A 68,788-nucleotide genomic window follows, 5' to 3' on the forward strand; every position below is an offset into this window, starting at 1 on the left:
CTCCCAGACCAACCTAACAGAGGACATCCACCTTCTTCCACCTTCACCCCCACTTAAAGCCATTCACCATCCCTTAACAACTAACACCTCCTGAATCACAATTAAACAGTTAAAAGACACATTGTTGTGGTGTGGTCCTTGCTAGTTGTATGTATTTTTTTTCTTTATATGTAGCAGCTGGCCCCAACTCCAAAAGTTTGGACACCCCTGATATAGGTTGAATGTCCCTTCAATGTTAAGGTGATTACGGCCCTGATGGTGTTAATATTTCAATCGTTTTTAGAGATAAACTATATCAAGATGAAACTACAATGTAAAGTAATGTAAAGGTGTTTTTTTTCCTGTGCCAAAGATAAAAAAGTAGATAATGCATTAGTACCTGTCTTACTACAGACACATTTCAACCCTGAGAAGGTAATTGCAATATAATAGTGCGGTAATTCTACCATGGTTACGGTAATGGTGGCGAAGCCCCGCCTCTGCTGTGCAATCCTCCATGGACGTGGAGGAGCTCCTCTGCCCTCTCCATCATCATCCGCAGAAAAATGCGAGCGGGGAGCGGTAACAAAATGCCAACTCGGGCTGCTCTCCCTCCGCCGCAGACATGAGCGGAGTCCCGTCTGCCTCTGCCAGCCGCAACAAGTCGCTCTCACCATGCGGATCCACTGCAAAGTAGTTGTGATCGCCGTGTGTTTCGGAGTTTTCCTACTTTTGTACTTTTTGGGGGGCAACGCCGCGGACGATCCGCTGTTGAAAGAAGTTGTAAAGGAGGAGGACAGCAACTCTTCACGGCCGCCCTCTGAGCCCAGACGCGATGTTGCAGCAAAGTTTGCGAAGAAATCACCCGCTGGATCCGGCGGGCGTGCGGGAGAGACCCTCAGGGGACGGAGAGAGGGGAAAGCGATCAATAGAAGAGCCAGCGTGAATGCAAAGAGGTGAGGGGAGTTTGTGTGTGTGTGTGTGTGTGTTTTTCTCTCCTCTGTCGATTTGCAGCCTTGATGATCCCTCTTCCTCCACGTCTGCGTCCGTTTGTGCGCGCACAAAAGCATCATTAACTAGTTGGTGCTGCTGAATCCCATCTTTCCTGTCGTCAGGAAGTTAAAGAGTGAGCGTGTCAGCGTTTAATCATGCTCTGGAGCAGACGTGCTCCCTCCATCAAACAGCCTACATTGTGCTCAAGGACGCTGGCTTCACAATAGCCTGATCTGTCAAGGGACACTTCTAACATGCATATGGGTTTATCTGCTGCTTGGCTGCGTTTTATGTCCATCATTTTCCCTTTATTTATTGGACTGTGAGTCACGCTGTTGTAATCAGGGGCTGCTCAGATGTCTGGCTGAAATGTGAGTAGAGCGTGTGACTAATGAGATTAGGTGGAAATATTGGCAGTGTTTGCAGAGAGGACATCAGACAATAGCACAGCAGAATGATAAATCATTATCTGACCTCTAAATTTTCATCATTTGACCCTTGGGGGTTTTAGGCCTTTAATCCAGTCCTCTGTTGCTTTAAAGGGGTAAAGGTCACCTTGAGAGACATATAATGCATTTAATAAGGAATACGAATGAGCACAGACTGGTTTGGGTGACCTGTTACAATAGTTGCACAGCAACACTGGTGAGATATTACTGGAAATGACAGAAAACGGAAACCCATCCTGTTGACCATCAAAGTCTGCCAAACATTCTGCGTGGGAGTGGAGAGCCTGTCAGGTGTGATTTTCCTCTCTGGATGGTTAAAGAGAGGCTGCACCCTGGCAGATGATCTGATTAAGTCACCATCTCTCAAATTGAAGACAAAAGGCTGAGTTTGTCAGTTGCTATTTCTGTTCAAGGATGGGAGCTTTTTTATTATGTCTCCCAGCTTTCTAATTTCAGCCTCACACATCCCTTACATTTCCTCCCGGGCTGAATGCCAGCAATGCCATAATAGCCACGACGTGGTCGTGGAGATACCCGCTTTGCTGGCAGCCAATAATATGTATTCTACTCTAAAGCCGGACTGCAGGTTTGGGACACTGTTCGGTAGATAAAAGCCATCAAGGCGTTACATTGAGAAAGGACCTTTGCGTCCTCCCAGAAACCACACTCCTCCATGTGTGCTCAGCACTGATAAGGGAGATGGGGTGGAAGGGGTCACCGGTGGCTGTAAAAGAAAAAAACAACACTACCAGGTTTGGAAAGTGCTCAAGACTGACTGCTGCGATTAGGGAAACACACTGAGCATCTGGCCAAAGCCTCCAAAAAACTTTCTTCTGTTTAATAGCATGAGCGAATCAGATGGATGCAGAGAGGCAGAGAGATAAAAGCCAGAGGAGTCTGAATGATGGGGTGTAGTTTTCTAGTAACACACATACAAGCCTAGGTACAATAGTCATGCTCTGTTAATGTGGATCACAGGGATAATAAGTATACACAGAGGGATGAATAATTGATTTAAGGGTTGTCCATTGTCACCTCTATAATTCCCATTGACTTACACATCAAGCAGATTGTATTATAGACTGTGGCTGTGTATCTTTGCCTCGTGTTGTTCGACACTCTCTTCATCTGTAAATCTGAGCGGTGGCCAGATTTCCTGTGCAGCATGCCTAATAGACAAACATCCCGGTTTTTTCTAATCATATCATTTCCTCTTGACACATCACACTACTTCCTGTGGCCAAAAATAGAGAGAGCTCCATTTGCTCCCCAGACACCATACATATACCATAGGATACTAAACTTGCTCTGCTCGAGGGCCACTTTTGCAAAATGACAGAAGGCCAGTGGTCAGTTAATAAACAAACATTAGTATTTAGCAGATAAAATAATAAACTACGGAAATCCTGCACAGCAGCCCCACACAGATCAGGTGTTTGCAGGTGTTCTTCTAGGATTTGAGGACTTGGGGTTTATCTTGGACCTCTGTCAAGGGGTCTGGGGGATCATTCCCAGGCACCTTTTTAGAAACTGTATTTTGAAGTTTTTTATGCACTCTGTCACCTTATTAACATTCAGAGGACAAAATAAAATCTCATTGTGAATCAGTTTATTTTCATTGTGAATAAGAAAGTGGTCTGCCGACCACTCAGCATCCTATTGAGATTAGATTTAGCCCACAGGCTGTAAATTGTCACTGGCATAGGTTGTGGGGTACAAACGCAGATAGCACTTAGGAACAAACGTCTTCAGATGATAAATCAATTAGTGAAAATACATAACGTTCGTTAATAATTTTGTAAAAACACCAAATATTCGCCATTTCCAGATTAACAATATTATATATAATTAACAATATTAACATATTAATTGATATTGAAAACAGTTGTTGGTTGCAGCCAAGCGGCAGCCTCTGGGGCTGAAAAATGAAGCCAATGTGGAGGTGCTACAAACTGCAGTTCCTTGAATGGCCACTGGAGGCTGAATCCAAAGCAAGTCTGTCTAATCACCCTCTTCATGATAACTGAATGGGGGTACATTTTTATATAACTCACCCGTTTACATTTGACTAAAGCTTAAAGTTACACATAATTAAGGGCGAGGAGGCTTTGAGTGACACGTTGTGTGTACAGTCTATAGCCCCTTCTACACTGCCTCTTCAAGGCGGGTATTTCATGCTATTATTCTTCCTCACCATTCTGAATAAAAGGTACAATCCCGGAATGGGAGGACAGAGTTGTATTACGTCTGAGGTGGGAACTGATGTAACGGCACCAAAACAGCCTCTAAATGGAACAGCCAGCAGGATGGGATCATGGGCAGAACAGGTGTGACGTTCTGGTGATGTGTTATGCATGCAACCCATCATGGGAGATTTAAAAAGTAGCTATTGGCAGTCAGCAGCTAACTCAAGAAGAAAAACAGTGGCTGAAAATGTCCACAGTTTGGGTAAATAATGAGGTCCAGGAGCTTCTTACCCTCCAAGCAGAGGACGAGATCAGCCGCCATATATAACCGAGGTGGTAAATGACTGTTATTGCCGTGGTAATGCAATCATTGTTGTAATTTATAAAGCACAGCCGATGCCTATTTTATATGTCACGCTCGAGGCAGACTCTGTTGTCTTAGATGTCACGCCTCCTTTGATTTGCGATGCCAGCATGCTGTGTAAAATCACACGCTGGAGCGGCATGATCCCTCAGTCATTTGGTTCTGTGTAAAAATTTAAAGGCGTTATAAAAAAGGGACTTCATAGCAGCTCAATAAGCTGGTCTCTGTGTAAAAAGGGCTCATGATTTAGTTCCAGCCTCTTTTCCAAATATGGTCACTTCTGGCTCCAAAAAACCAAGATGGTGATGGCCAAAATGCCAGCCTCGGCAGTCGGCAAACCAGTGTGACATCATGGTGACCACATCCATCATTTTTACAGTCTATTGTTGCAGACCTATAGGCATCGCCTTAGAAACACAACTTATAAGTTACAGTCACAGTTTCCATCACTCTGATTTCTTTATTACCCTCAGTATATGTTACAAATGCAGAATAATAAAGACGTAACCCCTCTATCTGCTTTGTTACTTTGAATTAAGGCCTGCATCTACAGGATTAGATGGGTGTTGATACTTTGTGTTGAAACAAATCCCTTGCCCTGTCACTTCAAATATAGTTCAGCAGCTCTCCTCGCAGTGAAGAAGTCACTCTCTCGCTGTGGCATTATGCATAGCTATAAAAATGTCATTTTGCATGACTGAACATTCTCTCTGCCAGGAGTGTTTTGAAATCATCCCTGCCTGCCTGTGTAGCCTGACGTGGTTGGAGGGGGTGCTTGTGTGAAAATTATCAGGGGCAGTTAAATTTGCCTGTGCGACTGGCAAACACACTTTTAATTTACTAGTGAATGAGTCATAAGAGGGTGTTGAAGGAGAAACTAGAAAGATAGAAAGACTTGCATCGGGTAAAATAATTTGTAAGGAGCAGGATTTGTAAGTCAAAGCTTAGAAAGTCATAGATCATCTTGAAAACATCCCAAATTTTCCTGGAAGATAACCTTTTCCTGACAGTAACTGATCCAGCAAAGGAGGAAACATTTAGTTGATTAATTGATTAGCTGAATGTGGTGATCTGGGAAGCCAATGTGGTAAACACTCAGCATCCACCCTGCACTGGAAAATAGGACATATCCTCATGTACTGGCGCAAAAATTTCCCGCAGTGACGCAATTTGATGTGCAGGCTCACTTGAATGACCAGCTCTAGTTTGTCTTTGTGTTTGCCATGCAAAAGACACTCCATACGAGCTATACATCCTGTGGCTAACCTAATAAGCATGGTTTAACTGAGAGGCTCTAAGCTGTGGTTTTTTTAGGCGTAGGACCCCTTAAAAGATACAGGGGTAAGATTGTCAAAAATATTGATAATTTTTTGATACCACGTGTTTAAAACTATATGATCTCTGTTAAATATACAATGAAAGACTCATTAGAATCTAAAGTACCGAAGCTGTAAAAACAACAGATCTATATAGATTTTCATCCCAAGGATGCAAGGATGAAAATCAACTGGTCCTCAACCTGTGGCTGGACCAGAATGCTCTCCAGCAACAAACCCAAGACGTGACTAGAGGCGTATCATCAGGGACTTTTTCTGTACCTGTACCTTCCGTGCCTAGGACTACTGGCAGTCTCAAAAGAGGTATTGAGTATTGTATTTATTGTATCGAAGGTTAAAATTTGAGTATCTTGACAACCCTATACCTGAGATCCCCTCATGTATGTCCCTTGGAATAATTTGACATAGCCTTTTATATATATATATATATATATATATATATATATGTATATATATTTCTGTATTCTTAAGGCATTTGCATACCAAGTCTACCAAGTATTGTTCCATTCATTGCAAAAATTCGCATTACGAGGGAAAATGGAAATGCACATTCATTCCTTCACTCCTCTCCTCTGGAGTTACCTCCCTGTGTCATGGTTATTCTACCTTTCTTCCGTATGGAGTTATGAAATGATACTGTGTGGCAATTAAATTGAACTCTGCTGTAAGCATCATCATTGTTGTTGTGCATATTTGTATAGGCTAACATTACCTTCTCTTTCAAAAAGGACATTGCTTCCATGTATTTCAATTTCCTTTTCACTCTGGCCCCCTGTCCACTTCTGCCCTGTATGCCCCTCTCTCTTGTTGCGAATGTATGTGTCCCGCAGCTTACACCACACTTTCTTCGATGCGTCTTGGTCAAACAACTCTCTGAAGGCTTTTGACTGATGCAGAAAAAAGCACAGAAAATGGAACCTGTTCCAAAAACTTTAGTGACGGACAAAAGTTTCAGAGTCTGCGCGTGAATGTGATTGACACAACGAGAGGTTGTATTTATTTTTAAATGTGTGACAATCTCAGACAGAAAATATGGACTCAGTGTGCAAAGGCCTTTAGTTATGTGAAAAACAACATAAGAGAGATGTAGAAGAAAAATGTAAAAGAACAATTCAACTAACATCACTCCAATTAGCTGCAAGTAACACTGTACTTAAACAGAATATCAAAAGCAAATCAACAGAACAAGACTGATTTAAAGTGCATTTCGGAACATACACACACAGATCAAGAGAAAGTGAAGTGTTTCACTCTTAGTGCACACATAGAAACATAAAACACATATTCAGATTATTATAAATAATATACAGTTCGTTAGATTAGAACAGAGGCTAATATATGAACTATTTTAGACTTAAAAATGTAAATGTTATTTGTTTAACTCGAGTCAAAGCCTTTAAAAAAAAAAAATGCGTTATGCTAATTGAAATTAATGAATCTAAAAACTTCATGGCCGCCCTTGCAGAGTGCCACAGATCCCACTTTGAAATCACTGGTTTGGCTAACAGACAACAACTGTCTCACTGCCCAAGATTTCTCAGTGGAACTCAGAATAACATATTCGGCTTATGCTAAATTGTTGTTGCCTAACTGTATAGGCCAATGTGACAATTATTGTGTTTATCACACCTCATGCCTTTAACCAAATATTTGGGGATGAGAATGTATATGTTATACCCCTAGTAATGTTCAATACGTTATTTTATGAATGACTGACTGGGCTTGACCTTTTGAGATCTATGATTTTTATGCCTCAGTGTTGGCGACAGCCGTGGCCGGACACATGTTTTTTTGGGTTGTCTGTTTTTATGTACAAATGTCCCATTCTTGTTGTCATATGTTAAGAACACTGGCACCAACGTCCACTTGGACTCAGTGATGGATCGATTAAATTTTGGTTGTCAACAATCAAAGTCACTGTGACCTTGAGTCTGTCCTGTTCTCATAAACACGATATCTCAGGAAAGCCTCGAGGGAATTTCTTTAAATTCAACACAAACGCCCACTTGGGCAAAACAGTGAACTGATTAGAATTTGGGAGTCTAAGGTCAAGGTCACTGTGACCTCACAAAGCATGTTTTTGGCCATAACTCAAGAATTCTTATGCTAATCTAATTATGACACAATTTAACACAAATGTCTAATAAATTAAATAAAGACATATGAGTCTGGACAGACATGGATGTAAACTGCAACTTGACTGGTTGGTGGAGGTATACAAGTGCAAAGCAGTAATTTTAGACAGTACATATTTCAGTAATATGAAAGTACATCACTTCCAAAACGTGCATATAAAGTTCAGAGTTGGACCAGCATATATCGAGGGATAGTATTTGGTTTAGGCAACTCAGCTGGACATCTTGATGATTGTAAATCATTCCATAATTCTAAAGGAATGACAACAGATCATCTGGTTCCCATAGAAGTTTGGATCAGCCAGCTGTGGCTACATCAACAACTATTTTTGGCCAATAATCACAGATTTGCTGAGTTTTCTATGCTTTGCACTGTCTTGGAAACTTGTTGAATAAAGCCCTGAATCCAGTTATGGATCTGTCTTAAGAAGTATCTTGAGGTTCCTTTGTCACATGAGCTTACATTTTGGGCTTGTTTTGAGAAGCTGACATCTCTTCTACCTCCCTACAGAGGAAGGGGCATGATGGGAATATGTTCAGTTTAATGGCCTTGATACCCACTGGTTCACACCAAAGTGAACATGTTGGATACAAGTCCACCATATGACCTAGTTATATGCTGATTAATTAAATGCCTTCAAGGTGTTCTTTGGTGTAGTTTGTACTCTTGCTCTTTACTCTGTACATGTACATTTTTCTTTGACATTATCTTCAAAGGTGCTGCTTTTTTCTCTCCTTCCATGATTTAAAAGGGTTGGCTTTAGTGCTTTGTAGGCAGAGGGCTCCTCATGTGCTCACTCTGCCGCCAGTAATGAATTCAATCCTTTTGTACCTCTTCTGTGCTTTTTTGACTGCTTCCAGATGTGGGGAACAGTGCCATGACACAAAACATCATGTGTGCAACTCATGCTTTATGCAACAAAGGAATTTGTTTTTTTTTCTTTTGTCCATCCAATTTTCCGCAGAAATCATTTCAAGGGCATTTATTTTGCATGACTAAGTGCGACGTAATTATACCCGTGTATGAGATATGGATTGCATTTTCTGTGAGTAAAATAGGAATGTGTGTTCAACAGCCTTGACAGAGCATCGGCCTTTGAAGCGTGGCAGACAGATTTCTCAGCACCTTCTCATTCATCCTAATCTGCGGTTCATCATTGTCCCTCAGCCATGCAGAAAACGAAGTGTCACGCTTGGAGACTGCCCTGCAAACCCACCTGTCAAATTTCACTCTTCTCTCTTCCCATCCGTTTTATGGTAGACTCTTTGCTTCCTCCAGGCTCAGGGGATATCCATGCCTTTTGGAATATGCAGTCTTTAGTCGTAAAACCATTTACCTTCCACTGTTCTCCCAGATAATGCTTCATGCTGGGGAAAAAAGGTTCTCTGTTCTTTTTTTTGTGTGCCAGTCTTCCCTCCCTACGGCTATGACAACATTTATGTTGAACATGTTGTTAATACAACCAGCCCCATGCAGAGTGTGTATGTGGAGGATGTCGGCCTCAGCTTCAGGCTCCCCCATTGTACAAATGTTTCCTTATCATAGTGGGAGATACTCGGCACTGCTGAGTGCATTTTAACACCACAGCAGCTCTAGCTCTGCAGAGAGAGCTAATTTTTACATCAGATAAAGGACCTCCTTGCCTTTAAGCATGGAAGAACAAAGTCCGGTGGGAACTTGCAGAGCTACAAAAGAAAAGAGAGTGGATGTGTGTGTGTGTGTGTGTGTGGTAGTGTGTGGAGGTAGTGTTGAACAATATATGGAGGCACAGGTGTCTTATCTTTGAAAAAAAAATCCTTGACTTTTCACCCTGTCTGTCTAAAAGGAGGATAGACGTGATTTTTCCCTTGTTTCGTCAGTTTTCATTCTTGTGAAGTCCAGAATGAAATTTCTTTGCTTCTGACATGTTGATGAAGTGACATGTTATTACTGCTCAGCAGTGATATGTTGACAGGTGAGGAGAGCTTAGCCTACATGTACCAGTGTGCTCTGAGACTGGAGGCATTTGGTCAGTGGTGGAAGTGTTTTAACAGATATGTTTGCTCAATATGCAGGCATGATATTGATGCTCTGATTGGATAGGTACAACAGATTCTGGTTTGATAAATGTTTATTGTACAGTGTGTCAGAATTCTATGGGTTATCTATGGAAAGCTCTTAACCTGAATTCATCCTGCATCGAAATTCTAGTTAGATTCTGTACAAAAACCCAATAAAACACAGCCGTGCTCAGCTCAATACACTCTGGGGGTTTGCTGCTACAGCCTGACTTGGTCTAATATGACCAGTAATAATAATAATAATGATACATTTATTAATATAGCACATTATAAAACATAAAGTTACAAAGCTTCACACATAGATATGCACATACATGCACAGTACATACACAATACATATTCAAAAGTTACATAACCAAAATAAACAAAACTACTGGCACAAAGAGCGAATTTATAAAAAGGACAACCTATAAAAAATGGGTTTTCAGCAGATGCTTAAAGAAAAAGAAAAATTTCAGCACTTCTGATGAAATAGGGAAGGCTTTTCCAGAGTTTGGGATCCACAACTGCAAAGAAAGGTCACCTGCAGAGAACAGAGAACACATGAGGCCTTTTCAGGTGATCGAAGTAGCCAACTGGTAGAATAAACCAACTCACTGTAATGTTGCCTTAACAACAGCAGTCACTTCCGGGTATAAAACTGGTAATTAATCACAGTGGCGGAGATGTGAAAAGTCTGCAGATTTGTTGATTTCTGTTGTCATTTTCAGCCATAAGTATTTTAAAGATACACGGGTAAACGTGTGGTCTGACCTGTATGACGTTTCTCTTGTGATTACTTTATGTACTTTGTTGCCTTGCTATCATCTTTGATAAACCAAATCTACTAGCACAGAAGCTACAGGATGCTCTGCTGTGGCCAGGGCTGCAGCAAAACCTTTATTTTGGCCACCTTAAAGATACCTGTATTTCTGTGATTATTATCTATATATATATATATATATATATATATATATATACAGTACAGGCCAAAAGTTTGGACACACCTTCTCATTCAATGCGTTTTCTTTATTTTCATGACTATTTACATTGTAGATTCTCACTGAAGGCATCAAAACTATGAATGAACACATGTGGAGTTATGTACTTAACAAAAAAAGGTGAAATAACTGAAAACATGTTTTATATTCTAGTTTCTTCAAAATAGCCACCCTTTGCTCTGATTACTGCTTTGCACACTCTTGGCATTCTCTCCATGAGCTTCAAGAGGTTGTCACCTGAAATGGTTTTCCAACAGTCTTGAAGGAGTTCCCAGAGGTGTTTAGCACTTGTTGGCCCCTTTGCCTTCACTCTGCGGTCCAGCTCACCCCAAACCATCTCGATTGGGTTCAGGTCCGGTGACTGTGGAGGCCAGGTCATCTGCCGCAGCACTCCATCACTCTCCTTCTTGGTCAAATAGCCCTTACACAGCCTGGAGGTGTGTTTGGGGTCATTGTCCTGTTGAAAAATAAATGATCGTCCAACTAAACGCAAACCGGATGGGATGGCATGTCGCTGCAGGATGCTGTGGTAGCCATGCTGGTTCAGTGTGCCTTCAATTTTGAATAAATCCCCAACAGTGTCACCAGCAAAACACCCCCACACCATCACACCTCCTCCTCCATGCTTCACAGTGGGAACCAGGCATGTGGAATCCATCCGTTCACCTTTTCTGCGTCTCACAAAGACACGGCGGTTGGAACCAAAGATCTCAAATTTGGACTCATCAGACCAAAGCACAGATTTCCACTGGTCTAATGTCCATTCCTTGTGTTTCTTGGCCCAAACAAATCTCTTCTGCTTGTTGCCTCTCCTTAGCAGTGGTTTCCTAGCAGCTATTTGACCATGAAGGCCTGATTGGCGCAGTCTCCTTTTAACAGTTGTTCTAGAGATGGGTCTGCTGCTAGAACTCTGTGTGGCATTCATCTGGTCTCTGATCTGAGCTGCTGTTAACTTGGGATTTCTGAGGCTGGTGACTCGGATGAACTTATCCTCAGAAGCAGAGGTGACTCTTGGTCTTCCTTTCCTGGGTCGGTCCTCATGTGTGCCAGTTTTGTTGTAGCGCTTGATGGTTTTTGCGACTCCACTTGGGGACACATTTAAAGTTTTTGCAATTTTCCGGACTGACTGACCTTCATTTCTTAAAGTAATGATGGGCACTCGTTTTTCTTTAGTTAGCTGATTGGTTCTTGCCATAATATGAATTTTAACAGTTGTCAAATAGGGCTGTCGGCTGTGTATTAACCTGACTTCTGCACAACACAACTGATGGTCCCAACCCCACTGATAAAGCAAGAAATTCCACTAATTAACCCTGATAAGGCACACCTGTGAAGTGGAAACCATTTCAGGTGACTACCTCTTGAAGCTCATGGAGAGAATGCCAAGAGTGTGCAAAGCAGTAATCAGAGCAAAGGGTGGCTATTTTGAAGAAACTAGAATATAAAACATGTTTTCAGTTATTTCACCTTTTTTTGTTAAGTACATAACTCCACATGTGTTCATTCATAGTTTTGATGCCTTCAGTGAGAATCTACAATGTAAATAGTCATGAAAATAAAGAAAACGCATTGAATGAGAAGGTGTGTCCAAACTTTTGGCCTGTACTGTATATATATATACATATATATATTTGTTCCACTTTACCTTACACACTAACCACTTGAGGCTGCAGTACACCAGCAACTCTATGTTCTGTAAAGTAAAATTACCATTTTTTGTTAGCGAAGTCTGGTGGCTTTGATATAACAGCTTCAGTAACCTGTTAGAAAAGGCTGTCTGACAGCAAGGTAAAGCAGTGAAAATATTCTAAATACAGTGTACACTTAAAGTGATATTGATTTTTTTTGTGCCTTTTTTAAGGTGGCTAAAAATGAACTAATTAAGGCAGTGGAGCAGGAAGTTATTGTAAATCAACACTGGGATTTGGTCTATAGAGGCTCAACATCTCTGCTATACAGTGCTCCAGGGATGAGGTTATACTGTAGGCCGATGCGGAAGCTGGCGTTGCCCTGGTTACCTCATTAAAAAGCCTATGTGATTTTTCCTCTGGATTACTGCAGAAAATAAGCTCTGTGGCAAACAAACATTTATTATACTTACATGTTTTGTTTATCAAGATAATCTCAATGAATGAAGACCATTTTTATGAAATTTGAAGCTTTAGTGCAATCGCAATGACTTAACATCCCTACCACAATGAGGTTGTGTTCAGCCTGATGATATTCTGTAGTCTCGTTTAGCCACTTGTTAGCAACGGCCTTTTTTAAGACACATAATGCCTTTAAAATTTAAGAATGGGGTATTAACTGACATATTTTATGCCATATAGCAAAACTTGACAGTCTCTTAAGCTTGTGTTAACCACAGACCTTATTTCAGGTATCTAACCGAAAACCTATTTAAAAAACCCATTGACTTTGAGACAAAGAAACCAGAAGTGCTAAAATGCAAATTTCCGGGTTTTAGGACTCATTCCTAGAGCACTCTATATATGCAGTAGCTTATGGTAGCTAACGTTGGCTAATGTTGGCTAATGTTAGCGGACATTAGATGACATTTATGTTTTCGCATTATCCTGTAACTGTCACTTGCTTGACTTTTAACAAAAGTTACATTGTCTCATTTTGTTTTAAATCTTCTAAGTAAGGTTAAAGGGACACTTACCTTTCTGGAAATTTTACGCTTTTCTTTGTTTAGGTTAAAATGCTATTAAAAAGCTGATGGCACACTAAAATGTAAGTGAATTCCACCAGAGATAAAAACTCATAATTGTACCATTCTCATATGGTTCTAAGAAAACTCCGGACCGAATGCAATGATTGGCTGAGCGTCCTGTCTGTCTTCCCCACGTGGAGGCCTCCGACTGACGTAACCGCTTGCGTAACATGCTAATGGTTAGCCTACTGTAGCCTAACGTTGCCTGACCCTCAGTATTATCTTCCTTGTTTGTTGCCAGTCACCAATACTACCTAACATTAGCATTTACGTTATATTATCAATCAATCAATCCATTTTATTTATAAAGCCCAATATCACAAATCACAGTTTGCCTCACAGGGCTTTACAGCATACGACATCCCTCTGTCCTTAAGAGATTATAAAACCCATTAGCCATCACTGAACCCAGATAAGTTTCAAAACTCCAGGGTTGCGTTTGACTGTGTAGGACAGGTAACGTTATGTTTAGTTTGCTTCTAATATAATATATAACGTTATATGACAACGCAGCATCCAGTTGCTGATGGCTAACGTTAGCAGTCAGCAGTGTGTTTTACTCTTCTTCTCTTCTACTCTTCTTTTGGCATGTTACCCTCGCTTCTGTGTATCTAACATTATTTTGCCAACGCCTACGTCTATCATAGACGTAATGAGGACGTAATGGAGGAGGGGGAGTAGGCCTTTGGAGGGAGGTGGAGTTGCAGGAGGAGGGGGATGGGACTTTGGAGGGAGGCGGGAGTTGTGGATGTTCACATTTTTTCTGTGTGAAATGCAAGAAAGGTAAGAGTAGCTCTAAATGATTCATTCTTTTTAAATCAAACTCAAGATTCGAAAGAGTGCCTCAATTTCAATTAATGTATAACTCACATTATCAGCAATATTTAACAAGTCTAAAGAAACTTTTATTTTGAAACCATAGATTTTATCAGCTATATTGACTAGCAACTGGATAGTCAGCTGCAGCTAATTAAGATTAATTGTAGTATTACTTAACCTATGTAACATGTAGAATTTGCACTCAGCCACTCATTTTAAAGTGTGAAAAGATGAAGAGTATATTTGATTAAGAAGAGCAAGGTGCTGAGCCGCTGAATAGGGGATCGCATGGTGTTATTTTCAGATGGTTTGCTAGCAAGCTCTGTAGTTTGGTGTAAATGATCAGTGACTGAGCAAATTTAAGCGCATAATATTGTTTTAAGCTTATCACTGATACATCTCTGTTCTTTCTGTGAAACAGGTTCTGTCAGTCTGTTAACACAAGATAGTTTTAGATGAAGCTGATTTGGAAATTCCAAGTCTGTAAGATATCAAAACTTAGCACTGTCAGACATGACAGAGAACTAGCAAAGTTTACTTAAAAATTAAAGATGTTGATTTCAAATAAAAAGCAACTGTTTAATTTTATGTGATTATTTTTAATGTAAAGACTATACACATTTTTGACTATTTGGTTTATATTAGGTCTGGCTGAAATATAATTACATTGATATTGTGATAAGACTAGATATCATCTTAGATTTTGGGTATCATATTGCAGTTAGTGTTGTTGGTTCCAGGTTTTAAAGGCTGCACATTACTGATGATTATTTATCAAAAATGTCATTATGAAATCACCAATAATCGACCCTACAATATTGTCACAATATCGATATGAAGGTATTTGGTCAAAGATCTTCTCCATATTACTCAGCCTTATTTGACATTATGCAGACTGCCACTAGAGCTTTTATTTGATAAGAGTATATTTTTTTAAAATCATAATCACTATATTGGTATGAAAGAATTATAATTATAGAATTTGCTCAAGTAGTTCAGCCCTACATCTACCACTGAGTCTATAATTACAAGTCCATGTTGAGCAGCTGAGCTTTGTTCAAATACCTAAAACAAAAATTGTTAGTTGTTAAGTTTTCATTGAAATATGCCAGGCTGAATTACAGAGCGATGTGTATAAGCAATGCACAACACATCATTTTCCATCATGCAACCAGAAATTAACACTGTCTTGGGTTTGAATGTTATCTTTAATACAAGCCTGATATTGGTTCAATGAGGCGGATGAATGCAATGTTTTTGTACAGTGAAAAAAATTGTTGAAGCAAAAGGAGCAAGAGGTTAATAACTACCCTAGTTGCAGCAGAGGGTTCAGTGTGTTTAAGTGTTCTTTTATTGGTTATTCCAGGGGGAATACAGCACTGAATTGCTAGGTAATTTGCGTGTAAATTGTACATGGGCATGTATGTGTATGTATTAGATATTGCCACAAACTATCAAAATTTGGTGGCTTAAAGAAATCAGAAAGTTATCAACCCTTAAAAATTCCATATTAGTCAAACCTAATGTGGAAGTTTTAGATTACAGTAGTACTTTCACTTTGTATGTTTTGACTCATATAGTTCAGTACATCTCATGTAGAGTACAAATTGCTCTTCAGAGGCACTGCGGCACACAGGGCAATTTACAGGCGACGAGTGAGGGAAACAAGGTTTGTGTAATCAGTAACTGTCAGCAGATCTAAACCCCCTCCTCAGACATGGCCTTGGCCCTTTTAGATCAGAAGACATTGTTGAGAGATGAAAAACTGCTCATCACACACATCATTTGTTCAATGCATGGGACCCATTTTTATCTTGTACGACACTGTAAGCAGATTAGCACACCTTTTATTCATGTCTTTTGCACGTCTGTTACAGCAAACCCAAGAATAACGTGGCGCGACCTGTGACCAGGCGCAAAAGGACAGAGGTGATCATGCACCTGGCTGTGGTGGCCTGTGGGAATCGTCTGGACGAGACCCTCACCATGGTCAAATCAGCCCTCCTGTTCAGCATCAAGAGGATTAAGTTTCACATTTTTGCTGAGGACCCTTTGGCTTCGCAGTTTGAAGAAAGGGTAAGAACGCTCCAGTGGCCTGATGCCCAATGTATGCAGTGCAGGTTTTTAAAAAAGGCACAAGATCAAATGTGGTGCCACAGAGACTTTAGATATAAGCTGCAATCTTTTAGGGTTTATTTTCTATGTATACTCCCTTAGTGAGTTCTCTGACTTCTGATTTAATCCAGTGCATGTTAAACACCCCCCCTCTCTTTGTAATAGATGATATCAAGATCAGAGCAGTTTTAACTCCGCGTCTCTGACTCAGTACAGACACATAACCCTTTTATCTCAAGGCCTGGAAGTAATATATCACCAAGACACCCTCCTTTTTCTCCAGTACAATGTATCACTTCAAAGTCACCTCTGCAGAGGTGCCTGGCATGATCTTGATTAGTTCCACTGATATTGTAACTAACAGTCTATTAACATAATTCCTATTAACAGATCTTAAAGCTGCAACTTTTATGAAAATACTGAAACTGTCACTGAATCCCCACATACATGAGACTGATAATCTGTGAAAAAATGAATCCTCCTCCTAGTAGTGCTTCTGATCCCGTATGCTAGAATCTTCTAAGGCAATTGGAAAACAACCAATCAGAGCCAAGGAGTCTCTAAGCTGTTGATGTCAATCACTGCTTGTGAAATGCAGTCAAGCTAGGCAGCGCTGATCAAATATGAGTGAAGATTCTGATACTACATTGCCTATTTCTTACCTCAAATGTTTTCCGAAACATATTTCAGTGTACTGTTTAGCTGTAAAATGAGAATGTTTGCTCCAGCTGGTGGACAGTGCTTGGTTTGTCATTTTACAGCTGAAACGGGCAATGCAGTAAGAGAATCTCGATTCATATTTGATCAGTGCTGCCTAGTTTGACAGTTTGACTGCAGTTCTGGAGCAGTGATTGACATGATTGACAGCTACACGAGACAATCCTTTGCTCTGATTGGTTGTTTTTGTTCAGCCACAGTGGATTCTTGAAAATGCCATTAGAAGCAGTATGAGGAAGAGGAGGAGAAACATGATTTTTTTTTTTCACAGATTATCTTTCTCATGTACTACTGTCAGGATAAAGTGACAGTTTCAGCAAATATGACGATAAGTTATTTATATAAAAAGTTACCAACTGCAGCTTTAAACAGCACATAAACACTTTAAATCAGCACATAAACACTTTAAATCCAAGACCTAAACCTGTGAGCCTGTCGTCATATGTAAGGTGAATCATTGCCATGTGTTGAAAATCCCCTTGTGGAAGACAGGGAGTTGTGGTAATCGAGGCATAGATAAAAGAGCACACGTGTACAGTCTGTACGTACAGCAAGGAGCTTATGTCACACAATGTACAGAGACATGGTGTATGTGTGCTGAGGGAGTTAGAGGGGGAGTCCACGATCTCCGATTTCTCGTCCGCGTCAGCACAACCGCTGCCAATTGCTCGCAGCGCTCTGACTCTTTTCAGGGCCAAACTGTTAAACTGTTGATTATGGAGGGGCTCAGCGCCTAACAGGTTGGATAACACAAGCTTCACTGATACACTGTGGAGTTTAAGAGGGCGCCTTCACTTGTTTAGACTGTAGCTTTTTAATCAAACGACAGCTGGCGGCTGCATGTGTTTCATGCAGAAACCACACAGCACCACGAGACATGACTTCATTGTTTTAAATGTCTGTTGATAAATCTGTGAAAAGATGAGATTAGCTTTAAGAATAATGACTGTTTATAATGGCTCTTTCTCACACACTTTTTTCACTCAACCTTTTTAGGGGTTCATTAGACACTTCCTCTGTGTAAAATGTGATGTGTTGCTTTTTTTCCAGCTGAGCCAGTGGCCCCGCTCCATCTCAGCCAAGTTCCTGTACAGTATCTACCCCATCACCTTCTCCGTGGGGAACGCTGACGAATGGAAGAAGCTCTTCAAGCCCTGTGCTGCTCAGAGACTCTTCCTCCCTGTAAGGCTGCAGCACTTACCTCATATCCTCACCGTGCATAATGTCATTAACCAGTGTTAAGAAAAAATGCCATTAATCCATTTCATTTCTACTTAAACAGCATTTTCCTACCTCTTTACTTCATCCCACTCCATGGTTACAACCAATTACTTGTGCAATTATTGATGATTTCACACTTTTTCTGCAGCATTTACTTAACAAATAAGCAGTCCCCAGAGACCCAATCCAGTGATTCCATCAAGTGAAGGCTGTTCTCGGCTATTGATTTTCTTTTTCTGCTGGTGTTCATTGAAATAATAGCCATCTTAGCATGTAATGAACATATTGCAGGTCAGACAGATCCATATGCAATTTCTCTCGCTGCAAGGCAATTAATGATCATTCACTATTCACTTAGGAATGCCCCTTGAGAACCTTGTAGTCACTCTGCCTCTATATTAATCTGAATTATGTGAGGGCTGGATTGGTCAGTCCTGATTCAGTACCATCACATGCTTCCACAGTTGTTTTGGTAGTTAATTCTGCAAAAATACAGATCCACCTTATATTAAAACTGGTCTGTTACATGCCTTTAACACCAAGCTCTCAGCCTGGCTTGGAGGTGGGTTGAGTCAAGTTGAGACTTGGGTCAGACCCGTATGAGGCTTGTTGTGGTAGTCGTAGGGTTGGCAATATATCAATATTATGTCAATATCTTGATATGAGACTAGATGTTGTGATTTTCAATGTAATGTTTTAAGTTTAGTCTTTTTGGGTTTTTAAAGGCTACATTACAGTAAAGTGGTGTAATTTTCTGAACTTATCAGACTGTTCCAGCTTTTCTATTATTTCCTTCTACCCACTTAGTCATTATATCCACATCACTGATGATTATTTATCAAAAATCTCATTGTCTAAATATTTTGTGAATGCACTAAAAGTCAACCCTACAAATTTGTCACAATTTCAGTATCAAGGTATTTGGTCCAAAAAATAATAGTATTTGATTTTCTTCATATTGCTCAGCCCTAGGTAGTCGGTGTTACCTGTATTGTACTGTGTTTGAGCAAACACCAGTTACACATCCATTACATTATTTGCCACACTTTTTTTTTTAATGCAACACAATATCTCAGCGACGCCTTGTAGGAATTTCTTCAAATTTGGCACAAACGTCTACTTGGACTTAACGATGATTTTGGTGGTCAAAGGTCAAGGTCACCACGACCTCACAAAACATGTTTTTGGCCATAACACAAGAATTCAAACACTAATTATGCTAAAATTTCACACACATGTCTGATAACATAAAATGATGAAGTGATGGCATTATATATTCAAAAGTTCAAAGGTCAGCATCACTGTGACATCATAATGATCTGCAGAAACAGTTTTCTGGCCATTATTCAGCACCTCAGGAACACAAGGGAAGGTATTTGGTCAGATACTGAATTGATGACACTAATCTTGGGTGTCCACCTTGAAACTGATTGTATAGCTCTTCTGTGCTGCTGGGTTGAAGGTGTGTGTGTGAAGCATCCATGTTTTCGAATCTGTAGATTCTTTGCAGCAACATCCGTATTTGAAGCTTAGGACGCATTCACACTGGCGCTATTTGGTCCACTTTAAACGAACCCTGGTCCACTTCCATGGATAGTTCAGTTCGTTTGGAGTGGTGTGAACGCTCATTCAAACTCTGGTGCGGACCAAACGAGCAATCCCTGGTCTGCTTGAAAACTGGGTGTCTCGGTTCAGGTTCAAGTGAACCCTGGTGTGGTTCACTTACAGTGGGAAAAGCAAACGGACTATCCAGCGAACCAAAGAGAGGAAGTGAACCTAAGAGAGGAAGTGATGTACAGCTCAATGCATTTTGGTGTTTTTGTGGTGACCAAGCCGGCTGAAGGGGATGGATTCCAGTTTTTCGATCCTGGCCAATCGATGAGACGGGTTTTCTTCTTCCTCATGCTTGGTCAGTGGTCGTTTCGGGCAATACCGCCCCCCCCAGGCGAGCAGCTGTTGTAACTGTGTGACCTTGTTCAGGCAGTTTGGTCCGCTTTAAAAGGTGCAGTGTGAAAGTGAACCAAACCAAATGAAGGTGTGAAATTTTTTGGTATTCCCCGCCCAGTTGAACCGAGTCCCCTGGACTATCCTGGTGTGAATGCACCCTTAGTCTACTGTCGTGGCTACATATGAGTCTGGACAGACATGGATGTAAACTGTAAACTACACCTGGACTGGTTGGCAGATACATACAACCACAAGATGGTAATTCTAGTATAGAAATAAAACCCATTTAATTCATTTTCACATATCACTGCCATGTTTATCAAACAAGAAACGTGTAATTTGTAAAATACAAAGCATGTTACTAATAATTAGCAGCAGCAGAGTCACAGCACAAAGCAGCAAGAGTCAGATTTCACGTATAACGTGACAAGAGTAAGGAAAGTTGGCTAAACAGGACAATGGTTGAGGATTTGATGTCAAAGCAAAAAGCAAAAGTGCCTGTTTGGCAATATTTTGGATTTAAACCCATGCTAATAGGAACCTGATAACGTTAATAAGGCAGGCTGTAAACTTTGTGCAATGAAGCATCTTGAAACAACACCTCTAATCTACACACACACACACACACACACACAATCTTTAAGGGCACCACAAGAGTGAGGCAGCCAAAATGGGCCTGCAGTAAAATTATGGAAAAGCTTGAACATAAAATATCAAAGTAAGCGTTCTACAGATATTAAGCATCATCGACAAATATCTTCTTTGTAAAATGTCTGGTGTGATCGGTAACACAAGCTTATTTACCTGGTGGGAAAATTTCCACAGCATGGCCTCCTTAACCTGCACATACTGTACATTGTGGATTCCTCAGTGAAAAACAATGTGGCATCTTCTGCAGGCCTTCTCTGCTATGAAAATGTAAGGAAACGTAACTTAAGGTGCTCTAGTCATTGTCATTGGCTCTGCTTTTGTTTCCACTGTTCCTTCCCTGCTATGGGGATGTTGCCTGGAACTAAATTCCAGCGCTGCTCAGGTTCTCTCAGGGGGAAGGCACCTAAAGCTTATTTACAGCACTGCTGGAAACTTGGCTATCGATATCAATATTATATAATACAGTGTAGAACCCAAAATGCTTCCACACACACTGCTTCTCAGATGCTGCTGTGTTGTGACTATCTGATCGGCACAGCTTTGCTCGCTGGTGTCCTCCTCCATTGTTATCTATTCACTTAGTGTCCTGACAGGGCAATAGGGCATACAGGAGGTCGAGATGAGAGTGACACCCTCTGCTGGACCACAAGGCAAACTACTTCAGTAGGTCTGTTGCACGTGTAGACTGTAAACTGTGAATGTGAACAGGTCTTGCATTTTAAAAATTGGTATATTTTTTCAACAAATTTTGAATAAGAAGTGACAGCCATATTTCCTGGTAACATTCAGGTTGTGTTTTATTTGTTAAAAATCATGGAACATTTTCAGCATTTATTTTTTACCCCTAAATAGTGGGGCAGTTCAACCAAACACTCAATCGCCATATTTTAGGGGGGCTGGGGCTGGGGCTGGTCTCATTCTCTCTCTCTGCTTTTCTTTGCTTCTCTCTGTCCTTCTATGGGTGGGGCTTTTTCATTATTTAATGATACTGACATTTAAAAGTCATTACCGATATACTTGAATGAAAATCCATACTGGGGCTACATAATCCATTGTTGTCTGTCCCACTGCACGTAAAAATGAATATGTCTGACTTGGTATTAGAAGCTGTTTCACCTTTTCAATTATGCATTTCCAAAACTTTCAGGTTTGTAAAACTCAGTGGGACACTATAGGTTAAGTTTCATAATGTGTCTATAGGTCAGGGGTGTCAAACTCATTTTAGTTCATGGACCACATACAGCCTAGTTTGATCTCAAGTGGGCCAGACTGATAAAACCATTGCATAATAACCTATAAATAACAACACCTTCAAATGTTTCCCTTTCTTTAAGTGTGAAGACATTCATTCTGAAAGCATTCATTTCTTTATAAGACAGGTTACGGAAACCTTGGATGTCTTCAAAAAAATAAGTGCACTTTCAACAATATGTCTCAGTTTTTCCACACTGAGTCAGTCTACTACTCACCGTCATTATATGTGCATTTTTCCATACGTTTCCACTCCTGTGTAGTAATGCTGACATCACCACACCACTTCAAACTAAGAGGAAGCTATTGAGACAGCAGGTTAATTTATCCCCTGCCTTACAAACCATTACAGTTTTGGCAGTGCCTTAGCAACAGCACACAATACATATATTCATGATTTAGTCATTGAAGCTCATGACGGACACAAGCTATAAGAGGTAACTTAGATGTTTATACTGTGGACATTCAGTGTGTGCACTATTTCCCAAACTCCATTTATATTGACAGAGAAATCTGTGTTCTCTTGCTCAGCCCATAGTGGCTATTATTACATGGCTGTGGATATACACACCTAAAATGAGGCTATTGAAACAGTGGGCTACTGCTCTGTTTGGCCTTGTTGGTATCGATTGCCGTTTTGTCACGCACACCAGCACCCGCTCTTGCGCTGCTGTCAGCAACTTAATCCAACAGAGCAAGCACGGTGCACGGTCGAACACACTTCAGCATGGTGACATGGTTTCAACTCCACCTGGTGGCTCTAAGCTGTTCTGTCTTTACTGTGCAAAATCCCAATACACCCCTTGCCCCTAACACTTTGTCCTTACCCCTCCGTTTTGCACGTTTACGCCAAGTGGTATCGTGTCCTGACTCCTGTTGGGATAGAGGGGTGGGGTGAAGTGTTAGGGCGATATGCAGGGTTGCCAACTTTTCATAAAACCTTGGAGTGAGATTCAGCGGGGCCGACCACAATTTAGTTGTTTAAGCCAACACATACAATTTTTGTTTGTCAGCTGATTTGGTAGATGCGATCCTGATCCCCCACATCCTAACGGATTCTTGGGGCACTTGCTGGAGATGGATAGGGCCTAAAACCTTACATACAAATACCATGCGGAGAGAGACAATGGTGGTATAGTGGGGGTCTGTGGGTCCTCCCCCAGAAAATTTTGGATGTGGTAGATGTCATTTCCTGCATTCTGGTAGGTTTAGGGGTAGTGACTGAACTAGTTAAAACCAGAAACTAGGACTTGCCTATGCCTCTATGGCATATAGCCTATTACTTTAAAGACACAAGACCCATTTTGGATTTAAAGCAAAATTCATGGTTAAAATGGTTGAATATATTTTGATTAAGATCTAACTAAAATATTATTTTGGGAATAATAATATATTTTGTGTATTATTGTAGTCTAAAAAGCATTTCATGATATATTTCTAGACTATGCAAGTCTAAGAGTGCGTGGACCTAGGCCATTTCATTTCATTTTTGACATTTACAAAGCTCTCCAAATGCCTTTTGACATAGCTGTGGAAATTAATCGCAAACTCACTTTTATGCTATAGATATTTTTTCTCAGCCAGTTATAATCTCTCCTCACCTGTGAAGACCCTGCATGATCATCTTTGCTGGTCTCTGGTCCACTGTCTCCTCCCTGACCCTGCTCTTTCTATTGTAGCAATAAAGATTAAAAAGTATGTGGAAAGCAAAATTTTGAAATTAGGAATAGTAGTAGTGACAAAGCTGTGGAAATTAACCTCAAAGTCACTTTTATGCTATAGATATTTTCTCTCAGCCAGTTATAATCTCTCCTCACCTGTGAAGACCCTGCATGATCATCCTTGCTGGCCTCTGGTCCACTGTCTCCTCCCTGACCCTGCTCTTTCTATTGTGGCAATAAAGATTAAAAAAATATGTGCAAAGCAATAGTAAGTGCAAGTTCTTATTAAGGAGGAGTGGGTTTTTTCCTAGCATGAAACTAGCTAGCAAGCGATTCAGTATAGGTAACAATAACATTAGTATTCTTGTTAACTAGCTTAACTTGATATATTGGCATCTATTAATTAGTCATCATTTAGCTAACATTATCTACATGCAACAGCATTACTCAACTTACACACTTTGTTTGGAAGAAACTGTGCAAGGTTTTTTGCTTCTTGTTGGTTGGTTTGCTGAACATAGTTAACACACAGCAGCACTGCCCAGCAGCACACATCTGGTCTGTGCGATTGTTTCAGATCACAACACGACAGCGTAGTCGGTGACTGTGAGACTAGAGCTGCCCAATCAAAGCGCAAATATGGATTGTGCATCAATCAGAGAGTAGTTTACCACAGAAGCATTTGGCTGCACTCCATTTCACTCAACTGGTACGCCGGTCAGGCGGAGTCTGCCCCCTCTCCTCTCCTCTCTGTTTGAGATTAATTTGAAATACTCAGCTGCCAGCCCTTTTTCCAGCGTTCGTCGCTGGTGTGAGAATTGTTTGGGCAGAGTGAGACCGTGAGATGGAAGGTGCATGTGAGATGCATGAGAGTTGGGAAACCTGCGATATGGCCCTCCAAATAGATGTTTTTCAGAGGTACACTCCAAACTGAGTGCTGTGAAAAGTCATTGGCATAATGACTGCATGAGCAACGAAAGAACCCCACAAATGTACTTTCTTTATTATCAAAGATTTAAAAATATGATAACCATCAACAGTTTAATGTTGTTACCATGTGTTGTGGTCTTTTTCTTTCTAACAGTGGTAACAAAAAAAAAAGCTAGTCGTTTGCATATTTCTGGGTAGCTAACTAGTTAACTAACTAGCTAGCTAACGGAAGATTAAGCTCCTCCAGTATCAGTGCCAGTGCAGACTGGCAGGACAGGAGCACGGGTTGCTAACGTTAGCTTACAGAGCACTGCTAGTGGCCTGGTGATTGGTAGCATGAAACTTAAGTTGTAAACAAATGGCAAGGGTCTATGCTTTTCTATTTCCATCAGATAAATGGCAAATGTCATTATGATAACACTGTTAAAACCATAGTCGTGTCTGTTTACATAAATGCCATTGATGACTCCTGATGAAGTATCAGGGTCTTGAGGATTTGTTTCATTTTACAGGAGAAGATTTCAACCACTAACCCTTGTAACTCTGTTCTGAGGGGCAAAGGGACCCTCGAAAATGAATCTTTGTCTGCCTGTGTTGTATATTCTAAATATCATATTGTGACTGGTACACTCTGAGAGAGCATGTCTGAAACAGTAAAGTAATACATAATGTACTTTGTCCATATGCCGTATACTGGAAGTCACTTTGGCTGCCTGAAATATAGTTAAACTCTCAGTGTTTCTCAGCTCTGAAGTCTGGCTGAAGGTGAAATCTTATCTCAGCCAAACTGGCTGTGTAATTTATCTACCGTGCGTTGACAGCACAATTCATCAGTGGATACAGGAAGTAATTATCTCATCTTTAACTCAAGATATTGTTGTTAGCAGACAATGAAAGTCTGCATTTTCTTCTCCCTTTGTAGCACACAACTTCAGTGTTTTATGATATGTGAAATCTAAGATGCTCTTCCACAGATCACCGCTGTTTTGCTACTGACTTTGTATGTGTGTGTGCTTTTTTTAACACACCATTCATATTACTAGCACCAGTTGTGGACTTAAATCCTAGGTTGTTGACTCTTACTGAAATCCTGGATCTGGGGAAATTTTTTAACATTAAACTATAATTAAAGTCCCGTAAATCACACGTTTAACACACTCAAACATTTAGTTGATCAGATCTGGACTGAACCTTTGATTTTGAAATATAATTTTGTTTTCTTCATATTAGAAATGGAATTCACAGCGAAATGATAATCAGTTGTGGCCAATACCAATACAACAATAGGTAACATTGATTTTACAAATGGAAAAATGTGAAGAGGAACTATTTTTAGACAACTTGCATTTGTTTTTGTAATAATTTCCCATCCCTAGAATAAAGAATATTACTATTTATTGCCTTAGTTTATATCACTGGGCCAACATTTTAATGTGTCTGATACTTTGGTTTATTTTGCCAGACATCAGCGTGTTAGCATTGAGCTCAAAGCACTAGGGCTTCTGTTGAGGTTTCAGTTTGAAGCTTTGAATGTCAGTTGTCATATTTTATGACATCATCCCCCTGAAGTAATATCAATAATGAAAGAATCCTCAAACAAAATCCTCAATTTGAATAGTAATTCAAATTCAATCAAATTTAATTAGATATATATATTTTTTAAATTAAGTGACTCTTAAGTGAATAAATGTAATTTATAGTGCAGTCAGATTGCTGCTTGAGGGCCCTTATAATACAGGTATGTGCCTCTCTTTATGCACAGCAAATGGGAGAGGAAACCTTTTTTTGACTACAGTGGAAGTGTTGTTCTCATAGGCTAAATGCCAACAAATGTGAATTGAAGCAGAATATTTTGTCACATAAAAACGTGAACTTGAGAAACGATCACATCATTCTTCTTTCAATAAATTGTGACTTTGACTTTACAACATTCTGGATTTATTCGCAATGTTTGGGTCACACGAGTCAGAACAAATCCTACGCAGCCATCTCTGAAATCTGCAATACCAATACATTAGTGATGTCTAATCCTTATCTGCAACTGTGCAAAAATACTGGGTTTAAACAAAATGAATAGACATGCAGAAAAAACTGCACGGCATTCGAATATTGATTTCGAATTTGAAAGTCAAAGTCATGAATAAAGCTTTGAATTATTCGGTACAGCCCTCCAAAGCACCTCTCTGCCTAACTACACCCTCACAGAGCTGCTAGAATTGTCTGGTTTTGTTAAAATACTGAGCCTGCAGGGTGTTTGATGTTGAATGCCACTTTTTTCCCACTAAAGACGTTTAACTGATCTGATCTGAACTGCATAAAACATACTTTAGAGTTATGTTTTATTAATATATGAGTGGCCATCTGTGAGAGCAAGCTGTCTTATGTCTTAAATGCAGATTTTGCTTTTACTTGTGTGATCTTCTTTCTTTTATAGATAATTAAAGCCACAGTGTGTAGGAATTTCTCCCATCTAACGTTAAAATCATATATTGCATTCAAATGGATAGTGCATCACTGTTTCAAACGCGTATTGCAACAACTGTAGCCGCTGTGTACCAAAAAGCTATGATAACATTGATGAAACCATGTCATCCGATACTTCATGGAGTATTCATTCAGGCTCCTACACAGACACACGTGACGCGAGTTGACAAACCCCCTCCTCACCATGCTGGCTGTGTTTACAACATAGGACTGTTGGGGCGGGTGCAAATCGAAACAAACCAATCACATCTTGTCTTTTGACAACTGACAAGTGGCTCAACCTCACACACCTCACCACACCCTCGCATCACTGCACCACTGACAGTGGCTAGCGGCGCTGGCCTGTGATTGCATTACCTTTCTCCTTCAGCAGCTCTCTCCACCTGGGAAAGGCAACCCCAATGTTGACGCTCGTTTTTTGAATTCGCCAGTCACGTTGCCTTTTTGATTCCCTTTTGCGCTTTCCTGGCGACGAGGATTCCGTCTCCCGTGATGCTGCATTATGCATGATCCTGCATTATGCTTAGAGTGGGATTTTGTTATGCTGCAGTAGTGCAGGCTTCAAATTTGCCGGGGTAGTAGCAAAGCGCTTCTTGCTCCTCTCCTTCGGCTTTTCAGTCACACAGCACTGGCCTGGCTCGCAACGAAAACGCCGAAGGCAGGGCTATTCCCTGGTAGTGCTGTATGTCCCTGACTCGCGGATGTATTTTCAAGATGGCGAAATGTTATGGAACCCCCCAAACGACTTACCCGCCCAATGTACAAACAAATCCGAAATTCTCCTTTTACAAGAATAAGTCAGATTATTGGTGGAGGTAATAGTACACCAATGATGACATATTTATGAATGCAGACATTGATTTTTGCCAATAAACAACTGAAAATGCTACACAATGTCCCTTTAAGAAGCATTGATAGAGGCTGCCTGAGACCTCAGATTTACGTTGCCAAGAACTGCTTTACTGTTGTTGTTATACATAATTAGAGGAGCTTGAAACTGTTTGTGCAAAAGAGGAAGTGAAAATCATACGGTAGTGACAGTGTCGTATGACACTGTGAGAAAATTATGCATTTTTCCATGTAAGAAATAGGGCTGTCCCAAATACCATTTCTGGGGCTGCTAACGTTGCGACGGGACACGAGAGGATCCAGGGGGATAGTATTCAATCAATTTTCAATTCAGTTTTATTTATAAAGCCCAATGTCACAAATCACAATTTGCCTCACAGGACTTCACAGCATATGACATCCCTCTGTTCTTAGGACCCTCACAGCGGATAAGGAAAAACTCCTCAAAAAAAAAAAAATAAAAACAATCATATACATTTACACTAATCCATCACCTAAACAAGACCCGACTTTGGTCGGACTTAGCATCGTTGCATGTTTGTGAGAAAAAGAGAGTAACAGAGAGGGGCCAAGAGAAGGTGAAAGTAAGGTGGAGGGTAGACTATTGCACGCAGTGTTTCTGTAAGTTATCAATAAGTCGAATGCTACGGGTCGGGCTGCATCACTTGATGGAACACAAGTGCCTCTCTAATGTTGCCAGCTGCGGATAGCGGTCTACAATTTGTCTCACCTGTTCCTTTTCCTCATCATACAGCCAATTTAATTGCTTGAAGCAGGGGTCGATGACTGCGCCACACTGAGGATACTGGCCTCATTCGTGTCTGACACTTGCCACCTCCTTTCAATATCCTCCACCAGTTTACTGGTGAAAAAACAAAACAAAAAAACAAAGGTTTAGATACTGATTTAGCTGTCAATTATCATGTCAATGGTTGAAGCTTCAAAGCATTCAGGTCAGCCATAGCAAGAAGTATGTGAGACCATGTTTGAACAGCAGGTTTATTTATTTAACTACATTTTTGTGTATTACTGATATGGTGTAATAATACCAGTTCTAATTCTTAATCTTCTTCTTAATTTTAATTTTAATTGAAGTTTTTTTTTTAATTCATTAAAATGTAACATACGAACATATTATTAGCAAAGATAAATCAGCTTATTCTTAAAAAAACTCCATCTCTCTTTGAATTCTCCTCGGCATGAAAAACATTGAGGACCCCTGGATAACATGGAAGAATATTGTCATTAATAAATAATATATAATTACATTTAATGTAACTGTGTCCTCCCAGGTCATCCTGAAAGACGTGGACTCCTTACTCTACGTAGACACTGATGTGCTGTTCCTGCGGCCTATGGATGATATCTGGAGTCTCCTGAAGTCCTTTAACAGCACTCAACTGGCAGCGATGGCCCCAGAGCACGAGGTTCCAAAGATTGGCTGGTACAGCCGCTTTGCACGCCACCCTTTCTACGGAGTCACAGGGGTCAACTCTGGCGTCATGCTGATGAATCTCACAAGGATCCGCAGCACAATGTTTAAAGTAAGGTCAAAACGTAGTCATATTTCCTCACACTCTGATCAGTAAAAAGCTAAAGTGAGCTGTGATTTCTCTTTTGCATTCTCAAGATTCTTTTCTCTGAGCTCAAGTCGCAGTGCTCTGAGTGGGCTGCAATTGAAGCTTTCTGATTACCACGCTAGAAGCACAGACTTCTGCCCTCAGAACTCAATTTAGTAGCTCTCCAGTTCTTAATGCTTCCTGCTGGATTGCAAATGGAAGAGGGAATGTAAATGTGCTTCTCCTTTGATGATGTGTTTTTGGTAAAAAAGATTGCTCTTGAGCTGTTTGCAAGTGAATGTTGCTGTTATTGGTATTTCAGAACAGTATGATCCCCAGTGGCCTGTCCTGGGAGGATCTTCTACATCCACTCTATCAGAAGTACAAGAACCACATCACCTGGGGAGACCAGGACCTGCTCAACATTATCTTCCACTACAACCCAGGTACAGTCCTGTTTTGGGGTGCACTCATGTTGTCTACAATGATCATAAACATATTATTAAAACACATTGGGTACCCACAAAAAGAGGCTTTGAACTGCTCTGTAGAAGGCTCACAAAAGGCATAACCAGTGTATGTAAATGCATTTTGAATTATTAGTCAACACACTTCAGTTTGACACAATCAACATGTTCGTATAAATTGTGTCTTATTTCACTGTTGATAAAGCAGTCTGCATTATGAATCTGCATCAGTAAACACATGAGGCTGTGGCTGTAGGCAACAGCAGACTGAGCTCCAGCTGCAGCAGCCAGATGTGGGCATTAAATGTTCAGAGCTACAGCAGAACTACGGTAGAGCTGGCATCGCTGGTGTTTGCTTGAAAACACAGCCAGTGTTTGTTTTACATGGTACAGCTTTGAGCTCTCTGCAATCCCCAGAGATATATTCAAGTTATGAACATTGTTCTGACTTCTTTGTGCTTGTTCTGCAATCAGGAGAGGCTTCTTAAGACTGTGATCACTCCTCAGGTCAGAACTTGATTGAGAATCCAATGAATTCATGTGATTTTTCAGTAAAATTAAAAAAAAAACCTTTGTATATTTGTATATTATTTTGGCTTTTTTTTTAGCCTGGCACTGTATACAATGTATCATTATAATGGATTCAAATGTACAAAGATATCAATATCTGTGTATCCTATGATTAAATCTTTCCCACCATTTCTTCTTTTTATATTTGATGTGCATACATGCAGCATGCACACATTCCTCCACATTCATAATGTGTGGGACACATGCCCTGTGGAGCAGAGCTGAGCTGTGGGGCAAATTTATCACAGTCACAGCTGCATGTTACATGACATTCAGAGAGATGAGTTGACATACACATTCATAGCTATGAAAAAAACGACTTTTGGCTTATCACATTTTGAGCTATTAGGTGCAGTGTACTGCATATTTAAAAACCCACCAGTCTGATCAGCATATTATTCTGCGTTATTAGTGTATGTGGCCAGTTGGGCAGGTGAAGCTAGAGAAAGACAAAAACACATCAACCTTTGAATACAAAGACCGGAATACCTTCATTAGAACGATGGGGCTGCAGAAGATATAATCTTTTAGCCGTGATCACGATATCAACTTATGCGATAAACACATTGCCAAAGATTTTTTGAGATAGTTGAAAGAGAGTATCAGTAGAAAACTTTTGAATGTAACTATCATTGATTTTTTTCCGTTCAATAAAAAAATGTTGGGAAATAATTTTTGTTTTTTTATTCAACAAGCAATTACTGTTATTTTAGCAGTACACTGAAAGCAGCATACAACTGAGTACACTGTGATATCTGTATTTATCGCAAGTAATATCACAATATTCAACAATGTTGCATATCTCATATTTTCCTCATATTGTGCATACCTAGGTTCTACCCTGTTTCACTGTATTGATATTGATACATGCATTATGGCTGTTTGGTGCCGACAGTTTCCACTGTTTCAGGCTCCATTTTTAGATTGTTTCTCAAAAACACACAATTTGTAGTTGTTTCCAAAGTCCTCAAGTCATGAAAACAATTTACTGTGGTCCAGTGGAGGTGGCGGTCACATCTACATGTGGATATTTGATCACTCCAGATATTACCAACTACTAGGCCTATATCTGATTTTTTTTTTAAGATATTTTTGGGGCTTTTTTGCCTTTAATTGACAGGATAGCTAAGCATGAAGGGGGGAGAGAGAGAGAGAGAGAGAGAGAGAGAGAGAGAGAGAGAGAGAGAGAGAGAGGGAGGGAGGGAGGGGGAATGACATGCAACTAAGGGCCACTGGCTGAAGTCGAACCTGGGCTGCTGCAGCAACAGCCTTGTACATGGGGCACCTGCTCTATCCACTAAGCCACTGATGCCCCATATCTGAATATTTTTATGCCTCCACGCCAGGGACAGCCGTGACTGGAGGTATTATGTTTTTCAGGTTGTCTGTCCATCCGTTCCATTTGTGATAGCTCTGGAATGCCTTTAGGGAATTTCTTCAAATTTGGGACTAATGCGTGGACTCAAGGATGAAGTGATTAGATTTTGATGGTCAAAGATTGGTCTAATGTCACAAAACATGTTTTTGGCTATCACACAAGAAGTCATATGCTAATTATTTCATTTCATTTCACACAAATGTCTGATATGATAAAATGATGAAGTGATGAAATTTTATATCCCAAAGGTCAACTTCACTGTGACATAATGTTCTGCAAAAACACCTTTCTGGTCATTACTCAACGTCATATCTCAGGAACAGAAGGGGAGACATTTGGTCAGATACTGAATTGGTGACACTAATCTTGGGTGTCCGTCAGGATCTGTGGTGATGGCATAGAACTTCTGTGCTGCTGGGTCAGAAATGTTTGTGAAGCATCCATGTTTTTCCAAAAACAAACTCTTAATGCCTTCAAAGTCTTCACTGTGTATTAAAGTGTGAGTCTGGGCAGACATGAACGTACACTGCAACTTGACTGGTTTGTGGAGCCATACAGTCGCAGGGCTGTATTTCTAGTTGAGCATAAACCCCTATTAACTCTAAAAAAGGGCAGATATGTGTGTTCTATACCATAGTTCTCCTCACAGATTTTTTATGCATCCTGAAAAATAAAACTAGCAATCTGCCAGTGACAAACCTGCTTTTGAAACCTTCACGAGTTACCATCTTAACTGTTTCCTAGCATCGTACTGACATCAGATACAGTGTTTGGTTGTAATTCATAGCAATGATGTGTTCTTGTTTGTTGTTTTCTCGCAGAGTGTCTTTACATCTTCCCCTGCCAGTGGAACTACAGGCCAGATCACTGCATGTACGGGAGTAACTGCAAAGGGGCTGAAGATGAGGGCGTGTCCATCCTCCATGGCAACCGTGGAGTATATCATGATGACAAGCAGCCAGCGTTCAAAGTAGTCTATGATGCAATACATGATGTAAGTGTCCCTGCAGGATATTCAAGTTTTAAAGACACAATATGATATTGATGCACAGCACCCTCTGTTTACACTGTGCTCACAGTGCAGGTAACTCAATAATGTATGGTTAATGACCTATTTCATTCGTTTTAGCATAGTTAATATCGTTAGTAATCAATTTTATGTATATATATATATATATATATATATATATATATATATATATATATATGTGGGTGTGTTATATAAAATGATGAATGATGAACCCGTTATCCAGTTGGTCATTAACACCTAATTAGATGGGAAACAACAGAAATGTTTCATTCATGTGTATTAATGAAAATATGACTGCAAAAATTGAGCATCATAAAAAGCTGAGGTGTAAGTATTATGATAAACTGGTATTATCTATTGGTAATGTTAATAGTTACACTTGTGCTTTACCTGCTATGGCATATCAAAATATCTCATGGAAATGAAGGATGATGGATAATGGAGGAGTAATATAATTAATAGTATCATAATATACTGTGTAATGTTATTATTACTTGAGTCCAACTTAATGAAGGCCTTTAAATGTGTATGATCTAATTGTGAGTATTATATGGCTACAATGGACTGAGTTTAACATTGTTTATCAGTTAATCACCATGCGACACCGTGAATTTGTGAAGAAAACGTAGTCTTTCTTGCATGCCTCCACAGTGACCGGACAATCCAAAAATGGGGCACATTCTCATTGCACAGTAAAATGACATCACCACATCTGTCTACAAACTCTCACACAATTTGTGCAGTATAATCCAAGTCTCCATTATCCAGTCGTATTTGTTTATTTGTTTATTTCTAGGATCCCCATTAGCTGATGTCATGACATCAACTATTCTATTCTAGTATGCTCAGTACTTCTCAAACACATGTACTTTTACTAGAATGTTACAATATAAAACACTTCCACACAAGAGTAGTATGCCCATAGCATGCTTGGGCTACTTGTCCGTGCATGAGACCGTTTGTACTTACGTGTTTTAAATGAAATGTTGTAGAGACATTTTTTCAATTGTAATTTTTGTAGTCTATATTTATTTTCTTGTGTGTTGCAGTACTTTGCAGCATTTTATTCCTCCTAATGTGTTTTTTATTGTATGTGTAATGTATGCACCAAAGAACCAAACCAAAATCCTTATAAGTGAAAACCTACAATAAATCCGTTTGTGATTCTGGTTCTGAAATTGCATGTGTTTGGTGAGCACTGAGCATTCGACTGGATCAAAGAGACTTGGATTATACTGCACGAGTTGTGCAAGAGTTTGTAAACAGATGTTTTGATATAGTTTTGCTGTTGTTAGATGCGGACCCTGATTACTTCAATTTATCAAGAATGTTTGCCTTTTTGGGATTCTCAGTTCACCATGGAGGCATAGTGGGAAAACTTTGTGTTTTTCATAAATTCAAGGTAACACGTGGGGGGTAATATATAAATATATAAACCGTCATTTTGCGGATGAAGTATACCTTTAAAACTAACAGCTAATATTCCTACTCAGCCTTTCGAACTCATGGGCAATGTAAATATACTTAAATATAGGAGAACAAATATATTCTGTATCATGTACTCTTGTTTTCCATTTAACCAGTCAGGTTAAAAAGCTCAATACAAATTTCAACTGTTCCTCCTAATATAGTCTGACATGTTTAGCCTAGCTTAGCATAGGAAGTGGAAGCATGGGGAGAGTGCTCACCTAGCCCTGTGAAAAAATACACCCCTTTACAACCAAACAGCTATTGACCTGTCTCATCTTTTCATCTGACTCTGGTTAATGTAAAGCAACATATTGCTAAAAATGTTGGACTGTTCCTTTAATGACTTCAGCTCAGCAAAAACAGCAGCGTTGAGTGTTTTCTCTCTGATACAGATTCTCTCTCGCTTGCACTAAACAATCTGGGTCAGTTTTTAAATTTAGAATTTGTTTTCTCCGGCAGCAGAGTCAGTTCCCCCGCTGCTCTACTGAGATAAGCCTCTTAAAGACGAGCTGGGCCATAATTTATGATTAATACAGAACGCCACCACCCCACCCCTACTGATGGAATTTGTAAATATCGTTTAGTGTGTGATATGTTCCATTAAAAAATGATCAAACTGAAACAGCTTTTAGATCAGAACTGACACAGGACAATGACTCTGTTCCCGCAGTTTCCCTTTGAGGACAACATGTTCCAGTCGCTGTTCTACCCCATCCAGACCAAGTTCCTGGACACAGTCAACACCCTGTGTGGCCGGGTTCCTCAGGTCTTCCTCAAGCAGATAGAAAAGACCATGAGGAAGGCGTTTGAGGATAAAGTGATCCGACACGTCAAGCCGCACAAATAACTAATGGAGAAATGGACTCCAACTTTTAACTGGCAAACACCAAGGACCATCCTGCTGTGGATTATGTGTCACACCAGCATCGCCCAGACTGAACTATTGGCTCTGTGTTTGCAGTGTATCCAACACACAACTCTTCCTGGAATGGTCTTATGAACATAATGATCCTCTAAAGATGGTATAGATAATGAGCCTATGTAGAGAAGCATACAGTGCTGGTCAGTGATGCTGTAGAGTAGGTTTGCCTTATTGCCGTCTTAAACTTTCCACATCCCAGTTATGTACGGTAATGAAATGTATGACAATGTTGGAAAGCTACAGTGGGAAAAAAACTGCACAAAATCTTTTTTAAATCAAGAATTATGAAAGTATGAGCTCTTCATCTCAAGTGTGGGCTAAAAGTTAAATTAAGGCATATTTGTGTTAATCAAGCATTTAACGAAAGAATCAACCTTCTTTATTTTTCCTCACAAACATGGTTAACACTAAAAGTAAACTTTGGACTTTGGAAAGCTTTACTACTTTGAGTAGTAGATTCATAGACCACTCCTTTAAAATCATGTGAATGTTTTACTAGCAAATAACTTGAAATGTGAGCCTGTGTGAATGAAAAGAGTCGCGAGTTCTTGGCCAAATGCCACTGACAGTATTAGATACAGCACAACAGAGGAAATGTGGACTTTCAATGTTAAAAAGCGAATGTTAAAATGCACTTTCAGAATAATATTAGGACAGGATGTTTGTTTGTACGCAACACGTCCACATTAGATGCTACACTGTCCAAGTGGATCCAAACCAAAAGTGCTAGCGTTTAAAAATAATGACATACTACAGCTGATTATGTGCCATATATAAATAGTCATGTTTACTATTACAAGAAAATGAGTGGTGGTGTGTGTGTGTGTGTGTGTTTGAGAGGATATCTTAGTTTGTAATATGATGTATGGTCTGTTGGGTCACATGTTTTAGCAGCATTACGTTCAGTGTGGTGTAATGATCTAAATATATCATTCAAACTGGAAACAGAACATGGCTGTACAGTCAACACGTTTCTAAATAAATCAATGCAATGCACCGAGTCTTATTTACATACTGTGTATGGGGAATGAAATATACCAGAGTAATGCAAATGGATGAAATGCACTCTCACAAATGTATGGAATTATGCAGTAAGGTAAGATACACAACATACACAACGCTAACTGCTGCATCACAACACCAAAGATTTGTCTTGACATTAGCATCTGTATTTATATTTAGTTTGGTTTGATAATTAATATGATAATGTGTTTTGAAACTGGACCTGAACTGAACTTAACCACTGTATGTGTTTCACCAATGGCTTGAAGAAATATAATATTTTAATGTTTGAGGAAAAAGATAACAAGAGTCCCCCAGTTATGTGCCTTAGGAGTCTAGCAAATGTAGTTATTTAAATCCAGTTTCAGTTCCTGAGTTCATGTCAAGAGCACAGGGAACAGCAAATTAGCAAAAGCAATAAGACAGACTTAAAGGGGAACTATGCCTATTTTCAAAATTCATATATGTTATTCCCATGGTCTAAAGCAGTCCAAAAAACATCGGTAATATGAACAACTCTCTCACAAATCCAAACGCTGGAGTGTAAAAAACTCAACTTTGGTATATCATCAAGTACATCATCATCATCATCAAGTATATCATCAAGTTTTGGGGCGGCAGTAGCTCAGTCCATAGGGCCTTGGGTTGGGAACCGGAGGGTCGCCTGTTTGAGTCCCCGTCTGGACCAAATATGGAGCATGGACTGGTGGCTGGAGAGGTGCCAGTTCACTTCCTGGGCACTGCCAAGGTGCCCTTGAGCAAGGCACCAAACCAACCCACCAACCCAACCTGACCAAGGGCAGACCCTCACTCTGACATCTCTCCACTTTGTGCATGTATAGGTCCTGTTTGTGCATGTGTGTGTCTTTTGGACCTGTGTGTAATTGACAAGCAAGAGTGAAAACATTGAATTTCCCCTCAGGGGGATTAATAAAAGTAAATAAAAACTTAAAAAAAAAAAACCTTAAGTATGAAGTCTGGATCTGCACCATGGACAGTGAATTAGGAAAGATGTTAAAGATGACACTAAGAGCACCCAGAGGAATGTTGTGAGTATGTGGGTACATTTTTTGTTGAAGAACTGAGAACACTACAACAGAATAAAGCTCATTTGGGTATAAAATAGAAAACAAACATTGTGTGGGTCCACAAAATCAGGCCCCTATTCCTTTTTTATAGAGCAGCTCCAGAATTTATACCCTATGACATCACAAGTTTGAGACTTCTCTGGTTTTTGGCTTTGAGAGCAAGTAGCTCATGTTCATTAATATTGATTGAATTTCCAAGGCCATGGAAATATCATTGGAATTCTTAATTTAGGTGGTGTCTTACTTTAAGGGTCCAGTGTTTAGACTTTAGTGGCCTCTAGTGGTGAGGTTGCAGATTGCAACCAACTAAAACTTCTGTGCCAAGAGTGCAGGGGAGAACTGTGGTGGTAGATGCGAAAATAGGAAAGGCTCTGGACCCAATGTTTGGTTGGTCCTATCTGAGCTACTGTAGAAACAACATGGCGTCCTCTGCAGAAGAGGACCCGCTTCACATAAAGATATAAACGGCTTGTTCTCAGGTAATGGAAACACAACAGTTATGGCAGTAGCTATTATATATATAATATTTGGTGGACTGGTGGCTGGAGAGGTGCCAGTTTACCTCCTGGGCACTGCCGAGGTGCCCTTGAGCAAGGCACCAAACCCCCCAACCACTCGGGGTGCCCTACCAAGGCAGCCCCCTCACTCTGACATCTCTCCACTTTGTGCATGTATAGGTCCTGTTTGTGCATGTGTGTGTCTTTCGGACCCGTGTGTTAATGACAAAGGGGTGAAAAAAATTAATTTCCCCTCAGGGGGATTAATAGAGTATATAAAATAAATAAAATATACACTAATGAAAACTTAGTGCTTAGTATAATATTCCATTTCTGCCTATTTATCCCGCTAAGTCCTAGACACTGGACCAAGCTCTAATACCTACAAAACAAGTATATTGGCTATAAAATAAAATAAAAACCATTCAGACAGTTCACTTCTATCAATCACATTTTTGTTTCTCTAGCAATGTTTAAATAATAGAGAGCATTGGGCAATACTGTCACTCTGGTATACCCAGCTACTCTGTTAGGGCAAACATGTGTTTATTTGATCCTGCCTGTTTTTTAAATGAAAAACACATATAAGATCACAATAATAAAATGCAATATAAAAAATTATGTTACAAATTCATAAACAAATTATCCAGTTCGAAAGAGGAGATTCTCTCACCTGCAGTGGATAAAATTGAGATTGCTGAGATATTGCCACTTGCATTTGTCATTATACCCCGTTTTTGTCGTAAACATTTATTTTATTTCATGTTATTGTATTTCATTTTGTCATTTTACAGGTATATTTTCCACAGGGCTCTGTTGCTCCTCTCAGTGCAGTGCCTTGTCTGTTGCTTAACAGGCAGTGACCTCACGGCGCCATATTAAAATGCTCCCTCCTCTTTGCCTGTGAGATCGTAGCTTAGCAGCAGCAGCTAGCCGCCAGTCTGCCTTTTACATCCTCAAGACTGACAGAGGGCAACGACGTGATGGAAGTTGACTCGCTTCAAGAGGCGCTCAGAGGTCATTTCACTTTATTTCGATAGTTTATGTGTTTATTAAGTCTACGTGTTGTACGTGTGCTTCCGCAGTTGTTACATTATAAGAAACAAACGGGTTGTAGCTCACAGGCTAATGTCCCTAGCTAGCTGCTACTCATGACCAGCTAACGCTAACAGCACAAGCGGTTTCACGGAAATGGTTAGCTTTCTGTTCATTATCCATTGGCTAATGTCAATTCATTAGCCAGGAGGAAAGCTAACTAAAATATGATGATTTCTTTCCTGTCCTGCCTTCTATTTGCCCTCAGTATCTGATATTACTTGCTAACAGATATTTTTTGTTGGGATGAAATAACTGGCCGGTGTCACCGGCTATTGGAAGACTAACGTTACTGTTTGCCGGCTACGCTTCTGCGGCTAAGTTAACATGCTAGCTAGTGCGCTAAAGTTAAGCTAGTTACAGCTAGCGAGATAGATAGCCCATACTAGCTACGTTATGTAAATAGCTAACGTTAATAAGACAATGTGATCGTCTTCACCCCAAGTTTCGCTAGAGACCTGCTAACAAGCCTCATTTAGTTGGCTAGAGTTTAGGCAATTCTTGAAGGTAGTTATAACATCCAAGCATTATAGCCGAGTTATAAAAACTGTAGGTTAAATCAAAGCCTGTCCATCTCCCAAGGCTAGTACAGGCTGGAACACAACGTAATGTCCGTATTTGTTTCTCCTCAGATTTTGACAAGAAAGCAAAGCAGGAGGCATCTCCTCTTCTGGAGCAGTTTCTATGTCATATTGCCAAGACAGGAGAGACCATGTAAGTAAACATAGCAGGCCTGATCATTTCCCCCCTCACATCTAATGTTATTTGAACACACACAGATAATGATTTAACGTTATACCATAATTGTGTTTATAGTTAACAATAGATGTGCGGTCCAGGAATGCTGTTTATACAGAAATTAAAATATTTTTTTTTTCTTAGTTTGTTGTGCAGTTTTGTTATCATTGTAACTGTATTTAAATTCATCTTTTTAATGAATGTGTTGCAATAGCTTATGCAACATCCAGCCATAGTATGCTTTTGTCCAATTGAGCTGGATTTTCCTCTATTTAATGTATCATGCCTAATATGTTGCACCTTATTCTGCTTATCATTTTCCTCTAGGGTTCAGTGGTCCCAATTTAGGAACTACTTCTTGTTTAAATTGGAGAAGGTGATGGATGACTTTAGGGCCTCAGCACCTGAGCAAAGAGGTCCTGCAAATCCCAACGTGGAGTCAATTCCATTTGAAGATATGAAGGAGAGAATCTTGAAAATTGTGAAGGGATACAATGGGTAGGTGACCAGCTACATGAGTACATTTCTGTATTACAGCTATAGTGCCAGACTGAATGTATGGATGGGGATGCCAGATAGAACATGTCTGGTTTCCCATGGCCAACACATGCCATGGATTGGTGTCTTCTAGCTTACCCAATTTGCTACACAGATATTTGTAGTGGGAGATATAATTATTACAGAGTTATTCATTCTGTGTTATGACTGTAAAATGCAGTAGTTTTGCTGATATTGTCGCTTTTGTGAAACAGCGCCACATCTCTTGGCTTTTCAGTGTGTCCCAAATTGTATGGAAAGGTCTGGCCTCATTGAATATATTGTTTGAATCTGTGTATATTTAGTGTTGCCAGAGTAATTAAGTTTGTGTGTGATAAAGATCAGGAATGTACCCGCATCACTCCCAATTTACATATGTAGCACACTATATTTACCCCATTTTATTTGAGTGACTGACTTGTTGTGAAAGTTATGCCCAACATAGTGTCCTTCAAAATGGAGATGCAAATGATCCCACAATGCCATGTGTTGACATTGTGGGACTCTGTCAGTTACGATGCGAAATAGAAATAATGGTGAATCAGAGTTTTCCATAAGTGTCAGCTGGGTGGCTGGACATTGAAACATCTTCAGCCAACTACTTTTTTACTGTATCAAGTCACTTACCTGTCACATTTTAGATCTTGGTCGTGTAAAGTATATATTTTAAAGGGATGAAGGATTTTGGTCATTGGACCTCTGGATCTTAAGTAATTAGAGAAACAAGTTGAGTTCATGTGCGCAGCAGCTTGGCTCACAGACTACTGGGTCGGTTTGTTTTGGTGAGGAGGAGACCTCTGCCGATAATTCGGCTCAGAGTAAAACATGTTAACAGAGACCACTGAAGAAATCCTAACCTAAAAACAAGCTGAGCACCTAAAAACAAGCTGAGCTAATATTAGAGTCAGCTCAGCTAGCAGCCCCCTTATGTCCCATGGCCACCGAAGAGCATCAGAGAAACACTTATTTTTAATGTGAAGCTGCTTTATTCTGTGTTTTTACCTGTTTTGACTATTGGGTCTATTTTGAGGAGGAGGACATCTCTGAGGACATTCAGCTCTCTGTAAAAACCTTCTGATATCCCCTTCTGCTGGGATCTGTAAGATCATACTGACTGTAAAGTCCTTCTTTTTCTGAATGCGCTCCAAGGTTTAATATATATTGGATTTAAGAAACAGGCGCTCTAACCATGAATACTTGTGATTCAATAATGCAAACTTAAGAGGGAAAATCAGCTTGAACCATTTGGAAATGCACTCAAAAATATCCATGCACTGTGCAGTGTATAATTTAGTCTGATCTATGAAAATTTCAAGTAAAGAAAACACCCCTCATTATATTGCCAATTACAATGTATAAGGAGGAATGTGATGGCTTCACAGTTTTAATAGCCTTGTTCATATTACCTGTCAAGAAGTCGCACCCCTAGGGCTCTATACAATACGCCATCCTACTGTCAAATGTAAATGCGATGCAGTTTGTTACCATCTTTACTTTAAAAAAAGGAAACAGAATTCATCCTAAAAAAATGTGTTACAGACAACTGATAAGGGTATTTAGCAGACTTTCAACCAGCTTTGTATCAAAATAATGTGGGTAGTATATATAAATGAACTGGTATACTTCCCTCCATCTAACCAGTGCCGAGATATCCCTCCTCGTCCCCAGCAAAACGGTTTCACTGGCTCTCGGGCTGTTGCTCGAACTACAGGCTGTACTTCTGCATTTTCATATTACCCGCCACCCACGCTGCCACCGTGGTCACAAACAGGATTAAAAAAAAAAAGGCAGTGCTGATCAAATAAATATCAAGGTTATCTTACTGCATTGCCTATTTCTTGCCTACAGTGTTTTTAGAAACATATTATAGTACTGTGTTAAGTTGTAATAGTGAGGGTTTGTGAACAGGAAGTCGGTGCCATACTGTTTCCTGCACAGTGAAAACAGAGGCAGAAAAAACTCTGATCAAAAGGTCTAGGCAGCACTGAATAAATATAAACCAAGATTCTGTTACTGAGTTGACTATTTCTTGCCTCAGATGTTTTCAAAAACATATTTTAGTTTACTGTTTAACTGTAAGAGATCGAGATCGCTTGTTCCCAGTCAGCTGCCATTGTTTCAAATGGACGTGTTCGCATTCCGTCACCCACCAGCGGGAGCGTTTATTGGTCTGGTGCAGCACAGTGCACTCTGGTAGTTGTAGGTTTCTCCCTCTTAGGCAAAAGTGTCCCTCTGTGTTCTGTGGTTCTGTAGCACCAATTTCAGAAGTTTCGTCTTCCTTACTTTCTACTGAGAAGAGCTCCTGTTTTATCAAAAGCCCATCTTTCCAGTGAGGAAATACTGCTTTGAGCATAAAGCCACTCATCCTCAGCTGGCTACTATTTTCACCTAGCTGGATGTTGTATGCGCTTGTTGAAAACACTGGATTCACAGGGACACAAATCTCAATTTATCTTACTTAATCATGACTGATTTAGGTTTTAGACGCCTCCTAAGCTCCCACAATCCCCGATTACTCAACAAATTGACCAAATAAGTGTGAAACAGAATGTTCAGGCAAATTTGTATAGAAGACCACCTAAATGGTACATTTTCTGTTCAAAGTATAATGAATGTTTTTTCTTCCTAATTTTAGAATTCCATTTACGATCCAGCGCTTGTGCGAGCTGCTCACAGAACCCAAGAGGAACTACACAGGAACAGATAAGTTTCTTCGAGGGGTGGAGAAGGTATGTCCCAAGCAGCATGGCTGTTTTTTCCCTCTAATGTTGTTAAACTGCTGTCACCTGTTTTCACTCATTTGGAAATTCTTGTCTCCCTCCAGAATGTAATGGTGGTAAGCTGTGTTCATCCAACCTCAGAGTAAGTGTTTTGTTCACGTGAAACACTTTGTAGAACCAACCTCAATAACAAATTAATATGAAGTTGGTGGGAATTGTATTTATTTATTTATTTATTTTATTAACTTGCTTGTACAGGAAAAATGGATGCAGTGCTGTCAACAGAATGAATGGAGTGATGCTTCCTGGAAACACATCTGCTTTTACAGAGAGGTTGTGTTGGGGACAGATTTTGTCCTTGATCCTGAAATTCACATACATTAAAATACAACATCTAGTTTTTTTCATGATGGTTAAAATGTTTTTGTTTTTCCCCAACCCCTTTCTCTCTGTCTCTCTGGTGGCTTTTTGTTAGGAAAGTGAACGGTCCTGGAACTCCCCGGCCGCTGAACCGACCGAAGCTGTCTCTGGCCAACTCACTAGCAGCTAATGGCCTGCCAGACAGCACAGACAACAAAGACCTCAACACAGAGCAAGAAGACGAAAAAGGCTCCAGGTATGTCAGAAGCTACTCACCAGAAAATATGTTAGCTATGTTCAGCATAAACCCACTGGAATCACATTTGTATCTCCTGATTCTCCTGCTAGTGAGGTTTCAGCGTCGGGAGGTTCTCTGGGCAGCTCAGTGAAGAACAAACATCCGGAAGACACAGAAGAGGACATGGAAGCTGAGCAGCAGGAAGTGAAGAGACTTAAGTTTAGCAAGGACGAGGAGGATGAGGAAGATGAGGAGGACGAAGAGGAAGAACAGGAGGTTGACACACTGAGGCCTTTACATGCCACCTGCCTCTCAAAAGAGGCAGAAGCCATGGTCCAGGAGGAAGATGAAGAGGAGAAGGTCGGGTGCAGCAAGGAGAATGAAGCCTCCAGCAGTGCTACTGCCACTGAGGACCAAGGTAGGGAGGCTGTTCTTGTGTGCTGTGTGTTAATTGGCCGTTGGTTTGTATGTGATGTGTTGCGTTACCGAGAGGAAATTATGTTATGGGCTGTTCATGAGCTCACCCAGGTAGGTTATGGAAACTAGGAGCATTACTGTTATAATGGCTGTATTTGGCTGCATATAGAGTGCTGCATGAAAGATGTTTTTTGTAGACCAACCCTGAATTCAACATTAAGCTGGTTCATTCAACAAAAAGCCAGTGCTGGGCTTAACTTTGACTTTTTATTTTTTCCTATTGTTTCCTCTTCTTCTTTAGTTTGACTCACAGGAGGGATTATTTAGGAACAAGCTGATTAACACATTCAGACTTTTAATTCGATGAGTTTGTGGTCAGATTGATCAGACTAGATCAGTGGATTAGAAGAGCAGGTAACGCAGAGCGCATGAAAAACAAACATTCATCTGCTGCTGTTAGACCCAGTGCTGGACTGTGGTGTGCACTTTTTTTTATGGGGAAATACCTGGTTTTGTCCAAAGGTGGTTGGATTAATGATGGACAACACAGAAACAATATGAAGTTTAACTTTCTCTGCGCTCTGTGCTCAGCTGCTCCATCTGTTTCCAGAGTGCTCTCAGCTGTGAGAGACAGGTAGAGAGGGACAGAGTTCTCAAACGAGGAAATGTAAATGTGGGGCATGTTGATGCTGTGGTGGTGCGTCACAAATGAATAAATGTGTGGGGAAACCCTGCTTTCCAACACACCTCCTTCTGAGATAGCTGGATTTGTGAATATCTCAGTTTCAAAAAGATAGCCTGACATGCTTGACCTAAAATATTTATGCAATGTAACTTAAATCTAGCTTCTCAGCAGTATTGAAAGGAAATGTTGCATTGATGTTGCAAGGTATGCATCCTGCATGCCTGATGCATTAAAATCTGAAAGGATGCTGTAAACTCAGTATCAATGAGTCTACGAGATGCACTGTTTTTTCCCATGACAATGCTACATTATGAACAACAAATCCGTGAATTCATCCTCATCCCCAGCTCTTTGAAGCTCTGTGCGCCGCTTTTGCTTGGCATAAAAGTCAACAGTGTCAGGGGCATGATACAGAGGTCTTGGGGACCACTGGCAGACAATAACCTTGAATTTTTAGGTTAATCAACCAATCACAAATATGTACGATATCACTACAGGCATTCCTACAATCTGACTATGTGTTAACATTGCAACATCTTTTGTCTTGACTCGTGTCAGTGATGATCCAATGATCCTCTACCCTCCAGGGGATGTGCCATGTTGAAAAAATATTTTTAGCAGCGGTTGCCATTGTCTCACCATCTGCGGTTGCAAAAGATGAATTCATGTTCATTCACAATTCATGTTCATTGTCTCAATGAGTGACAGAAGGATATTAAAACTCTTCTCAGAAAGAACGAGAATAAGCATATTTGTCAGAATGTTGAACTTTGAACGTTAAACAGCAGCTTATTAAATTTTGATGTATTATCACAAATCACATTTCATTTACACATTACATTATTGCTCTCTACACTGAGTGACATTTGTATAATGTTTTGTACATAGACTGTATATAGAGATACATATACAGTCTATGGTTTTGTCCATGAAGTATATTTCATATATGTATATTTCATATTTAGGATTTTATGTGTTTGATTATTGTCAGCATACATGAATAAAACAATAATTATAGCCATTTAACATTAAAAACAAGTTAAACACTATAACCTATCAAAAACCATTAACTCTTTTAGGGAACCAATAAAATGACCACCTGTGGGTCCCCTGGACTCACTACATTGAACACCTATTAACATGACTGCAATGAATCCATTTTGTGAGCTTATGTGAGAGACTATGAGAAGCTCTGTTTCATGACAAATTGTGTGTGTGTGTGTGGTCTTAAAATTTGGTGCCTGACAAGCAAACCACTCATTCATCTGTCTTAAATTGCCTGGAAAGATTTGGGTCATTTCAGTCTGAAGAGGGCGAAAACATAAATCATACTCTTTGGTGTCTTTATGTCTTTTTTACCGCAGAACCAACAAGCAGCACGCAGGCCGAGGCGTCTGCAGGCTCAGGTCCGGAGGCCGAGCAGGCTGAGAGGGAGGTGCCATGCGGGTCCCAGGGGGAGGGCAGTGACATGGATCAGACAGAGCAGCAGGCACCCGCAGGCATCCTGGAGAGCCCCGAGACCAGCAGGGACAGTGAAGAGAGCAACAGTGACCCAGTCAGCAGCAGCAGTAGCAGCAGTGGTAGCAGCTGTAGCATAGAGGAGAGCGCAGAGGCAGCCAGAGAAGACGTAGCTCTCGCTCCCTCCAGCAGTACGACTGAACCTCCTACAGAGGGCGCCATGGAAAGTGCCACCTTGAACACTGGGACCACTGAGGAGCCCATGGAGCAGGACTAGACTGAAGGCGCCCCTGCAGCCATGTGTGACCATAAACCAGCTTGTCCTTGAATCCAGCTTGACTGTCACTGGGAATGAGGATAACTGCACCTCGTACACAAGACGAACGCCTCGTCCCGCTTTTGGACACTCCTCCAAAATGGCTACCTGGCATTGATGTGGGCATACAAATAAAATTTCATTTGAAGTTTTTTTTTTCCTTTTTAACTGGAATATTTTATTGATCTTCTTATTCTCTGATTTTAAGTTTCCCTTAAAAGGGGTTGGTTTCAGCAGCTTTGAGTTTCTTGGCTGGATTCTTTCTTCTTTTTTGTGTGTTCAATGAGATTCTGATGCTGGGGTGGTCTTTTCTTACACCACTCACTCCATCCATTTTGGACATTGTGACAGGATTGGTAGTCTACGTTTTGAACCCTTTAAGCCCAGTGAACCACACTACCAGGGTCAGAACAGAGCCATACCAGCCCCTGGGTATTTATGAAATTGTTGAAGATATTTGAGCTACCGACCACCATTTCTGTTCCTGGCCGAAGCTCATGTTAAAATGCTCTTTAGTCAAGCAATGACCTGAAGGTAACACACCACCACTCTGTTGTTACTCCACCAAGTTCCATCAGGCTGTTGAGAACATGCATTATTTTAAAAAGTATTACTCCATCCTTATGAGATGGGAGACTTTTTCTCCATTGTGTCCTTATATTATTTTAACCACATTTCCTTTTTGCAATGATACACTACCAGTCCCACTAACAATACAATGACTTGCTACCTTGTTGAGGCGTCTTCTGTAAAATGATATATTTTGGATGCATAAAAACCACCATAATTTATATGATCATTTCAATTCAATTAGTTATTTTGGAGTATGTTTTTTGTTTCGTCCGCCAGTTGTAGTTTACAAAACCAGCTGTAAGTACAAAGATGACTTCTGCTTTCTTTGTATCGTGATGTCACCATGTTGTTTCACCGACCGATATCCAGAGCAGTTTCTGGTTCCAGTTCTACACCTGTTTCTGCAGCTGTACTTTTTGATATTTAGAATTTTAAATTTCTGTAAAGTAGATTTTTGTAGATTGTAATACAGTATGTGTTCACTGCCTTTGTGAAACCATATATAATTGTATAATTTCTGTGTATACTCTGAATGCTTTTGCTTTCAGTGCGGTATTCAGAAACAGCAATAAATGTTAACATTTTTATGCGTGCTGGTTTTGCTTACTTTGACGCAACATCTGGTTGAATCTGTGAACTGTGTTCAGTATAGTTAATGCTGGCTCAGTGAAATGGGACAACTAAGAGAGCTGCTATATGAAGTCAGAATGTCTGCCATTTCAGAGCTTCAATAATTTACAGAATTCTCAACACTTTTTAACTGCCTTGTTTTGAGTATTTTTCAAAAAATGGACTACTTATTTGTTTTCGAAGAGCTTTCTCACCATCTTTACAGCTGTTAGCTGCTATCTTTGTCTTGCATTGTGGGATAGTAGTGCACACTCAAAAATCAAGTATTTTTTAGTATCCACACTGACTTTTTGAGTATAGTCTCCAGTGAACAACACACCCTACAAACCCTGGTTAGTGTGTTATAACCTCCACCAAGGAGGTCATGTCATTGGATTGGTTTGTCTGTCAGCTGGATTGCAGGAAAAACCGCTGGCCCTATTTTCATGACACTTGGTAGAAGGGTGTAACATGGTGGCCCATGTTACACCCTTCTGGGAAGAACCCATGAAATTGTAAATGTATCCGAATCACCGGGCAGACGCGCACTTTATTTTTCGTTCTTGTTAACATTGAGAGATGGGACATTTGGACATCTATACTCTTCAAGTGCCCTTAAGCATGGAAGAGAGACGTTAGGCTCGTCCAAGATGAGCCAGGCCTGTGCAGAATCAATAACCTGCTATTGCCACAAAATGCATGTGTTAGATTTGTGTCCTGCTTCATCCCGACTTGCTCTGATGTCATGCACATGTGGGCAATGATAACCCTATGAGATTCAGGTGGGCGCTGTGGTTGCTCTCCACTGACAGTAAGACCCAGGGCATGATGAGAATTGCCTGGCTGCTGCCTGATCAAAGAGCGGATTGGCTCTTAGTTTTGACTACAAATACCATGTTTTGTTGAAAATCCTAATTTCCTGTTTAATTCATAGATTCTTTTTAAAGATATTTTTTATGGGCATTTTTTGCCTTTAATTGATAGGATAGTGAAGTGTGAAAGGGGGAGAGAGAGAGAGGGAGTGACATGCAGCAAAGGGCCACAGGCTGGAGTCGTACCCGGGCCGCTGCGGCAACAGCCTTGTACATGGGGCGCCTGCTCTACCACTAAGCCACCGACGCCCCTTAATTCTTAGATTTAACACTACATTGTGATTTGCAAATACTTGATTGTTTCCACCTTCAAGGCAAGGTGCTGTTAATTTCAAACAAGCCTATTCCAGAATACTCATGTATTTTATAACTGCAGCTCAGGTGTATCATGGTCTGTAATTAGTTGGCTGCAAGTTATCTGGGTCCTGAGCAGCATAAGTGGTGTTTCTCACAGACGGTGTAACTACTAAAATTAACTATGGCTCTACTCCATTTAACATCCCAGTAAGCCAATTTGTCTGAAGTGTTCCTACTAGCTTTTATGCCCGTAAGCACATTATTTCCACAGGTAGCAGTGGTGACACAGGCATTATTTTTATGTGTTTAAAAATAAGATAGTAGGTTTTGTTGAGATATTTTTTCATATTAAAGGGCAAAGGAAGCTTGATTTAAAAATGATGAAGGTGATAGTAAAGAAGATATTAACATGATGAGTTTGGCAAACGTCTTTTGTAATGGCTCGCCATCTGTTACGGAGCTCTGGTCGTAATCAGAACGTACAGAGAAGCGAACCTTTGCCCTTAAAGTCCCAATATCGTCTGTCACTGCTGTCTCTTGACTGCTGAAATTTGCCCAGGCTCTCAGAGGAAATAAAAGGCGGACTGCATTAATCCTTGCTGCACTCTTTTAATGGTGGGCTTCGAAGACCCATCTCCAGGGAAACAAATACCAGGTCAGGAGGGATATTAAAAGCAGCTTGACACCGAATGATTTTTAATCTGACCCTAGCTTTATGACTGGCACACGATATGAACAGAGGAGGATGTTCCCTGGAAGGTTTCGCAGGCTTTTTAAGAGTCAACACCGGCCTGCCAAAATGGCCAGTTGGACTTGTCACACTTGTATCACAGTTTATATTTAAATAGCTTTTCCTCACTTTATATGTCACGACTGCACTTGCACATTTTTGACTTTGGGCCCCAAATTCTATCTTTGCTACCTTCTGTGTCTGCAGCCGTGGGGGGTAGGACTCTATTAGCTGGGGATAACATTTTAGAGAGGTAAATACACCAGCTTGTTGTCAGTTACGCAGTAAGAAAAACTGCTTCTGGTCTTCCTGAGAAGCAGAAAATCAAATTAAATTGAAAATGAAAGAAAACACACTGCAGTGGCATTCCTTATTTTCAGAATTATTCCAAGAATGTACAAGAAATTAGGGATGTTAGTGTTTACTGTCCGAGTCCTATAAATCAGCTACGTATTGGTTAGGTACGAGTATATAACTGTAATAGTGATAGCTGCTCTGAGTAGAGTGAAGCCTTTGATCAAACTAGTCAGTAAAATAACTATGAAATTAAACTGTCATTTCTCTCCTTGGAGCCCCCCTCTTTGACCCCTGGGGGCCTCTGGATTGCATTTAAAGCCCACTGGGCTGCCGCATGTAGTTATACTTGATTTTAATGTTTCATCACCTGCCTCAAGAGAAGAACTTTTAAATGGATCTGTGGTCAGTACAAGTGCATACCAAATCAAACTAATTGTCTTGAGTCATCACGTTAAAAGGAAGCACTTCAGAGCTGGACACACTTGGTGACACTGACAGGATTAAAAGGAGAAATACATCAAGTCTTAAGAAAGTCATTTAGTCCAAGTGTGTCGGTTGAGAGATTTGAGCATACTAAGTGGTTCAACAGGATTGAAAGTTCACAGTCACGTCCTCTCAGACGCGGTCAGGCACCGCCATGCGCAATCTCCGTGTCATCCAATAGAGGGTACTGTTTAGTTTCCGAGCCAGACCAAACATGCTTAGCCTGCCCCCTGAAATCAGAATGCACGCCGAGTCCTCCCACTGCCGGTGAATGCAGGCTGTGACACATTCAGTATGTCTCCTTACACATTGCCTTTGAATGGCCTGAAAAAGCACACACAGACATCACGACCTCCTTCAGCTCTATCCAACGCTGGCCACATGATGAACCCTCGCTTGCCGTGTTTCTCTGGCAGAGCAGACTGCCCGGGAATGCTTGTGAATGAATATGAGATGACATAACCATGTTTTCTTTATTGCCCAAATGCCAGTTAGCGTGATACTTTCAGTTGAACCTGTGACACATTCATCACGCCTCTTCAGAAACCACAGCCTTCAGATCAACTCCCACATGGGTCTCATTTCTCATGCTTTTATCGGAATGATCTAGAATACACAGCGTCTTACTTTGTGGTGAATTCCTAGGCACATCATATTTGTTAAGAAAAAAAAACAAGGTGAGATTTCCACTATGTTGCCTCAAAACAAAGGAATACTTTGCACATCTATTTCCACACAGGTGCGTAGGAGAGGGATGAGAAGAATAAAACCTGTAGAAAAGTCTCCCACATACTGTCTAACAAGAATAATGATTTTAATGCTCTAACGTTTCAGTGACTAGACCTTCATCAGGCAAAAAACCTGATGCCTGATGAAGGTCTAGTCACAGAAATGTTGCAGCATAGACAGTGACAGCGTAGACAGTGTGTGGGAGTCTTTCCTACAAGTTTAATTCCTCTACATTGCCTAAAAGGTTTGTTCGTGTCTCTGCAGGGCTGACCCTAGACTTTTGGGGTTTTGGTTTGGGGCCCCCCTCACTGTCACATGTTCTGATGGCATTGAAACAACTTGAACTGTGAATGTTAGTTTAAGCACACATAATGTACAAATAAGCATATAAAGACTGAAGTGAAAGCTACTAGCAGCGACACTGTCTTTAAAGGTCCAGTGTGTAACTTTAGGTGGATGTTGTGGCCTCTAGTTGTGAGGACTGCAGATTGTAACCAGCTAAAACTTCTCCTGGTGAGAATTCCTTCAGTGTTCATTGTTCAGGAGGTTTAAAGGTGATTAAAAATGGTAAAAGCACAGAATAAAGCAGTTTCACATTTCAGAGTGTTTCTTCAATGCTGTTTGGCATGTCGGAGACATGTGGCTTGCTCACCACATGCTAATGTGTGCCCACCTTTTTTCTCTGATAACTTAAGATCTAGACAAGGGGAAGGCAACCTGTGGCTCTGGCTTTTTAGCCCCTCTCCAATGGCTCCTTGTGGCACTGACCAAAAAAATTAAGCCATATAGAAATGAGTCACGGTTATTTTTGAACATTCTAATTTTCATTTATCATTGCTGTAGACCTAAAGTGATTCTTACATTATCCAACTGTAAAAATAACATGTTTCTAAAATGTTTTAACATTTCATCAGCTAAAATGTGAGTCATAACTATGTCTATGGCGTGGTGCCTTTTTCCTAAATTTTGCTGAACATCAAGAGCGATGGCTTGTCTTGAGTGTCCTTAGTGAAGCTAGCTGTGGATTCCAAATCCAGAGAGGAAAAGTCTTGGCGGAAAATACTGAATATACTAGTGCATAGACAGATTTGTTCACTTCCACTGCAGGTACCAAATATTCATAAATATCTTACTGCAGTGTAGCCACCTTATGGTAAAACATATTAATGATTAGACCTATTAGTGATGTTATTATGCTAATTTTGGCATAATAAGGCTGGGTTACCTTTATTATACGGTTCAAATAAATTTTGCGGCCAAAAACAGATTTAATTAATTTTTTGGACCAAAAATGGCTCCTCTGGTAGTAAAGGTTGCTGACCCCTGATTCAGATGTTAGGAGGTTTTTACTGGAAGCAGAATTTTCCACTAAGGTCTCCTTAGTGATTTCAACTGTTCTTCTTCTTTTTGTCTTTTAATGGCAGTTGGCAACCAGCGTATTAGGTGCAAACAGCTCATTCTAATGTAAGGAAAATACGATTCTTATTTTCAGATAATTGTACACTTAAGAAAACAAACTATACTACATTGCATTTCTGCCAGTATATCCCACAGAATGAGAGAGGAGAGCTGGTTTTGTAGGTGACAGTAAATTAATTGTCGCTATTTGTTGGCAAAAATTGCACAAAGTGTTGCCAGTTTTTGTTTGGGAAGTTCAATTTTTATTTCATAATTATCTAGTGTTCATCAAAAAAAAAAAACTTTTCTGGACCAACTGCTTGTATTGCTTAATTGGCAGAGCGGGCTCTGTGCCTCTGTTAGGGATTTTCAGGTACAAGCAGATCCAGGATCAGGTGGGGGGTTGGTGTCAATGTCAAGTTACATTATTTGGCACACAACTGGGTCAAACATTCTGAACTAGTCTGACAAAATGGCAAACACCAGCAGTGGGTGGGATGCTGTCCAGTGTGTTGGCAGACTAGAACTGTCTGGGGGAAAAACATTTATTTTCTCCCACTTCAAAAATACCATGCACCTAAAAATGGAGGCAGCAGGGAGGCTCCACCACAGGACGCCTCCAGACAGACTTCACAAGCACCGCTTAGCAAAGTAGGGACAGTGAGAAATACTATCTAATGTTCTGAAGTGGTCAGTTGAAAAAAGGTAGAGATTCAATTATTCCGGCGTCCAGGCACTAGTGGGTTTGAGGAGTGGATTTTAATGCGGCTCAGTGAGGGGGCAGCACGATCGGTGGCATGGGTGCAGATCTGATGACAAGTTTGGGGGGGACACAATCAGTTGTGATTTTTTTTTAATTGCATGCGTGTACATCATGCCCACAGAGCGCTTGAGATTGCCAGCATATTTCATGATTTCATAGAGGCTCATCACCATCACCAAGTCATTCAAAAAGCACTACAAAGTGAATCATATGCTTACCTTTACTGTTTATTTCTCTTAAACAGCCAGTAGTACATAGAACCAGCCATCACCCTCCTTTTCACTGCTTCGCTGTTAGTTAATGCTACTTCTAGTTTCAGGGTCTCAGGCATGTTATGTCCACTCACATTCTCATCTCTCGCCTCTCACGGATTCCCATTTCTCCTCATCATCTTCCCTTTCTCCCAGTATATAGGACTACTGTATACATTTGTTCAATTTCAATCATTTAAGCTATTTAGAATTGGGGGGGACAATTTGTGTTTTTGTTGTTTGAATTTCCACTTCTCTGTCAGAATGGCATCATCACACAGAAAGAGAGACAGTAAGTGGAAGACTGCTTTGATTTAGCCGGTCTATTTGCGTCACCGACGATCAGCTTCCTCTTTCAGATCGGCTTCAAGTGCCGTCGAAAATGCCAAGTTGAGAAATTCTAAGACATCACACATTACATGAAGTGGTGACATTTATGGCTGGCAATGAAATGCTGGCTGTGAGCCTGGCTGGGGAAATCAGGTCAGTGTTAAAAGATCTGTAAGTAAAGGAGCGAGTGAGAGTTTGACTCCTGCAGAAGCACTAAATCTAAAGTCTACAAGACATGCATCTTGGTCCAATAGATGCATGAAAATACTATACAGTAAATTCGAAACAAGCAAGCACAGCACATATAAGGCCTGAGATGTCTCATACTTGATGAGCAGGTCAGAGAGGTACTGCGGAGTCAGGTCATGTTGGCTTTATAGGTAAGAAGCACATATTGTCGTAAACTCTAAAGCTACATGGAAGCCAGTGCAAAGATCTGAGGAGCATTTTGAATATATCTGTAGTCAGCTCAAAGTGTTTTTAAGTAGACCAGTGAGCGGGACACTGCAGTAATCTAACCACCTAAACAGGAATGCAGTGTTCTGCATCTCCCATGGCAAGAAGTCTCTTACCTATTTTTTTGACTTACTTTTTTTTTTTTTTTTTTGTTAGGTCAGTCCACCACTTTGGTCCAAACTCATCTCAATAATAAATAAACGTTTTATGTAGATACTCACAGTGCTCAGAGGATGAATCGTTAAGAATTTGCAATTTTCTGACTTCTCCTGTAGTGGCAACAGTAGGTCATCATATTGATGGATTGCCACACAATTTTGTACAGATATTCATGGTCCCCAGAGGATGTACTCCAAAGACATTTGGGATCCCTTGATTTTTCATCTAGCACCACCATAATGAATGACATTTTCTTATTCAAAGTGAAATGTCTCGACAACTATTCAATGAATTTTCATGGAATTTGCTTCAGACATTCATGGTCAAACTTTAATAACTTTGGCAAGCCCTTAACATTTCATTTAGTGCCATCAGCAAGGTCAAAATTTCCATTTAATTTATAACCAAATACCTGCAAAACTAATCACATTCCAGTCAGCCTTAGATGTGCCCAGTTTTTATTTCAAATTAGCAAATGAAAACATGGTAAAATGCCAGACTAAGACATCCATCCATCCGTTAGCTACAGTATGCCTGCGAATCCTTAGAGGGACAGTTCACCCCAAAATCCAAAATACATATTTTCCTCTTACCTGTAGTGCTATTATCAATCTAGATTTGGTATGAGTTGCTGAATGTTGGAGATATAATCTGTAGAGATGTCTGCCGTCTCTTGAATATAATGGAACTAGATGGCACTCAGCTTGTGGTGCTCAAAGCCCCCCAAAAATACATTTAAAAAACTCAACAGCAATGTCTCTTTCTGGAAATCACGACCCAGTTACTCAAGATAATCCACAGGCCTTGTTGTGAGCAGTTTCATGTGGGAGCTATATTTTTTTCTACCGGTCTACAGCCACCAATCATATGATAGCGAGTGTTCACTGCTAGCTCACCTAGAACCACTGAGCTCGCTAACACTGCAGCTCAGCTGAAGAGGACACCATAATGTTTAAGTTTCACACTGTCACAAGAACAAGCCTCGACCATGAGTAGATGCACCGACAGGGTTAACCTGCTAAAGCATGTTAGCATTCTGACGTTAGCATTTAGCTCAAAGCACTGCCCTGCCAAAGTACAGCCTCCCAGAGCTGTAAGCATGGCTATAGACTCTTCAGTCTTGTGAGATGATAAAGGGCTACTTTTGTCACATTGATGATACAGCTCAGGAAAGATAAGGTCAGAATAAACAATAATTACCCGTGTGGTACTTTCCGGGGACAGAAAGGCTAAATGAGAACATATTTCCTGTCACAGGAGCTCAGCACAATAACATTATTTTCCGTTTTGTCATGTTGAAAGCAATGATGTTCCACAGACTTGTTTGTCTTTAATGCACTCAATTAGGTAATGCTACAAGGTTTCCTACTGCCTCATCTCAACCAACCCACCTCCAACTCTTTATGAGCACAAATACATTTTCCAGATAGTACAGTATGGATATTATTATCAAAAAAAGAAATTTATAGATATTTTCTATGTTTCTGGTGCTTAAGGAAAGACAAATTTCAAGTCTACGTATTTTCATCCCAAAATAAAATAAGAAACATAACCCATATTTATCAGGTTATGGCCTTTGTGCAAGTTTACTACACTCTAATGAAGTACACTAATTGACTTTACTCACCATTTTGGCAGTACAGGGTTTGTCTGCTTCCCCCAGCCACTCTGTCTAATGGCACTGAAGGGTCTTGTTTATGGCAGCCCCATGCTTTTAGAGGCCATTTTCGCAGATGCGACCTGCTCTTTGCGCTGGGTTGTAAAAAGTGTGAATGGGAGACTAATAAAGGTGCAATTACAGCAATTGAGTGTGTATGTGGTGATAGCGCTGTTGAGAGGGATTGTGTGCATGCATCCTGCAGCTGAGGAGGCGGGTTGCTTGGATGCTTTATGATGATGATAATGGATTGTTAGGCCACACACTGGAGAAGCACTGGGAAGAGTCTGTGTCTGAGCCGCTGCTACCTGTCCAAGCAAACACTGACATATGGTCATTTTTCAGGACTGTGGTTCAAGCATGTCTGACAGTAAAGACATAAATAAATGAGAAAGTGACTGAGCTTGTTACTTGAGCTCTACACTAAATACAATTAGCGTTTATTTATTTGAGCCCCTCAAAAGCAGCTAAATGAAATGGACTCTTTTGAGATGGACACTTAAGCTGTATTGATTTGACTTTCAGCTGGAAGAACATTAAGTTGAAATGTAGCTTGTGAGAACATGCCATGGATGGTTGAGAAGTGCTGCTGTGGGAGGCCAGAAAAACCATGTGCCATCAGCACAGTCCATTCACAACGACAACAGAGCCTTTGTCACATTTAGAGCTGCTTGTTGTAATCTGAATCAATAGGCAGGAAATAAGAGTTACTCACGGAGCCTGTCGCACAGCCAAGAGCTCCAGAGATCAGCATTTTATGTGCGCAGGACTTGAATTACTAGTGATACGTCATGACACATACATTATAGATGAACATGCAAGGTGGAGATAGTAAATATTAAAAGGCTGACATCTGAATTGTAAGAATCAAGCGTTGCTAAATATGTGAACTTCAGCCTTACCTCATGCTCTCTAGGGATATTAGTAATGGTCAATAAAAGCCCCACCAAACTGCACACATACACACGCACCCATGGGTGGATTATGAGACAATGGGCTACAGGGCACAGATGAGCAAAAAGCCCCACCACCTACAGAGGGTCAAGACACACAGGCTTTGTTTTTGTTGTTGCTGTTTTGTGTCTCTTTGAGGTCATTTTCTGTATCTTTGTAGTTATTTTGTGTCTCTTTCATTTCATTTTCCGTCTATGTTGGTCATTTTGTGTCTTTTCGTAGTCATTTTGCATCTTTTTGATGCCATGTGTCTCTTTGATTTCATTTTTGTGTGTTTCTAGTCATTTTGTATCTCTTCGTAGTCATTTCCTGTCTCTTTGTAGTTGTTTTGTGTCTCTTTGTAATCATTTTGTGTCTGTTTGTAGTCATTTTATGTCTCGTTGATGTCATTTGTGTCTGTTTGTAGTCATTTCGTGTCTGTTTGTAGTCATTTTGTCTCCTTGTAGCCATTTCATGTCTCGTTGATGTCATTTGTGTCTGTTTGTAGTCATTTCGTGTTTGTTTGTAGTCATTTTGTCTCCTTGTAGCCATTTCATGTCTGCAGTCTTTTTGAGTGTCTTTAAGTTAATTTAATGTCTTTTGTAGTAATTTTGTGTCTGTTTTGTAGTTATTTTTGGGGTCATTTTGTGTGTCTTTTTTGGTTGTTTTTGTCTGTTTGTAGTTATTTTATGTCTCTTTGAGTTCATTTTTTGTTGGTCTGAGGTCATTTTGTGTCCTTTTTGGATTTTTTTTGCCTTTTTGTATTTATTTTGTGTCTTTTTGTGGTGGTTTTGCATCTCTTCGTGGTCTCTTTGTGTGTCATTGTTGTCTTTTTGAGTCTATTCCTGGTCAGTAATTCTTAATTTCAGCAGCATTTTGCAGGTGGGGGCAAGGGGGTGGGGCCTTGACAACCAACCAAACAAAACAGTGCTCCTTCAGAAGCTCCAGTAATTTCTCTATCTCTTATTTATGTTTCATTAATACCAAGGTGCAGCTCTGTTCCATAAAAGGAAGAGTAGCCAGCAGAGCAATGTGGTTTGCTCTGAGCCACTTTGTTTGTTTCCCTTTCACAGAGTCAGGGCGGTGTATACATGTATAAACAGATTTTTTTGAGTGCACACACAGAATGGACAGCTAGCGGACTGTGTAGAGATATTTGCTGAATTTGACAAAATGTGTATCAGATTAGAATTGCTGCTTGCACCTTTAGAAAAATGCTTATACTGCATGAATGCTAGAAGATAATGTTCAGGTTACCAAAACCACTAATGTTTTTTCATAAACAATCTACAGCTGTCGCACACATTTCTTCCTGCAGCTGAAAATGATGTCTTAGTGAAGTCTTTCAATTACGGCTTGCATCACACTGAGATTCTAATTCTTCACTCCAGTGGTTCTCAAAGTGGAGCCCTTGGTGGGGAGCCTTTGAAAACGAGCAGCAGTTTAATTCTGCCATCATTTCATTTAGCATATTACATCGTTAACTTGTATAACTCTCAAATGTGCAGACTGAAAGTCAAGTGCCAATATAATCCTTAGATTAACAAGAAGTTTGACATGTTCAGATAAATCATCTAGAGCTCTGAAAGACTTAAAGCTGCATGTGTTATAAACCTAACCTTGGGCTGGGAGGTGAAAAAACAGCACAATTTCTTAATAGGCCAAGTCATTACATCTAAGTCAAAAGGAATGGACTGTTATGAAGCCCCACTTAGTGAATTCAGCAGATGAACAACATGCATTCAGGTGACCCGAGCACTAATGGACAGCCGACACATTGCCATTTACACTTTTGTCTATCATGTGTGTGCAGCTGACCATTTTTGCTCAAATTTTGTCACTGCCTATGTCACTTACGCTAGAATGTCAAAGGCCCCAATGCACTGCTATTATGTCGATACTCTTGCTAGCTGCCTGCTAGTCACGTTAGCGGTTGTGTCAGTACAGATGGAGATATCAACAGAATCCAACACGTCTCCTTCCATAGGGCAAAATGATGATTGGTCGCCCAACACTGCGTCCAATTTTGCTCCAAGCTACGGCCGTTTGATTCTATGGTAAAGTGTGGCCAAACTAAGTGTTGGGGATAGTTGAACTTCTAGTGGCAAATGGGGACCAGAGAATACCCTCAGCTAACCAGTAAACAGACTCCCGTTACTCTGGTGACATGTTGACCAATGTTACAAAGAATTTCTTCCTGCCTGAAACACCTGGAAACATCTTCCGTCCACAGAAAAATGTAATTGTTGCAGTGAGCCACTTGGTGTGTTTTTGGTGTAGAAGTCTAAAACAGCGAGTATGGCTGCTGTGTCCAATGTACTGAGATGGAACCAACAACAAGCTATTCAGAATTGAATCTCAAAATTTGTCCTGAGGGAGTTATTACATATGGAACTGAAGCTTGACTCTGTTCAAAGTTCAAAGATAATTAACATGTGTCATTTTTTATTAATCTGTACATAGATAGACATGTAAAAACAAGTTGTGACTTTCAAGTTGAGTGGTGAAGGGTAACTATTTCTTTGGCGACCAGCACTAATCTCCTTCTGGCTCCAGCTTCGTACTGGCTTCCACTCTGAGTGGTATCAATCATCACTTCTTAACTTGCGGCAAGAAACTGAATACGCATATTTCCTAAAATGTCAAACAAAATTTTGATGCCCTTGAAAGTATAAATGCGCTTAGCAAATTCTATCTCAATTTGCCAGTTAAAAAAAGAGTGTCTTCATCTTGCAGAATGCTGGTCTGAAGTTATTACTAAAGGAACGGTTTCACCATCTGGGGAGCATGACATGTAACTTCCATTACAATCTGCTAATTAGATTTTAATGTCTCTTATTTATTGGCAGTGACTGGACTTTTTGGTTACACCTACTTGAGTGGGTGGTGGGTGCCTTTTGGCGGCAGTGGCTCAGTGGGGATCAGGGGTGGCCCATCCAAGTCCAGTGCAGACCAGGAAAGAAGTGTGGACTAGGTAGCAGGAGAGGTGCCAGTTCACCTCCTGGACAGTGTCAAAGTGTGATTGGGCAACGTACCGACCAAACCCCCAGCTGCTTGTTCAAGTGCCCATAACCAACCATAGGCAGAACTGGTGGTTAATAATCTCTGTCTTGCATTATTTGTCCCATTAGGCAGCATAGCAACATTAATGTGCATAATCTTTACCAGAAAATACAGCATTAACATCCTGTTGTTGGGTTTTAATATGGACTAAAGTGCCTCTCAGACAGTGAAAACAGTGAGAAGCTCTGTTGTGTCATTTTGTTTGGGGCCTCTTCATGTATTTTTCAGGACTTTCCAAAACTAATAGTCCAAAAAGTTACACCCATGCTGGCAGAGCCTCCAAAGTTTTGATCATAGCACATTATCTGTGTATAATCTCTGTTAACAAAACTCCAGTCTGCTCATTTCTTGGTAGCTGTGGTTTTTCAACATTTATGCAGTCAGCTTAACACTTAATGATGTTGGTGTTATCAATCGCAGCACTCTGCACAGTCTGTTTGAACATGAGCGCTGATACGCTCTGCACAGGGGTGAGGTAAATCCTTTGGATCCAGTGGGAAATGTGGTGGCACAGAAGAATGACAGCATGTCTTTCCCTTTCTTTCTCTCCTTCTCTCCTTCCTTGTTCAGTTGCCGCCATCCTGCTGACTGAAGCCTATAATTTGGAATGTGTATAATGGATAAATTAGCTGTCAACCAATAAATCTGCAGGAAGGGAGCCATAGAGGTTCACGCGATCTGACCCAGGAAACTGCGCTGTGAGAATAGTTGAGCAGAGAGGGACGAGCTGTGGGAGGACGGAGCGCTGTGAGTTATGGCTCCGCTGGGCCATAAACAAAACACAAGCAAAGGGGCCTTTGAAGCTAACAAGACCATGCAAGGGTCAAATACGTAGTTAAAGACATTTATGTGTCTTCGGCATTCAAAGAGTTGGCTCGCATTTTGCATGATGAGACAAAAACGGTTTCAAATGAAGTAAGAAAAGAGCAAAATTCCATATGCAGAATCTCCAGAACAATATTTCATACAAAAATGTATAAGCTATAAGGTTTCTTAAAGTAAGGAAATTCTGTGTCTGGATTCGTTTGTAAGTGATGTTATGTCATGTTTGAAATTCCTTCCTGTCTGGTTCAGGAGCGACATACCCTCTCATCTAGCTGACAAGATACTTGCTGCCATATTGCGTCTGCTCAACTTTGAGTCAAAGTGCAAAGAAATGACTCAAAGACAGGTGGATCAGCAGCCGACAGGCCCGTCTACAGACAGTCATGGTGCACCATACACTTATTTCAGACTATTGTGAAGGTGGCTGAGTTAATCGGGAATCTGAACTTTCATCTTAATCTTTCTCTTTCTCAGATCTTGTAGCTGGTAGTGTGGGAGTGTATTAATGTTCCTAGGGACCTATATTCCCCAGCTCAATATCCTCTTAATATGACTTATCAAAGAGACCTTTCAAAAGGTTCATTATGTTCTTAGCAATGTTTCTCTATTCAGTGTGTATATGTTCTATATGTTTCAATAACTCAAATGTTCAATACAGTATATGTTTCCCAGGGTCATATGTTAAAATCATACTCTACTACCTTCCTATTTTTACCACTTAACCTGCATTTAAAACATGCTTTGTCTTCATTCTTTTGCTATTTCAGCTGCGAGGCTAGACCCCATTAAGACTGCTGATTGTCATCCAAGGCTAGTTTGTTTTATGACCAAAATCCTGCAAAGTGAATGACATTCCTATCATCCTCAGCTGTACTTGTGTTTAGTCATAGACCGTATGAAATAATGGACGCAACCTGGATATCACCCACTGGAAGGTGGACTCATGTTCTAAAGCCTTGAGTTTGGCATTTTGGCAATGGATGTATTAAGAGACATGGACACAGCATTGGCAGTGGGACCCTGATCATTCCTATGAAAGTAGCTCAGGAGCGCATGAAGCCAGAAAAGCTCTATTTCTGTGGTATGAAATTACCTGGATGGTCAATGCTGCTTCTGCATTATTGGACCCATGGATCAGGTGCGCTAGAGACTTACAGCCACCCAGCATGGCCAAGCGCTGCTGAGCAGCCGGCTTCCGCCAGCCAAGTGGCTGACTTCCAGTTTAACACTCTGCAGTCCTGAATGGGATAAAATAATTTCACTTAGTGGCTCTTTTGGACTTTCCAAATGTTGACTGAATGGATTACATTTTCATAGTGGAATCAGTCATTTTGTAGTTGTTGTGACACTTAGAAGTATTGATCCACTGATTTACAGACCTCTAATTCCCAATGTAAGTAAATGGGAATAGGTTGTTTTGGGCCCACGACAGCTGGCTTCAAAGCCTGGCACACTTCCTGGGAGCCTGATTTGGGACACTGCCACCTTGGATTTTTGGATCAGAACTGACCACATTTGGACGACAGGGTGGAGCTAACCCTAACACTGGCTGTGAGCACGGTGCATTTACAGCAGTGGTTAACTGTGGTAATACCAGTGTTGTGCTAGTTACTGAAAATAGTAACTAGTTACCGTTACTAGTTACTTCATTAAATCAAAAAGTAACTCAGTTAGTAACTCATTTACTTAAACCAAAAAGTAATGCCTTACTGAGAAAAGTAACTTTTTAGTTAGCGACAGCGGATGGAGTTTAACTAAGGGACTGTTAGAATACAACTTGACAAAACAATTGAACGGTATAGGAAACATGCAACCATCTTCTACAGTGGAGTCACTCGCTGTCAGGCAGCTAAATGTTTTACAACTACAGTACTTGGATACAAATATGGAAAATGAGCTAAAGAGAACATTTGAAGAGCTACATGATGATGTTGAGTCTGTCGCCCACCGCAGACATTGTCTGTCCACAACAAAAGCTTCCTCGGGATAACAATGGATATCATGTCACTGGATATAATGTTACTGGGACTAAAAATCTACAGACGTTACAGCACTGTGGTGAGGCCAGCAGGACAACAGTGACTTGGTGAGAGACGTATTTCATTAAGATGCTCTGGTAAGAAGTGTTCATATACCTCTATCTGACTTGACTATTTTTTATTGTTTAGGGCTAAAATGTTTTAGTGAAAGGGAACTTCAGTGTGTGAAGGAATATTGCATGCTGCACGCCGTTTTAAAACCTGGCCAAAAATAACAGAGTAATGCACCGTTTGGAAACGGTAACTGAGTTACTAAATTTAAAAACTAACACGTTAGAGTTTTAGTTACTGCCAAAACTAACAGCATTACTGTAACACGTTACTAATAACGCGTTACTGCCCAACACTGGGTAATACTAATGCTAATTTTCACAAGCAAGGCACAAGCACAGACATGAAAACACTTAAATAATATGTATCACTCAAATTTAAAAAAACAAATCAACACCAGGTCAAAGGTTGCTTTTCCCTTCTCAGAAATATCACGTCAAACCATTCCTCTCACTTGCCAATCTGAAAACTGCCACTAACGCCCAAATTTCTTCTCGCCTCGATTATTGCAGCTCACTTTATTTCGGCATCAAACAGTCTTCTCTGTCCCATCTGCAGCTGGTGCAGAATGCCGCTGCCAGACTAATACCCTGCACAAAAAAGAGAGAAAGCATTACACCCGTCCTGGCATCTCTGCACTGGCTTCCGGTCAAGTTCAGAACAGAATTCAAAATCCTACTGTTTGTCTTCAAATCCCTACATGGCCTGCCACCCCAGTACATCTCTGAGCTCCTGTGCCCCCTCACCAACCCCAGACCTCTCAGATCCTCAGACCAGCTGCTCCTGGTTGTCCCTCGTTCAAAGTCATGGGGCAGGGGAGATCAGGCCTTTGCGGTGGCCGCTCCCAAGCTGTGGAACGCTTTACCTTTTTCTACCAAATGTGCCTCCTCTGTAGGTATGTTCAAGGCAAAATTAAAAACTCATATGTATTCCCTGGCATTTGATTGTCCTTAACTGGTCCTTGTTGCACTACATTATGCTGATTTCGTTGGTCAATTTATATTTGATATTGACTTACATGTTCTGTACAGCACTTTGGTCAGCTCTGGTTGTTTTTAAATATGCATTATAAATAAACATGATTTGATTTGATTTGATATTTACCGGAAAAACTGAATATCTAACATTTAAATGGATGATTTATATAAAAAGTGTTTGAGTTAAAATGAGAAATGCACCAATGAACTTATCCATTACCTTTGTTTTGTTTTGCTTCAGTAGGTAATATAAGTGAAAGGCTCTCCTTCCCAAACCCATAGATTCCATGCTTAAATACTGTCTAGCTTTGTACCCCATTGGTTTGAACTGGGAATTTGTTACTGCTGACAAGCTAATTAAAATGAGCACATGATCCAATTTTACTCCTGATCCCCATGCTACTCTCTAACTGATAAGTCAGGAACTGGCATGTTGTTCAGGCTCATATCTCCCGCAGGTAAACAACATGTTGTTCCCATGTTCTCCTCCTGCCATTAATCACTGTAATGTCTTTGTGTTGTTCCATCTCGTACTTGTGATAAATCAGAATAGCTCGTGGGTTTTATTATTCATTTTACGTATGTGATATATTTAGTTACCTTTGGAGATTTGCTCATCCATCCCAGCTGTCACATGTGATTTCACAGCAAGCACGTTGCCCTGGACTGAATAAGAGTGATAAAATGCTGTAAAATACAATGAAGTTGTCACTTCTTGAAAACTATCTCCAGCTTGTATTTCATTGTTGCCAAGTGTGACATTATGGCAGGCAGCATGATAGATGAAGTCAGCCAAGATGAGTAGCCTAATTTATAGTTCTTTACAAAGTTGTGAATAATTAGATGTTTTCTTTTTAATGCCTAATTTGGTCTAATAGGACCACGCTCAAAACCACAAGGTAAGGTAATGTTCTATTCTAAGGTACATGACAATGTTTTTTTGTATTTTTGTAATAAATGAAATTATTATTTTTTTTTAAACAATAAATCTATCGCTCTTAATATCTACCAAGGTTATCACAGTAATCTTAATATCATGGACTTAAAATCAGTCATGCAAGTCAAGGTCACACTGATTGCTCTAAACATGAATATCCACTAATTAAATTTTTGGGGAAAATACACCAATCACTACTGAAGATATGATTCCAATTAGTAATAAAAGCTGGAAATTTATTGCCTCTAGTTAGAAAGTCATTTTTTGCGATATTTCTATTTCTCGTGCTGAGCTCCAGTTTTACATCAGCAATATTCTCCTGGGTGCAGCTTTAGGTTTTATTGTCAATATCACATTTTTGGTACAAAACTCTTCAAATCTTCAGAGGTCAGAGATTAAAAAGCTCTGAGGACATGCCTCCACATCTAAGTGCAGTGTTTTTGACTGATGTTTAGACATGGTGAGGAGAGTGTGAATATGTGGTTCAGCATTTCTTTCTGTTTATCCAGCAGCTTGTTGTCTTTAATCCAAGATTTGCTAACACAGTCTTGACACCTGCTGAACCTGCTGGAGAGACTGGCGCCTCCGAGGTTTATCGCACTGAGTAAAAATAACAAAATGTGGTTATTTTAATTTAGGTCACGCAAAAACTCATGCAGTACAAGTAGAGTTTTAGCAAGACGTGCCACAAATGGTGCCCTGATTTGAGTTACATTGTCATCCATCAAAATGAATATTGTGACTATGACAGTCTGCTTGTAAATATGGCAATGTGAGGGATAATGTCTGGGCTTGTCGAGCTGGTACGAGCCCTTCAGTGCTTCTCAGTCTCCACAGTAAAGTGGCATCAGAATCAACAGAGGAGCCGCCTCCTTATCAGTTAATGGATGAGCGCACTGGAATGTCGGCCTGTTCTCCGCACTGACATTTAAACTGATGAGTCCCGCTCTCCAGCCCAAACACAGGACTGTCAAACGGGGGCGGGGGGACGAACACTTTCATCCCACAGATAATAAAAATACACGGGGGCGGTAAAGCCAAGTTTGTGATCAACTAATCTCCCAGCATTCTGTGGCGGTGGGGGGGACATCCCAGAATTGATTGCTTCAGCTTTTTGTTTGCCTTGCATGCCATATTGTTATCTCCCATTAAAAGAGTGTGTACAGAGACTTGTACCCAGACATAAATCACAGGGCTTGGGTTGGGTCAGGCTTAAGAAGAAGTAATCAATTATACCCTACCAGACATGGAGGAAGAGGCTGAGCTTGCACTGTGGGCTGCTCTCATTATCATAATCATTCCCTTTAAGTGATGCAGAGTCAAAAATGGAGACAAGAGATGAGTGCATGAACTACCAGCTCTGACAAATAATGCAAACTGAAGGGTAACTTGGATTAAAAAAAAAGAAAGATCGAAAGAAAAAAATACACTCCTTTAACATATAAGATACTCTATGTATTTTTACTTTTTTTGATTGCTGTTGTTGCTCTCTGTAAAGCACCTTTGAGTATCTTGAAAGCGCTACATAAATCCAATGTATTATTATAATTATTATTAATTTTTAAAGAAATGTATTCATTCCTACATACTGGGATGATGTTGACGTTTAAAGTACCACACATGGACGGTCTCATGAAAGACACTGTCATGGGAAGTGTTGGATTCACAGTTTTTGGAGTTTTACTCATATTAGGGATATCTCAACCCCTGCTGCTTAAATTTGACCACTCTTTTGTAAATCTGTCAATTTCTCCAACTGTATCAAAGTGAAATAGTAAACTGCTGAAGTGCCCCTTTACGTTATAGTCTGTGGTTAAAATCTTGATACTACTGTGTTCAAACAATTTAAAGTGACACTGACTGATTTGATATTGACTGGCCACTTGGGGAAACTAAACAAGCTATATACAAATCTGATATAAAATCATCATATAAAGTTGATGTGGCTAACATGCAAACAACTGCCTATTGACACAAATGTGGAGCAGCACTAGCACTCATATGGAGTTATAATGTTGGCCATCAAACAATTAGAAGTCCGATATCGAGTTTCCTTTTGGCTCTGGTTTTGGTCTCTACCAAATCTGAGAAAAATACTTGGCTTTTTAGGAGCTTGACACCTCACTACATTCACTAGCTAGTTGCTAACTTTGTTTGTTTGTTTAGTGCTAGCCAGGTGACCTTTAGGGGGACTGCCCATTGTTCTGATGGTTCATTATTCCGAACCCCCAAAAGTCTGAGAAATGTCCCATTGGACTGAAAGTCCATTTGTCCAACAGCTCGATATCCCAAAAACAACTGTGCATCGCTACAAAGGGCACAGCACTCTCCCAAACGGAAGCACATGGCTAATTATTATGCAGAATGATTATTGGACCTTCAGACTACTCTGCCTCTAGGAGTTGTTGTCTCCATTGGTTGGGTTGGTTAGGTTTTGGCATCAGGAGTGAGATTGGTTGGGGTTAGGATATGATATCAGGGTAAGCCAATCTGACACAGTATTGCGGGCCATGCCTTGCTATGATAGAATGTTCAGATGATGTCATTCTACATAATAACTTGCCATGTGCTTCTGTTTGGGAGAGTGTGTGGCTTATTTTTGGGACAAAATTCCTTTTGGAGCAATACACGTTTGTTTTCGAGATACTGGGCTGTCGGACAAGTGGCCTTTCAATGGGACATTTTTCGGACTATTGGGGCTTCAGAATTATGAGCTGTCAGAACGATCACGTCTCACCCAATATAGTGGGTTTATCTGAGCTTACATCTGCTTGGATGCTGTTGAGAGTGAGATTGATGAACATGGTGAGAACCAAAACATTAAAGTTGTGGGTAAATTCGAAACAATGAGCTGAAAGACACTGAAGTGCTCCGTGGAGCTCCATAAAACTGTGTCAGGTAGTAGTTATTGTTTCGAAGGGAGACGCTGGGAAACACTTAGTCACTGGGGACTTTTCTGAGAGTTTTTTTTTTTGTTAATGAGGATATTGCACACAGTCAACTGACCCATTGTTAATACATACATTTCAATTAGTGCAGCATTACGCTTTACTATACTATAATTAAAGCATTAAATCATGATTAGAGTGTGGGATTTGAAAAAGATACAGGTCAAACTCTTAACTACTGAATTTGCAAAAGCACTAAATGCATATTAATGCTGCCCTAATTGTTACCTCATAAAAAAACAAAACCAAAAGGTGTTTGATGGAGGTGAGATTACAAAAGTGGCATCTCAGCAGAGTCTGAGCTGCCTTTGTCCTCAGTAATGAGGCAGTGAGCTGCTAATTGAAGGATCATATGGGACTGAGGGTATGAGGTCCCTCTAACAGATGGTGGAAGTCTTGAGTCAGATAAATACACCATTAGCCCAGGGAGGAGATATCGCCATGTTGGTTTGCCTCATGCCAGCGTCATGGACAACTTGGTTCCAACATAAAACAACATACTCATTATGACCACTTTGTAAAAACAATAAAAGATGATGGAGGGCAGCCACCACTGCAAAATCCATGAGAGGGGAAGACTGCCATGATGATAAGGGAAAATAAAGGACAGAGGACATTTTTGTTGTTAGCCTTCAGCCATTAGATCTGGACAGCAGGGATCTCTGCTGATTAGATGGTTTTGTGTTGATGCCAGTCTGACATGCCCTACTTGGGCTCTGACAATACACACACAGCCAATAGACTTCTCTTTGCCACAGGATTTCTGCTACAAACATTTCTACAAGTTGGCAAAGTTACACTAACAGAGCATCTGATTGTGTGATTTCATTAAGAATGCATAGCCTGCATTTAAAATTGTATTAAACAAGAGAGCAAGGGGGGCTTTTATTACTCAGTGTTAAACTCTGTAACAGTAATAATAAACAAGCACCAGAAGGAAACAGATTTAAAGTTGGAAGTAAATCCAATTCTGTGTTTACATGTATTTTTCAAACCCAAGAGATATCCCTGTGGGTATT

General features: G+C 40.3%; 2 protein-coding genes across 2 annotated transcripts; both read left to right on the forward strand.

The window, feature by feature from the left end:
• The first annotated feature begins 487 nt into the window (after positions 1–487).
• On the forward strand, positions 488–36,235 carry gxylt2 (glucoside xylosyltransferase 2). Its single transcript, XM_033625943.2, has 7 exons — positions 488–935; positions 15,897–16,095; positions 17,902–18,033; positions 29,138–29,389; positions 29,727–29,850; positions 32,641–32,813; positions 34,990–36,235. Exons 1-7 carry the CDS (start codon positions 655–657, stop codon positions 35,164–35,166), a joined length of 1,338 nt encoding a protein of 445 aa, XP_033481834.1. The 5' UTR covers positions 488–654; the 3' UTR covers positions 35,167–36,235.
• A 2,455-nt stretch (positions 36,236–38,690) lies between these two features.
• Positions 38,691–47,552, forward strand: ppp4r2b (protein phosphatase 4, regulatory subunit 2b). Its single transcript, XM_033627732.2, has 9 exons — positions 38,691–38,845; positions 39,556–39,637; positions 39,989–40,159; positions 42,834–42,927; positions 43,023–43,060; positions 43,177–43,251; positions 43,394–43,534; positions 43,627–43,934; positions 45,983–47,552. Exons 1-9 carry the CDS (start codon positions 38,812–38,814, stop codon positions 46,351–46,353), a joined length of 1,314 nt encoding a protein of 437 aa, XP_033483623.2. The 5' UTR covers positions 38,691–38,811; the 3' UTR covers positions 46,354–47,552.
• Positions 47,553–68,788: the final 21,236 nt, after the last annotated feature.

The sequence above is a fragment of the Epinephelus lanceolatus genome, chromosome 1, assembly GCF_041903045.1.
Source record: "Epinephelus lanceolatus isolate andai-2023 chromosome 1, ASM4190304v1, whole genome shotgun sequence".
Taxonomy (NCBI): Eukaryota; Metazoa; Chordata; class Actinopteri; order Perciformes; family Serranidae; genus Epinephelus; species Epinephelus lanceolatus.

Bases quoted from the DNA above. Each gene is read 5' to 3' on its own strand.
- gxylt2 (XM_033625943.2), top strand. From the start codon at position 655: ATGCGGATCCACTGCAAAGTAGTTGTGATCGCCGTGTGTTTCGGAGTT. The intron at 16,096-17,901 runs GTAAGAACGCTC...CTTTTTTTCCAG, and splicing joins CTTCGCAGTTTGAAGAAAGG to CTGAGCCAGTGGCCCCGCTC. The intron at 29,851-32,640 runs GTACAGTCCTGT...GTTTTCTCGCAG, and splicing joins TATCTTCCACTACAACCCAG to AGTGTCTTTACATCTTCCCC.
- ppp4r2b (XM_033627732.2), top strand. From the start codon at position 38,812: ATGGAAGTTGACTCGCTTCAAGAGGCGCTCAGAG. The intron at 43,061-43,176 runs GTAAGTGTTTTG...TTGCTTGTACAG, and splicing joins TGTGTTCATCCAACCTCAGA to GAAAAATGGATGCAGTGCTG. The intron at 43,252-43,393 runs GTTGTGTTGGGG...GCTTTTTGTTAG, and splicing joins ACATCTGCTTTTACAGAGAG to GAAAGTGAACGGTCCTGGAA.